At 44.5% G+C, this 72089-nt stretch overlaps 3 protein-coding genes across 7 annotated transcripts in view; 2 read left to right on the forward strand and 1 right to left on the reverse strand.

Moving 5' to 3' along the window:
- GOLGA3 (golgin A3) overlaps positions 1-3382 on the forward strand; it is a 46624-nt gene extending 43242 nt beyond the window's left edge. For all 3 annotated transcript variants that reach the window (XM_069961057.1, XM_069961055.1, XM_069961056.1), the window contains one exon: positions 1-3382. This exon is cut by the window's left edge and continues 2180 nt beyond it. The gene's annotated coding sequence lies outside the window, so the exon portion shown is untranslated.
- Positions 3383-12088: 8706 nt separating this feature from the next.
- On the forward strand, positions 12089-37292 carry ANKLE2 (ankyrin repeat and LEM domain containing 2). 2 transcript variants are annotated; one of them, XM_069961059.1, is made up of 13 exons: positions 12089-12179; positions 24395-24832; positions 26292-26486; positions 28085-28278; positions 29266-29454; positions 29631-29753; positions 30506-30572; positions 31379-31551; positions 32491-32597; positions 32770-32960; positions 33112-33745; positions 35189-35320; positions 35408-37292. In XM_069961059.1, exons 2-13 carry the CDS (start codon positions 24406-24408, stop codon positions 35637-35639), a joined length of 2664 nt encoding a protein of 887 aa, XP_069817160.1. In that variant the 5' UTR covers positions 12089-12179; positions 24395-24405; the 3' UTR covers positions 35640-37292. The 2 variants fall into 2 exon arrangements, with proteins under 2 accessions (XP_069817160.1, XP_069817159.1); XM_069961058.1 differs by having other exon boundaries at positions 12115-13380.
- Positions 37293-49517: 12225 nt separating this feature from the next.
- PGAM5 (PGAM family member 5, mitochondrial serine/threonine protein phosphatase) lies at positions 49518-59039 on the reverse strand. 2 transcript variants are annotated; one of them, XM_069964036.1, is made up of 6 exons: positions 58807-59039; positions 57139-57317; positions 55369-55494; positions 53941-54029; positions 52144-52277; positions 49518-51216 (listed from the first exon to the last, which is right to left on the reverse strand). In XM_069964036.1, the coding sequence occupies exons 1-6, from the start codon at positions 58950-58952 to the stop codon at positions 51066-51068; spliced, it is 825 nt and encodes a 274-aa protein (XP_069820137.1). In that variant the 5' UTR covers positions 58953-59039; the 3' UTR covers positions 49518-51065. The 2 variants fall into 2 exon arrangements, with proteins under 2 accessions (XP_069820137.1, XP_069820138.1); XM_069964037.1 differs by having other exon boundaries at positions 52144-52274; positions 58807-59038.
- Between the last annotated feature and the right edge of the window lie 13050 nt (positions 59040-72089).

Genomic DNA, 72089 nt, shown 5'->3' on the forward strand with positions numbered 1-72089 from the left:
TTCATGCTACATCTATGTAATTTACTTCAACAGCACATCTTATTTTTCTAGGTTGGTAGTTTTTCTCTCCTTTATATTTGTTCTTTTACTTCATTCTGCATGGCTTTTGTTATTGCTTTTCCAGAGATTATCTGTCCTTGACTTTCCACATGGGTTTGCTATAGACACATAGCAAGCAATTTCTTGTTTTCTCTTCTTCATTGGTAGTAACATTTCTTTGTTGAATTTATTTTTTTAAGAAACTGGTTGTGATCACATACAATATACTCTTTCTTTTAAGTTTTCTATGTTTTAAAGAGGATGTACCATCACGGGACAGGGCTGAAGCACAGGAGGCGGGCCGGGCCGTCCACAGTGAGAGGAAATCCCGCCCCTCTATGACACGGCTCCATTAATTCTAAAGGAGCCGCGTCATAGAGGGGAGGGAAATCCCTCCCACTGGGGGCGGGCCGGCCTGCCTCCAGTGCTTCAGCCCCGGGACAGTACCCGTGGATAGAACGGCACTGTACACAGGAACCAGGCCGCGGTTCAAAAAACGGACCTCGGCACCGGCTTCCCCGTAACGGGGCCATACTATCCGTGGGTCATATTAAAGAGGATGTACCTAATGGATGTACATTATACATGTAGCCACTAGGTGTCTCCCGTCCTGTCAAAATTGCAGTCTATACACCCTATGCTTCTATAGTCAAAAAAGACCAAACACAGTAAGTCCCAGTCCTTTGTGCGCTTACAGACATGGCTTGGTAATGATTGACAGTCATTTCTGAGTGTGCAGAGAGCTGAACAAGTCTTCACTGTGCACGTGTACAGCGGCTGTGAGTCTACATTCAGTGGGGCTTCTCACATTGTATGGTCAGCTCTCCTATCGCACAGCACCAAAACCTCTGTAACCACACAGTGACATTATACTGACTGAATTGTTGAATTACAAAGAGCATTGTCTCCTGGTAAGCTGCATACTTTCGATACAACCGGCAGGATGGGCAGGTGTCTTTCTTTGTGTGAATGTACAAAGGACTGGGACTTCCTGTGTTTGGTCTCTTATTTTTAGCAGTGAAAAGGCCAAATATTAACGGAAAGGGAGCGTGGAGCATAGTTTGGCTGTGTGTATAACGTTGATTAAAAAATAGAGTATATTGCAAAAGTTCTTGTGATCACAACCCCTGTTGAAAAAAAAAAAATAGTGACCGATACGCTTTGTCTGCCTCTTAACACTGGTCCAGACCTGTGTTTAGATACTTGGGATACAAAATAAAATGCCGCTGTCTTCCTTTCTTATACTGTATGTCCAGAATTGGTCGGGTAATTGATCAGGACATCATTGTCCTGTTAACCTTATTGATTTCTCCGCTTATTACAAGAGTGCATTAGAGAATTGCTGCATGTGCTGCTCCCTGATATAGACGTATATCCATCCCGTTCTCCCACGGTTTTATCCTAATATAATGGTGTATAAATTATTAGTGGTTTTCTATTCCTTACACCCAGGGATTCTAGTCAGAATTACAAGTATAAAAGGTATTCTAATATTATAAAGCATAGTGAGCCACCTCAGGTTTCTGTATGTCAGAACATATGACAAATGTTCTTTTTTATATGATGTAACTGCCCAGTAACATACTGACATTGTAGGCGGAATAGACACATAGGTGCTTTCAACCCTTCACACTTCTGCTTTATTAGACGTCCGTGTTAGGTTTGTAATGCACTTACATATAAACTGACATCTGTACGTGTGACCTGTACATGTTGTATGTTCAATTGCTGGGATTAATTTTTCAGGTTTTTTTTCTCCATGTTTTTTGCTGTAAATCAGAAAATCTAACTGAAATAAGTTTATAGTCTACCTGTTAGTTGATGCCTTAGTAATATTTAGTCGACCCCTGTCGGTCATAATTTTAAATGGCTGTGTACATTGTGGGTCACACACAGGCCACGACCACACAACCTTTTTTTTGGCCATTTGACAGAGATGTCTTTTTGGCCAGTTGTCATGTTGCGCTCAAATAACAGCTGTAATGTGAAAACATCGGTGGTTATTCTACAAATAATGGTTGTTGTTTTGAAATAACTCGTAAAAAGAAAACAGAGGTCAAATGGCCAAAGACGACAAAGTGTGGCCGTGGCCGTACACCTGGTTTCTTTGCAGCACTCAAAAAACAATGGCAGGCGCCTCCAGTCTCACCTGGGTCAAAGGTGTAAGCTAAATAAACTGAAGAAAATACTGTGGCACTCTAAATAGGAGGTCAAAAAAGTATACTGTATATTCTCTTCCCCCTTACTTTATACTTCTCCCCTCTGCAGTAAAGCACCACCATACTGTATACCTCCCTCCCCTCTCTGTAGTTGATCTTCCATACAGTATACAACCCCCCTGCAGGTAGTCCCCATGCTGTATACCACTCTACCTTCCTCTGTGGTAAGGCCCCCATACTGTATACCCCCCCTGTAGTTCTTTAGCCATACTGTACACCTCCCTCCCTTTATAGTTGTTCCCGTATACTGTGTGTTTCCATCTGCAGATAGTCCCTATACTTTCTACCCCCCCAACCCTCATAGTTGACCCACGTACCCTCCATCTCATATTCGGTGTCCCCTACTGTGCATCTTGTTACCCATCCTGCCCCCTTTGAGCAGCCGGGGGCGGAGCATACCAAGACTGGCTCTGATTGGCTGATGCTCAGCCACCCAGTGTCAGCTGACTTTAAAGGGGTAGTGCAGCGCTAAGAAATTATTCACAAAATAACACACATTACAAAGTTATACAACTTTGTAATGTGTTTTATGTATGTGAATCGCCCCCTTCCCCGTGTTCCCCCCCCCCACGCTAGACCCGGAAGTGTTGGTGCATTATACTTTATTATTTACCGCATCTCGCGTCGTCCCCAATCTTCTGTCAACGACGTAATCTTCAGGAGGCTGGCCGAATCGCTGCAGCTGTTCCTGATGCCGACCCCCCTCTGCCGTGTCATCTGCTTCTCAGCCGCGATTGGCTGAGCATAACTGTGCTCAGCCAATCGTGGCTGAGCAGCTGATGACGTGTGCCGCAGGGAAAGGGGCGATTCACATACATAACATACATACAAACATACATTACAAAGTTGTATAACTTTGTGAATAATTTCTTAGCGCCGCACTACCCCTTTAACTAGGGTTTACCTTTGCAGTAGGGCTTTCTATTTTAATTTAAAAAAAAGCTAGGCCTTACTTTAAGAGTAGGTCTTATTGTTGGAAAAGCACAATGCATCGTACACTAAAAAGTGGCTTATAGACCACAAAATATCATTTTTGCTGCGAGTGCCTCGTTAAGAAGGGAAGGGTATTGCCCATATTCTTATTTATATGACAGAAAAAGCTCCTGACATGGTGTAAAGTGAAACTGGCTCAGTTGCCCCTAGCAACCAATCAGATTCCACCTTTCATTCATGGAAAATGAAAGGTGGAATCTGATTGGTTGCTAGGGGCAACTGAGCCAGTTTCACTTTACACCATGTTTGATAAATCTCCCCCTATATCTGCAGAATGGCTTTTCGGTTGTCACTTTGTGGCCACGTTTTCCTCACACTGACCAGCAGACCTGGGAAGCTGCTTTCTGGCGAGTGAAATAAATCAAAACTTACAGTGTCCCTGTCATTTGCAAAGACTTTTCATACATTACATTTGTCAAAAGTTTGGATAAGTTGAAATCTGGATGATTAGAACCCCAACAACCTGGGAGAAGCACCTAGCTGGGGAGTAAAGCACACAGCCACAGAGACATATTGAAAGTTTTTACAAATGGAAGGAACGCTTTAAAGGGGTATTCAGCAGAAAAATAAATAAGAGACAAATCAACTGGTGCCAAAGATTTGTAATTTACTTCTATTAAAAATCTGAAGTGTTTCAGTACTTATCAGCTGCTGTATGTCCTGTAGGAAGTGGTTTATTCTTTTCAGTCTAGAGAGGTTTCCTATGGGGATTTGCTACTGCTCAGCATAGTTCCTGACATAGACAGAGGTGGCAGCAGAGAACACTGTGTCAGACTGGAAAGAATACACCACTTCCTGCAGGACATACAGCAGCTGATAAGTACTGGAAGACTGGAGATTTTTTTAATAGAAGTTAATTACACTTTCTAAAACCAGTTGATTTGAAAGAAAAAACATTTTCACCAAACTTCCCCTTTAAGATGTCTGATATTACACAGAAGGCTTTTTGTGGTCGATTCTGAACGGTTTGTGATGTTCTGAAAGTCTGTGGTATATATTGATATTTAGTGGATTGCTTGAATACCTATTGCGATGTAATGTTTGTTTTTTTTCCATTAACAACGTTTAATGTGCTTTTATTTATAGAAAGAAGAAATGTATCTTAAGCAGATTTATTAAAAGATGTGGAATATCTATATAATATAAAGTTAATCTTTTAAACTGTTAAAACTGTATATAATATATAATGCTGTGCAAAGCATGTGGATATACAATATGTGCATAAGATTCCTTTCAAAGTTTTTTTTTTTTTTTTTTTTTTCTTTTTGTGCAATAAACTATTTTTGTTAAAATGCTGAAGTATTGTCGGTATATAAGCTGTTATTTACTATCCTGTCTGGATTTGCAGGAGTAGCGTCTCGGAGGTTGTGTCTTAATTTCTATTAAAGTGACTGTACCACCAGGCCCAGGCTGAAGCACTGGAGGCGGGCCGACCCACCCTTAGTGGGAAGAAACTCCAGCCCCTCCATGACGTGACTCCATTAGAATCAATGAAACCCTATAATAGAGGGGCTAGGGTTTCCTCCCACTAAGGGTGGGTCGGCCGCCTCCAGTGCTTCAGCCTGGGCCTGCCACTGAAGGGGCAGGTCTGCGCTCTGATGGCGGGGCAGTGCTCGAAACAGCTTTACTGGACACAAGACCACATTAAAGGAGTACTCAACGCCCTCTCCAAAAAAAACAAACATAGACATACACAGAAAATATACTTACCATCCCACTGGTGACGATCGACGTTGCAATTCCCCACCATCTTCGGCCGCCGTCCTCACTTCCGGGTGCAGTGAATGGGAGAGAAAAAGGCTGCATCTGCGCATGAGCATCGGCAGCCTCTTCATTGGCTGGAGCGCATCTCATGGCTTCCAGCAAGCTCAGCCAATCAGGGCTGAGTAAGCTGGAAGCCATATGATGCTCTCCAGCCAATGAAAAGGCTGAAGGTGCGCATGTGCACCAGCAGCCTTTTCCTCTCCCATTCACATTCACTGCTGTGAAGAGGAAGGAGACCAGGACCGCCCTCTGCTGTAAGACCTAAGATGGCGCTCGGGAGAAAAGGGACGGCACCCTGTGCTCAATAGGGACATATCAGCAGCTTAGACAAATCAGACAAATATAATAATTCCTCTTTAAGAAACATAGAAGATTAATTTTATGCAGTACTGGCAAACCATATGCCATTACTACCTCTGCGCCCTATTGGTTGGCAGCTTATGATGTTACAAGCTGCTAGCCAATAGTATCACTGCAGGGAAATTATTTGGTGACAGGTAAGAAATGGTGCAGGGTTATTGTGCTCAGGCTTGGATAGTGGGAGTAAGAGCTGCCCCATCCCAAGAGATGCTGCACTTTCCCCAGCTGCACCCCTCCTCCCATCGGGTGCTTTACAATTCCTGCTGCCTCTTCGTCCTATAAGGTTCCTTAAAACGAATGTACCATTTTTCTTACTAAAAAATTTATTTGATTCCACCCAGTCGGCGTCGGCGTGTACATCACAGCATCGCAGCCCGATTTTAAAAACGCTGCCCGGTTCCTGCAATCTGTGCTTTATGTGCACTGGCCCAGTCTATGCAGTGGAGGTAGGCCCAGCACCCCTAATATACAGATATCCTCCCCCAGGTGACATAGAAAGATTTGAATGAAGGTGCGTCACTGAGGGGAGGGGATATTGCTACATTGGGGGCTCCGGGCCTGCCTCCACTGCAATGCCTGCATGAACGGTCCACATATCGTTAGTACAGCCATGAAAACTGACAGCACAGATACTGTGCACTCATCCTCCTGTCTAGCTGGTGTTTTCAGGTCCCTCCCCCTGCGTCTGTCAATTATTCTAGAGGAGGCAGGGTCTGGACAGGAGTGCTGAAGAAGAGGATTCCGGATCACAGCAGCAACGCACCAGGTAAGTATGCACTGCTGTGTGATCTGGAAACTGACAACATACATATATGTATGGTGGTTTGCGTTAGATGGGGAATAATGTAAAGAGATGCTTTCGAAACAGATAAGATGTCACCTGTGAGTCACTGGATGTAACTGCACTGTAATCACTATATGGGAGGAATTTTGTGGTTTACTCAGAAAGGTTCTTTATATTCACACATCCTTGTTCAGCCCATGATATACACAGCTATGTCAGCTCAGCTTACTGCTCTTGCCATTTGGCCGTCTACTCCATCGTAATTAGAGATGAGCGAACCTCGAGCATGCTTGAGTCGATCCGAACCCGAACTTTTGGCATTTTATTAGCAGTGGCTGCTGAACTTGGATAAAGCCCTAAGGCTATGTGGAAATCATGGATATAGTCATTGGCTGTATCCATGTTTTCCAGACAACCTTAGAGCTTTATCCAAATTCAGCAGCCCCAGCTAATCAAATGCCGAATGTTCGGGTTCGGATGAGCTCGAACCCGAAGCCGGTTCGCTCATCTCTAATCGTAATGAATTATGATGCGGTGAGTCTGGTTGCAGATAACATTGAACCGATTGACATTGTACGTTGAGGCATTGCTGTATTACGGCACAAATATATTGCCGCGTTCTTTGAACTGTCTTCATGTAAACCAGGAATGGGGAACTTTCGGCCCTCCAGCTGTTGCAAAACTACAATTTCCATCCTGCCTGGACAGCCTTAGTTTTGGAACAGCTGGAGAGTCCAAAGGTTCCACATTCCTAATGCAAACCCAGCATTACACCTGGCATTGCACCTATCAATATGTCTGGCTACACAATGTGTCCCCCCAGCAAGTTCCGGACCAGCAACAACAAACAGAACACCAAGGTGACTATGAAGAATGGCTGGAGCCTGCAGACAGCGCCAGGGACTGGCTTAAAGGGGTGCTCCAGCAAAATATTTTTTCTTTCACATCATCTGGTTTCAGAAAGTTATATAGAGTTGTAATTTAATAGTAATAATAGAGAGTGATCGGCACTACAGCTCCTATTTACGCCCAACAGTGACTACATGTATTAGTGATGAATTGCAAAGCAAACACTGGATTACTTCTGGTGGTGCTCACTCATCGTCAGAAGACCTTACGGCAAATACAGTTCAATGAAGAGAAAGTAGTGGCAACTCACCAATCTGAAGACTTGTGTAGATAACTTTTATTCAGCGCATGGACAAAGACATTGGGCGGACGCCAGACAGGTGTAGGTTACAAATTTGTCTCGCGCAGCCGCGCTTCAACAGACCCCTCCCTCTGGCTACGTCACCCCTGTATAAATACTCACAACAAACGTGACGTGAACAGACATGTGATTAACTCATTAAAATAAACATACAGTTTAAAAATACGAGTATTCAGCAATTGGTCATATCAGGAAGCTTCGGTCTACCTTTTCGTTAAGACCATTAGGACCTTCTGCTCCCGTCCGCAAAATCCATTTAGTTTCAGCTTTTAGCAATGCACGGTGTCTGTCTATTCCATTCTGTGCTGGCACTCTTTGTATGCCGGCTACTTTTATTTCTGACATGTCACCTGCATGTGTCTCTCTGATGTGCTGTATTAGCCTAGGTGCACCTATTCCGGATCTCACTGAGTAGAAATGTTCTCTTACCCTTATATGCAGTGCTCGTTTTGTTTGGCCAATATAGAATCTACCACAATTACAAGAAATTACGTAGACAACGTGGTCCGATTTACAGCAAATAAAGTCTTTCTCAAATATATGTATACCATTGACTATTAGATCAGAACCTTTTGTCATATACTTACACCACTTGCATGAGCCACATTTATAGTTACCCTTTAAGTCATTGCATAACCATGTACTTTTTATTTGTGATTTTCTGGCGTCTTTTCCTTCAAGCTATCACCGATGGCGAGAGAGATACGCAAAGCCATTGCCAAATATTGGTATTTATTGAAGGATGATGAATCTTTGGGCGAATGGGCTAAGGAAAAACCCTTTGTCACTTTTAGACTTTTAGCACCAGCCTAAAAGACGTCTTAGTTCACAGTAAAATGGCCATAAAATCACGTTTGTTGTAAGTATTTATACAGGGGTGACGTAGCCAGAGGGAGGGGTCTGTTGAAGCGCGGCTGCACGAAACAAATTTTTAAACTGCACCTGTCTGGCGTCCGCCCAATGTCTTTGTCCATGCGCTGAATAAAAGTTATCTACACAAGTATTCAGATTGGTGAGTTGCCACTACTTTCTCTTCATAGAGTTGTAATTTACTTCTATTTAAAAGCCAGTGCCTGGAGCTGTCTGCAGGCTCCAGCCCTTCTTCATAGTCACATTGGTGTTTAACCCCTTCCCCCAATATGACGTCCAGGGACGTCATGAAAAGCAGTGGCAGAACGCATCATGACGTCCCTGGATGTCATGGTTTCCCTGCCTCCCCCCTCTGTCTCTATCCAAGATCGAGCAGCAAGATCCTGCTGCCACTGCCCGGAGGGGAGCCGTGCTCCCCCCCCCCGGGCAGTTAACCCCATAAACACCGCGGTCAGTGCGACCGCATCGTCTATGGGGAGATTCTGTGCAGCAGGTTGATCGGGCGGCAGGAGGAGGCTGCAGCACATTGCCTCCTCCTGTCGCCACTGCTGTAATCCTCCCCCAGGCCCCCCTTCCTTCCCCCTGAAATATCCTCCCCCCCCCCCCCCCCCCGTTTTCCTCTCTTACCCTGTTCTATCCCTCCCCTTGTCCCCCTCCTCTCCGAATTCGGCTCCTTCCCCATGCTCGCGCTTCCCCCCCTCCGGGCTCGTGCTCCGCTCCGGTCCCTCTCCCTCCCCTTGGCCCCCCCCCCCCTCCGGATTCGGCTCCTCCCGTTCTGAACGATCAGGTCCCTGCACTAATCGTTTGAATCAGCTGCAGGGACCTGATCGTTTGAATGAGTGTCAGTGTGTAACACTGACACTCATTCTCTATATAATGCATTACAGCACAACTTATGTGCTGTAATGCATTATATATACACCTGCAAAAGTAAAAAAAACAACAACACACACATACATAAATAAAACAAATAAATTAAATAAATAAAAAATAAATAATTAAAATAAATATACACACTATATATTCACTATCCCCCTTTATAAATGATCCCCTATAAATAAGGTACACATATTTGGTATCGCCTTGTCCGTAATGACCCCATCTATTAACCAGTTACATTAATTATACCGCCAGATTAACGCCATTTAAAAAATAAATAAACTAACCAAAATGACAATTTTTTGTTAATCCCGCCCCCTAAAAAATATAGAAAAAAGCTATCAAAACGTCACATGTACCCAAAAGGTGTACCACTAAGAACGTCAGCTTATGCAGCAAAAAAAAAGCCCTCACATAACTCCATTTGCGAAATTTTTTTAATATTACTGCTTTTTTAATATGCAAGACACAGTTTTTATAGTATAAATGCCATAAACTATAGCAAAAGCTAAATAATATGGATATCACTGTAATCGTACCGACCTGACGAATAAAAATAACGTCATATGTGACATATAGTAAACGGCATACAAAAATATGGTAAAAAACAGCTGCTAAATTGTGTTTTTTATTCATACCACCTCATAAAAAATGTTATAAAAAATGATCAGGGTGTCACATGTCCCCCTGAATGGTACCGATGGAAATATTTTGGCACCGCAAGACCCTGTCACATGGTGTAATGGCTCTAAAAAAAAACTGAAATAAAAAAAGACCCCACAATTCCCCAGGTCTCTGTCATGTCTGCGGCCTGTGGTCAGGGGACGCACTGCGGCCACATGTGGGGGATTTCTAGAAACATTGGAATATGGGGAATAAATGTTGAGTTCCATTTCTCAGTTAGTATTTGCTGTGTTAGAGGAAAAAAATGGATTAAAATGGAATATCTGCCCAAAAAATGAAAATTTTAAATTTCCCCTCCAACTTGCTTAAATTTCTGCGAAAAACCCAAAGGGTTAACAAACTTATAAAATGTTACTTTGAATACTTTGAGGGGTGCAGTTTTTACAGTGGAGAGATTTATGGTGGTAACTAACATACAGGGTCCACAAATCCACTTCAGAACTGGACTGGTCCCTAAAAAAAATCAGAATTTGACATTTTCCTGATATTTGAAAAATTACTGCAGAATTTCGAAGCCCGCTAACATCCTAAAAAGTAAAAGGACGTTCACCAAATGACGTCACCATAAAGTAGACATGTGGTAGATGTTGCAGTAATAATTAGTTCATGTAGCATGACTATCTTTCTCAGACAAAGAGAATTTTGAATATAAAGGATAGTAAATTTTTCTAATTTTTGCGCAAATGTGTTTTTTTTACAAAAAAATACTTAGTGTATCAACCAAAGTATACCACAAACATAAAGAGGAATATGTCACAAAAAAACAATCTCAGAAAAACCGCAATAGGTAAAAGCATCGCAAAGTTATGACTACATAAAGAGAGACAGGTCAGATTTGAAAAATAGGCCCTGGTCATTAAGGCCAAAACAGGCTGTGGAGGCAAGGGGTTAATTTAACCCCTTAACAACACAGGGCATAAATATACGCCCTGTTCGCGTGGCCCCCCTCTGAACTGCCGCGATTCCAGGTGCTATCTGCATTCCGGGACCATGGCAGTCCGATCGCCGTGCCCGCTAATTAGCTTTTAAAATGCAGCTGTCAAAGTGATCCCCGCATCTTGTCCGAGTCTGGGTCTGCACCGTAATGGCGCTGATCCCGACTCAGCATTCTATTGCTTTTGGCTGCAGCAACCGAAAGCAATAGAACACTGATCTCATGGATCTATGCAGTATATTGATACTGCATAGATCTCTATGAGAGTTCAGTGTAGTAATACTAGAAGTTCCCCAGGGGGAATAACCCTAACCCCAGGGGGGAAAAACCCTAACCCCAGGGGGGCTTCTAATATGTGTGTAAAAAGAATAAAAATGTCTTTTTATTAATAAAAAAAAAAATCCCCTCCCCTAATAAAAGTTTGAATCACCCTCCTTTTCCCATTTTATAAATAAACAAACAAACATATTTGGTATCGCCGCGTGCGTAATCGCCCAAACTATTAATTTATTTAATTCCTGATCTTTTACTGTATATAGCGTAAGCGCATTGCTCATTTTTGGTCGCATCAAATACAGAAAAATTTTAATAAAAAGTGATCAAAAAGTCACATATGCGCAATCAAGGTACTGATAGAAATTACAGATCATGTCGCAAAAAATGACACCTGACACAGCCCCATAGACCCAAGGATAAAAGCGCTATAAGCCTGGGAATGGAGCGATTTTATGGAACATATATTTCTTGAAAAAAAGTTTTATTTTTTAAAAGCCATCAAATCAAATAAAAGTTATACAAGTTACATATCGTTGTAATCATAACAACTGGAGGAACATATATAAGATGTCAATTTTACCCCAGGGCGAACGGCGTAAACACCCCCTCCCCCCCCCCCCCCACAAAATTAAAAAAGTGTTTGTCTTTTTTTATTTCACCACACATTGAATTATTTCCTGGTTTTGCAGTGTATTTTATGCAAAAATTCAGCCTGTCATCGCAAAGTACAATTAGTGGCACAAAAAATAAGGGCTCATGTGGGTTTCTAGGTGAAAAAATTCAAAACGCAAAAATGGAAATTGGTCCGGTCCTTAAGGGGTTAAAGGAGACATTGGCCCTTCTTTAAATGTCGCAGTAAATCCAGAATTTTTGTTGGTGTTCTTAAGATTTTCGCAATTTCTTGGATCAGTTGGATGCATTCTGGGAGAGGGAGACCGTCTAGCTGTAGAGACAATGGATGTCTGAATAAGATTCGGGCGGAGTGATACGCAGAGCGCGCCCTCTAGCGGACAAGGTGGCAGTGCAGGCTGCCCTTCGCCTCCGGACAGGCGCGCCGGGGACAGCTTCACCGTTGCCTGGAGACGCCGGGGTCCTGTCAGCCGAACCGGAAGTGTCGCACGCATGTAGCGCTGTGGACTCGGGTGGATCCTACTTAAAGCAGAGGAGGTAGGGAGGCCCGGAATTTCTAGTCGGTACCGTGTATGTGTGTGAGGCGGGTGCTGTGCGACGCACGTAAACAACGTGTGAGTGACACTGAGGAGACCGGAGACGTCCGGGCCTGAGTGACCGACCGGCGGGAGGCGCTGGATGGGAGGATTAGGGCGGCAGGATACTAAGGAGCCGGGCAGGGTGTGGTGCGGCTGGGCTCCCGAGCACCGCGGATGGATAGGCTGTAGTGGTGGTCTGGCTGATAAGTAGTCCCGGGGTTAGTGACGGTGAGGGGGGGACTCCTCATACAGCTGACACGTTCCCCGTAAGGCCAGGCGGCGGGACCCTATATAACCGTTATATTACAGCACACTGAGAGGGAGAGTGAAGTCCCGCTGTTTGTATTGGATGTAAACGGCGCGTATAGGAGGACTACGTGTGCAGAGCGCCCCTAGCGGAGCGTCCCGGGTAGTGCAGGGAGATTGGAGCGTATAGGAGGACGTGTGCAGAGCGCCCCTAGCGGAGCTTCCCGGGTAGTGCAGGGAGATTGGATTGTCTACGTGTGCAGAGCGCCCCTAGCGCAGCGTCCCGGGTAGTGCAGGGAGATTGGAGCGTATAGGAGGACGTGTGCAGAGCGCCCCTAGCGCAGCGTCCCGGGTAGTGCAGGGAGATTGGAGCGTATAAGAGGACGTGTTTAGAGCGCCCCTAGCGGAGCTTCCCGGGTAGTGCAGGGAGATTGGAGCGTATAGGAGGACGTGTGCAGAGCGCCCCTAGCGGAGCGTCCCGGGTAGTGCAGGGAGATTGGAGCGTATAGGAGGACGTGTGCAGAGCGCCCCTAGCGGAGCGTCCCGGGTAGTGCAGGGAGATTGGAGCGTATAGGAGGACGTGTGCAGAGCGCCCCTAGCGGAGCGTCCCGGTAGTGCAGGGAGATTGGAGCGTCTAGGAGGACGTGTGCAGAGCGCCCCTAGCGGAGCGTCCCGGGTAGTGCAGGGAGATTGGAGCGTCTACACCCGAGGACTCGGAAAGTTGTGGACTGTCCGCCGAGCGATGACTCCCCCTGAGTTCGTGTCCGGATGGGACGCCTCCGTGGCCTGCTCCGTGCTCCTGGCCTGTCTGTTGGTGACGCTCGGCTGGCTCTTCCGCCTAGTGGAGCGGAGACTCTGGAGGCAGTCCGAGCCGCCCGGCCTCCCTCCGCGCTCCGGCCTGGACAAGCTGCCAGGTGAGGAGACACGGCCGGGAGCCTGCGGGCTCTACTAATACACCTGCATGTCTGCTGCACGGAGCGGCCGCTCACACCGGGGCCTCACTAACCTCCGGGGGGCGGGATCTCCTCCAGACTGGGCCTGAGCAGCAGCCAATCACAGCGCAGCTTTCTCTTCATGTAGTGGCGGAACTAAAAGCGCAGCTGTCATTGGTTGTTATGGGTGTCACTGGTTGCTATGGGCAACAGGCGAGTCTGCTTTTAGGCATGTTTATAAATGTGCCACATATTTTAAAGGGGAACTCCAGGAAGGGAAAATAAAACTTTCAGAAAGTTATATATGTTTGTAATTTGCTTCAATTTAAAAATCTGAAGTCTTCCAGTACTTATCAGCTGCTGTATGTCATGCGGGAATTGGTGTATTCTATCCAGTCTGATGCCTCTGGCTGCCTCAGGAACTGTCCAGAGCAGCAACACATACTCCTGTTCTGGACAGTTCCTGACACGGACAGAGGTGGCAGCAAAGAGCTCTGTGTCAGAGCCGAAAGAATACACCACCTCCTGCAGGACATATAGCAGCTGATAAGTACTGGAAGGCTTGAGATTCTGAGACAGAAGTTAATTACAAATCTGTATAAGTTTCTGACACCAGGTGATTTGAAAGAAAAACAAATTGCAGGGGTACCCTTTTAAATGTTTTGGTGGTGGATAAGATTGTCTGGTGTATATAGGTGGCCGTACAGTTATCTTCCTACCTCATACACAGTAACGTTTGTCACAATGTCAGACTGGCCCACCAGAGGAGCGGAGGATCCTCCGATGGGCCCCCAGCATTAGAACCTGCAGTAACACTGACTGACATGTAGTTTCTCCCTGTTTCTTCATTGGTGGGCCCCCAGGATCATTCCCTCTGGTGGCCCCCAGATAGCCTAGTCCCACACTGGTTGGGTGAGGCTGCTGCGTTTTTTTTTTGTTTTTTTTTTTACTTCTGTGGGTGCCACGGCATGGTATATGCTACAGACCCCTATCAGACAGATATACTGGGGGGTTTGCCTGATTTGTACTGCGGCATGCAGTCACACTTGTGTAACTCGTATAGAACAAAAAGACTCAAGACTGGTTACACTAATTTTATTTTATTAATTTTTTTTTAAAGGGAAATGATTAGTAGGTTTGAAGACTTTTACCTGCTATTATGTTCGTATAGTTTCTTACATGTGTAAATTAGGGGGTTTTGGTGCACTGGGGGTGGGACTACCTCCCTCCTATTGAAAAATGCGGTGGAGCTGTGCAGTGTTATCACCACAATGCTCATGACTACAGAGCGCTGGATCCATAGTCATTTAAAATGACTCTGTACCCACAATCTACTTTCAACGCACACCAAATAAACATCAGACAGCAGCGAGATCTGAGAGGCAGAGAAGGGGTTACAGTAATACCGGTAGGATACATGGGCGGCCAGATGGGTGAAAGTGGGCACAGCACTACTCTACCATATCTTTTTTTCCATACCCCAGACACCTGCAGCTTGCACTGCTCTTTACACGGTTGCCACATACAGCAGGGATGCTGCCATGTTTTAGCTCCTCCCACCGTATGCGGCGACTGCAGATTCTCCAGCCCAGTTCGGAAGTTTTTCAGCACCCGCCCTATAAGACGACATCTGGTGTATAAGACAACCCCTGACTTTTGAGAAGATTTTCCTGGGTTAAAAAGTAGCCTTATACACAGGAAAATATAGTGTGTGTGTGTGTGTGTGTGTGTGTGTGTGTGTGTATATATATATATTATACAGGGCTCCAGACTAAAAAATTTACCTATGAGCCACAGGCTCCTAACCTGAAAAATTTAGCCGCCAAATAGAATGTTTGGTCGCCAACATTTTAAAACATGTAAAATTAATGTTATGTTACATGGGACTTACTGTGTGCAGAGGCCACGGCAGCCTCCTCCTCCTTTAGATTCTTTCTTTTCTTAGTTTGAAAACGTTCAACATGGAAACTTGCAACTTGACAACCATATACAGTCTGACTCAGTACTTCAGCTTCACTTGGCTAGCCTTTTAATGAGGCTTACACTTCTGAACTTGAACTTAAAAGCTTGCAACTTGACAACAATATACAGTCCACTAGAATGTGTGAGGTGGTCTACAAGTCAGGTTCTGACTGAGTCAGTGTATATACATACAGACACTGAGGGAAGTGGTACTGTGCAGTGTATATACATACAGACACTGAGGGAAGTGGTACTGTGCAGTCTATACATACTGACACTAAGGGAAGTGGTACTGTGCAGTGTATATACAGACACTGAGGGAAGTGGTACTGTGCAGTGTATACATACACACACACTGAGGGAAGTGGTACTGTGCAGTGTATACATACACACACACACTGAGGGAAGTGGTACTGTGCAGTGTATACATACACACACACTGAGGGAAGTGGTACTGTGCAGTGTATACATACACACACACTGAGGGAAGTGGTACTGTGCAGTGTATACATACACACACACTGAGGGAAGTGGTACTGTGCAGTGTATACATACACACACACTGAGGGAAGTGGTACTGTGCAGTGTATACATACACACACACTGAGGGAAGTGGTACTGTGCAGTGTATACATACACACACACACTGAGGGAAGTGGTACTGTGCAGTGTATACATAACCCCCCCCCCCCCCCCCCCGCACCCCACACGCACTGACTACCGCACCTGGCCGCCATCACAACAGACACTACCAATCAGCCGCCCAGGCTGCGGTCCCCCCACACAGATTAGTGGCCGGCCGCCACCCCTGCCGTCCCTCCGGTTGTACTCACACACACTATCCACAAATTGGTGCCGCTGGGGTGCACTTGAAGAACCGCCGGGTGAGGAGAGGCGGGAGAGAGGCGCTGGAGGAGTGTGGCGCCTCTGCGGCCGTCCGTCCAATGAATGACGGACGTGCTGGATGACGTCACTGGAGAAGCGTGTCCCCGCACACGTCATCCAGCACGTCCGTCATTCATTGGACGGACGGCCGCAGAGGCGCCACGTGCTTCGGTGCAGCGTGCGGAAGTCCTTAAAGAGACAGCCGCCGCCGGGGCCAGTCGCAAATGGCGCCCAGATTAATAAATCTGGGCGCCATTTGCAAGATATCAGTCGCATTGGCGACCATTTTGGTCGCCATCTGGAGCCCTATATATATATATATATATATATATATATATATATATATATATATATATATATATATATATATATATATATATATATATATATAATCTCTGTACCGTCAGGTTTTTTTTTTTTTTTTTGTTATCCGCCCCATGTTCCCTGTTGCCCAATAATGATAAATTTAAAAACCTGCTCTACAGACCCGGTCGGCTGAGAATCGTCTGTCTTCCCATCCCCAGCTGATTGGTGTCACTTTTACACTGACACATGAGTGTTTCTAGCACAGTGATGCTTATGTCATGTGCTCCTCCATAGGCAGCCATGTATAGATTGTGGCCAGGCAGCTTCTCTTACAGAGACAGAGGTATCAGCGGGAAGCTAAGCTACTGAACGGGACCTCACCAGGGCAGTAATATGAATGAGTGCCTCATGTGTGGCCAAACCCTTTAACATCAATTTGGAGACAACAAAACGCTCCACTTTCTATAAACTCGTGGAGTGATTTCCAGGGTCATTCTATTTTATTTTTAACCTCCTCTGGTGTGTGTGTATATATATATATATATATATATATATATATATATATATATATATATATATATATATATATATATATATATATATATATATATATATATATATATATATATATAATATATATATATAATATATACTCACTGAGGTCCATTCATCATGCATGATATGACAAAATATCTGACACATGTTGGCCCAGATTTGCCGGTGTCAACCAATCACAGCCCAGCTTTCATTTTATCAGAGCTTGTTAACAGGTAAAAACTGAATTGTGATTGGTTGCTGTGGGTGAAACCAGACAGTTTTGTTTTCAGGCACACTGATAAATCTGGGCTGGTGTGTATCGGTTTTCCAGGAAAAATGATTGAAACTTATTGGTAAGGGTGGGTTCACACTACGTTTTTGCAATCAGTTTAACGGATCCGTTTTTTTTAACGGTCAAAAAAGTAGTGTCAACAGTACTATATTGTGCGTAAAAAAAAAACACGCATCAGTTTTTTTTAATAATGGAAGGCAATGGAAAAACGGATCAAAAACGGATGCACACAAATGCATCCGTTTTTTGCAATCCCTTTTTTTGCAAAAAACGGATCAGTTAAACGGATGCTGAAAACGCAGTATGAACCTAGCCTTACTTGTCCCATTCCCCTGCCGCTGACTGATCCGAGGCCTCCCACTCTGCACCTCATAACATCCAATAACTTTGCGCTCCTGCCAGAAATAGGCGCTCAGCATAGATTCTATACTGAACGGCCATTTTCTATGAGAGCACAACATGATCGGATGTTATGAGGTGCAGAGTGGGAGACCCGCAGGGGACAAGTATGCATGCAATACCAATATGTATTAATTTTTTCCAGACAACCTCTTTTAGCTATTTTATTACATGATGTATGATGAAATATATACCTCTCAGCTGCTGTATGTCCTGCAGGAAGTGGTGTGTTCTCTCCAGTCTGACACAGTGCTCTCTGCTGCCTGTCAGGACCTGTCCAGAGCAGTAGCAAATCCCCATAGAAAACCTCTTCTGCTCTGGACAGTTCCTGACATGGACAGAGGTGGCAGCAGAGAGCGCTATGTCAGACTGTAAAGAATACACCACTTCCTGTAGGACATACATCAGCTGATAAGTACTGGAAGACTTGAGATTTTATGTTGAAGTAATTAACAGATCTGTATAACTTTTTGACACCAGTTGATTTGAAAGAAAAATAGTCAGTGAAGTTCGCCTTTACCACACAATGGTCTTCCCTAGACCACTGTAATGTGAAACCATACTCTACATACTATGCTTCAGGCAATCCAGATCAGCACATGACTGGCGAAATCTTCCTGTCAGAGTAGATATTTCACTGGTACAACATCTCTATTACTGAAGTGCATACATTGCTTGGCTGTATAGTGCCTCCTTGTGGAAGAGTGTGGTATTACATGCCCTGTACAAATCTATTCCTGTGCTGAATATGCTGCTCCTTTGGAGACACGGTGGAAGACTCCATGTTTTTCTGGTACTGTGTGTGTCCTGTACAGGACCTAAAAAAGTACCTGTATAAAATGACTTGCGTGAAACCTAGTAGAGCTGTGGTCGGGAACTGGGCTGTTGTAAAACTACAACTCCCATCATGCGTGGACAGCTAAAGCTTTTTAGCTGTCCATGCATGATGGGAGTTGTAGTTTTGCAACAGCTGGAAAGCCAAGGTTCCCTACCCCTGCAGTAGAGGCTTACGGTGTTATTACACAAGCTGATGAAGGCCTGATAATAACTGTAAATGAGCGCCGATCTGCTAGATCATCGCTCGTTTACTGGGCCTATTACACGGCCCGACTATCGTTAACAAGGGCTGCACGGACATCGTTACCAATGTCCTTGCAGCCCTTGCTTAAAGTGGTATTCCAGGAAAAATCAATAAATTGCTAATGGAAATGGTTAACCAAGGTTAACCCTTTCCTAATATACTTACCTGTCCTTTTTTGGCCCCCCAAGGAGATCTCCGGTCCGGTCACGTGATCTTCCAAGTTGCGACTCGCGGATCCTCTGTCCTTCCGGTCCGGTGACGTCACTATACCCGGCCGGCGTCTGCTCTCCGTCTCAGCAGCAGATGTCACACAACAGCACCCTGCAGGGACCCCTCACAGTAACCTGCTGTACAGTTAGCCGGGTGCTGATCCCCCCGGCCCCCTTCTCCTATATCATTGCGATCCCCCCGGCCCCCTCATTACTGTATGATTGCCACCGCGATCCCCTCGGCCCCCTCCTTCCTGTATGATTGCCACCGCGATCCCCCCGGCCCCCTCCTTCCTGTATCATTCCGGCCCCCCTCCCTGTGTAATGATTGCGATACACAGATCACTCACCCCCACCCCCTGGTGTAAGCGTGTTGCAGCGCTGGACCTGATCTCGGCGCTGCTATCCTCAGCTCAAGCTGCTATCCTCAGCTGACAGGCGCTCTGCGTGAGTGCAGGAGAGATTCCTTTCTTGCTCCGTACACAGCGCCTGTCAGCTGAGTTGTATCAGGGCAATTGACAGGCGCTGTGTACGGAGCAAGAAAGGAATCTCTCCTGCACTCACGCAGAGCGCCTGTCAGCTGAGGATAGCAGCTTGAGCTGAGGATAGCAGCACCGATATCGGGTCCAGCGCTGCAACACGCTTACACCAGGGGGTGGGGGTGAGTGATCTGTGTATCGCATTCATTACACAGGGAGGGGGGCCGGAATGATACAGGAAGGAGGGGGCTGAGGGGATCGCGGTGGCAATCATACAGTAATGAGGGGGCCAGGGGGATCGCAATGATATAGGAGAAGGGGGCCAGGGGATCAGCACCCGGCTAACTGTACAGTAGGTTACTGTGAGGGGTCCCTGCAGGGTGCTGTTGTGTGACATCTGCTACTGAGACGGAGAGCGGACGCCGGCCGGGTATAGTGACGTCACCGGACCGGAAGGACAGAGGATCCGCAAGTCGCAACTTAGAAGATCACGTGATCGGACGGGAGATCTCCTTGGGGGGCCAAAAAAGGACAGGTAAGTATATTAGGAAAGTGTTAACCTTGGTTAACCCTTTCCATTAGCAATTTATTGATTTTTCCTGGAATACCCCTTTAACTTTATACATTACCTATCCAGGCTGCAGGGCTCCTCTTGTGGTCTTCTCCCTGGGTACCGCACGCTCCATCTTCAGAGCAGCCTGTCTCAGCTGACAGGCCGCTCAGCCAATCATTAGCTGCGGCAGTCTTAGCCAGTGATTGGCTGAGCGGCCTGTCAGCTGAGACAGGCCGCTCTAAAGCTGGAGCGCGTGGAACCCGGGGAGAAGACCGCAAGGGGAGCCCTGCAGCCTGGACAGGTAATGTATATCGTCAGCCATCGGCCGTGCACTGCTATTACACGTAGTGATGTGCGGACGGCATCCGACAATTACAGGTTCAAACCTATTTCAGCGATCAGCCGATGATCGTTGTTATCGGCTGATCGTTGTATTTATTACACGGAGCAATAATCGTCCGAATCGGGCTGATTATCGATCCGTGTAATAGTACCCTTATGGTGCGTTCACACCTACAGAATCTGCAGCTGATTTTCTGCAGCAGATTTCATTTAAATAACTGAACACAGCATCAAATCTGCTGCAGATCTGCTGCAGATCCTGTAGGTGTGAACGCACCCTTAGGCTGGGTTCACACTGCAAAAAAGTGATGCAATTGTGTGCATCCATTTTTTCCATTTTTTTTTTTTCCATTGACTTCTATTATAAAAAAAAAACGAATCTGTTTTTTTTAATGAACACAAAAATGAGGTTGACCACGTTTTTGTGTACGCTAAAAAAAAAATCTTTTTTTTTTTTTATATAATGGAAGTCAATGAAAAAATGAATTTTTTTTTCAATCAGTTTTTCATCCGTTTGGATGCGATTGAAAAATCGCATGCGTGTGTGTGCGTCAGTTTTTCCATTAATTTCCATAATAAAAAAAGGATCATGCATCCGTTTTTTTTCCATCTGGTTTTTGAAGAAAATTGGATTGCAAAAATGTAGTGTGAACCCAGCCTTACATGAAAACTGTAATAATCTGTAATAAATCTGCATTACCATCAGCTAACCCAGTGTAATGGAATCCTATGTAACGTTAATATTTACAGGCTCTGCTGTGCAGAATGTTTTCTTGGCCTCTGTATAGTTATTATTTTAAGATCTGTGCTTTGGCCTAATCCTTGTGAAGCGAGAATGTTTCCCTCCCTAAGAATGACTCATAGGGAGAGCTATCTATTTATAACAGTGTTGTCATGGCAGACGCTCGGCCCCATAACGTCTACCAGGCTGCTTATATACAGGTACCATCTAGGTTGGGCCTATTTGTGTGCGGCAACACCAGCAAAAAAAAATTAAAAAATAGTCTTGTACATGGATGTAAGATAAAGTGAAGGGGATAGATGGATTTTATTGGTTTTCTAGTGAAATGGCTAGCTTTGGGCTAGGCAATCGGTAATTTACTGTTGCTGATTTAAAGGGGCACTACAGCGAGTCGTTTTCTTTCAAATCAACTGATTTCGCTCCTGCAGCCTGTAATTGGCCCATGCAAAAGTGACAGCAATCAGCCGAAGACCGGGCAAACTTTAGATCATCGGCTGATCGCATCATTCTGTACAAATAGGGTGTTTGCTGAAAAAAGAGAAATGGACAGAACAGGTAAGTATATAGGATATACTGTAACTATATACAATATGTATATATGTGTGCTTTCAGTTCCCAGATCACAAGCAGCCGTCTATACTTACCAGCCACGCTGCTTGGGATGCATCTGGTTCTCTGGTCCTCCGGCTGCTGCTGGAACTTCAGACTACCACCTCCTGAATGATTGACAGCTGGAGGAGGTGGGTCCTGAAGACACAGCTGGTGAGAGGACTGGAGAGCCAGATACCGGATCACAAGCAGCGTGGCTGGTAAGTATAGACTGCTGCTTGTGACCTGGAAACTGACAGCACAGATGAAGGAGGAGCTCAGATATTAAACCCCTTAGATACCATGGCATCTAAAGTGTGTCCAGTGTGCTAATGCCAATGTGGTTGTGGGATACCGATGGTTACTTTGGCAGCTGGGAGCCTATGAAGGTCCGCAGATCTGCCATACAGCAACTGGCTGTTTGACTGTGCCAAAGATGCAGCCCAATAGGTAAGTTGTCGGTGTAATACTGACAGCCAGTAATGTTTTGAAGTCCTATGTATTCCAAAGCATTGTACTAGTGTTCACATGATCTTGAGGGACAATAACTCCAAATTTAACGTGCAAATAAGCTTTATCAATAACAGGGATACTAAATCATTAGCATGTCTCAATGCCGCCAATATTGATTGGACCCATTCTCACATTCTTTACCATTGGACGCCAGTGGCTTTGGATGCAGGCGCCCTGTACCAATTAAGTGGAAAACACCTTGCTTCACTACTAATGCATAAAATTTCGTTCACACAGAGTAAAACTGGCGGAATTCCGCCTATCTCTGTCATAATGGCAGTCTATGGGAGGCTCGTGGGCCTCCCCTCTCCGCGCTGAAGAATGAACATGTCCATTTTTCGTAGCAGAGAGAGAGAGAGAGGAGGCGCGCAAGCCTCCCATAGACTGCCATTATGACAGAGGCGGGCGGAATTCCCCCAGTTTTACTTTGTGTGAACAGAGCGTTATAATTTCAGATTTCATTTTTTTTCACCGCTTGCTGCTTGTTTTCAGTTGTAAACATAATTTCTGTTGTTAATAAAAAAAAATTCCGATCACAAAAATATAAATATTTAGCAGTATGTATAAAACAAAACCTGATGGTGCTTGCCTACAGCAACCAATCACAGCTCAGCTTTCATTTTATCAGAGCACTAAGGTAAGAATGCTATGATTGGTTGCTGTGGGCGAGTATCACCAGGTTTTGTTTTACATGGATTGATTTATCTGGGCCTGTGTGTATGCATAAGGCTGTATTCACACTTTTTTTTTTTTTTTTTTTTTTTAAGCACTAGAGGGGTGGTCCTCAAAAAGAGGCTAGTATACATGCAATATAAGAAAAATCGTAAATAAGTGACAAAGTCTGAGTGTGTGTGGTTAGGCATATCAATGCCAAGTTTGCCATTCTTGATAAAAGTCCACCAGTGTCTTCTGGAGCAGTTGTACTGTGTTTTTTTGACAAAGCATTGCCCTAAAGGGGTAGTGCGGTGCTAATCATTTATTCTATACAACTTTGTAATGTGTGTTATGTATGTGAATGGCCCCCTTCCCCGTGTTTCCCCCCACCCACGCTAGACCCGGAAGTGTTGGTGCATTACACTTACCGTATTCGTGCCGACCACCGTCCTCCACCCCTATGCTGCGTCATCAGCTGCTCACAGTTATGCTCAGCCAATCGCGGCTGAGCAGCTGATGAAGCGGCATAGGGATGGCGGACGGTGGTCGGCACGAATACGGTAAGTGTAATGCACCAACACTTCCGGGTCTAGCGTGGGTGGGGGGGGGAAACATGGGGAAGGGGGCCATTCACATACATAAAACACATTACAAAGTTGTATAACTTTGTAATGTGTGTTATTTTGTGAATAAATGATTAGCGCCGCACCACCCCTTTTTAATTTTTGTATTCCTTTTCAGGGCATGGACATCGGTTTGTAAAAGTATACTGTGAACAAATCCAACCTCCTGCTATGTCCTTATTGTGCAGAGGGCTCTGGGGATGCTCCATGCTGTTCCTATGCATTTTGTAGTTGTGTCCATAGGCTTGTCAGGCAGTTTGGTGCACTGGGGAGTAGGGACTGGATTTTTGTTCTCAACCAGCCCACCCCTTTTAATGAATATAAGTGCACAGCTTTACTAGTCTCTGGATTTAAAGGGGTTATCCAGCATTAGAAAAACATGGCCACTTTCTTGCAGAGACAGCACCCCTCTTGTCTGAAGTTTGGGTGCAGGTTTTGTAACTGTTTTCATTAAAGTGAATGGAGCTTAATTGCAAACCGCACCTGACCTGGAGACGAGTGGTGCTGTGTCTGTAAGAAAGTGGCCATGTTTTTCTAATGCTGGAAAACCCCTTAAACTACAAAGTGCAAGGGAATGGCACCAAGGATGAAGGTAAGAAACCTACCTTCATCCTGAGAAGGGACATATCGGCAGGTCAGAATTGTCCTACTCTTTTAAGAGGGATACAGGGTTACATTTGCAGTCGTATACTGTGTTGCATGTCATCTAACCTTGGTGCAAGAGCTAAGTGTGAACACGACCTGGTACACAGAAGCTTGTCTAATGTTCTTTCTCTTGTTTTTTTGTTTTATTTTATATTGTTTTCTGACAACTTGTCTAATTTATTATAGCTGAACAGAGTATGGAGAAGATTTTAAGCAATTTAAAGCTTCTTGATCCAGATGAGCTGCGGGAAGAGATCTTAAAGGCGGGCCTAAGCTGCGGACCTATCACCTCCACCACTAGGTTTATATTTGAGAAAAAACTAGCTCGCACTTTACTAGAACGGCAAGGCGTCTGTGATGAGACCTTCAGCTCCAATGATGGGGTAGTGACATCTGATAATGACAGCCATGCTTCCTGTGGTCAGCAGGCCAAATACATCGAAGACAGAGACTTTGGATACAATGTAGGTTTAAATCCTCCTACAGAAGAGACCATATCCAGAAGAGACTTTGCTGCCAGCGGGGGGTCAGAAGTTGGTTACTTCTCCACCAATTCCCATTCTGATGACCCCCCTGTGTTCTATGCTGTCTGCCCTGTGTATGATGATGCATCGGCCAGGGCTGGTAAGTTATCCAGTTTGAGTTTGGTAGGATCGTCCTTATAGCTAGGAGAACGTGGCACAGTGCTATTTAGAGCTTGCAGCTACCCGTAGACTTAAAACTACAAGAATGTTTCTCAGCATCCTGCAGCTGCAAATATATATTGTGCAAATAAAGGGGAGACACACAGCAGGACTCTCCAGAGAAGTTTTATTGCTGTCTCTGCCTTTCCTATTCGTTTCTTTTTTTGTTTGTTTTTTTTTGTTTTGCAGAAATCAATAGTACTGGTAATTTTAAGAAACTTTGTAATTGGGTTTATTAGCTGAACAATGCGTTTTTTTTTTTTTTTTTTAATCATGAAAAAGCAGTTTAAAGCTCTCCTCCCTGTCTTGATGGTTTTCTATGGAGAGGGGAGGGTGGAGGGAGATGAGGCACCAAAACAGGACAACAAAGAGTTAATTTACAGCTACATCACTGGGCTATCTCCTCTGAAGTCAGCACTGACCTCTGCATACTTTCATACATTTCCCACTGTGTAATCCTTTGTTCTCTGATGGCGACTAATCTCCCTCCTCCCCCTCCCCTCTCCATAGAATAGACAGGGCTTGACTGCTATAAACAAGTTGAGATTTTCTGATAATGAGCAGTAAATGAGAGAGAGGAGGGGGGGGGGGGAGACCTGGGGAAAGTCTTTTTGAATACAGATAATGGCATATTTGCCTAAACCTAATTACAAAGTTCCTTAAAATCGTCTGTACTATTGATTTCTGCAAAAAAAGTAAAATGACAGTGACACTTTAATACCTCATACCATGGCTGGGCGATGAATCAAATCCACAATTTGGATGATTCTGGCATTGCCCCATACCTCTCCCCCCCCAATACCATGATGGGATACCAGTAGTTACATTGGCCTAAAAATGGCCCTTAGTTCTGACATACAGTAACTATCCTATTAAGGTCCCTATATACCTTTACACTTTAGTCCGCCAAAACTGCCACTTGTGGCAGATTTGACCTACAATCTAACGCAATAGGGCTCTCCTGACTGTCTGGAACGTTACACCCGACCCCTTTTGTTTCAGAGGAGATAAGCTGCAGCCGGATAGATAACTGACAGCCGAGCAGTCAGTTATTGAAGGTGTGTGGCCAGCTTTAGGTGGTACCAGAGGTTCGCTGGCAGTGTAACACTGGCAGGCAGTAATTCTTTGGCATGCTATACCCCCCCCCCCCCCCCCCCCCCAGCCCAGCTTTCATTTTACCAGAGCTGAAAAGTGAGCAGTGATTGGCTGCTGTAGACCAGCCCTGTTCTGGATTATTAGGGCTCGTGCAATTCAAAGGTGACAATCAATATGGCAATATAAGCAAAATAGAAAAATGCCATTATCTGTTACCAAATTTAACCAGATTTTACCACTGAAGACTAATTTGTACTTTTTTTTTTTTTTTTTTTTTTTTTTTCCCCCCCCCCCTCTCGTTTCAGAAAAGCTCCACATTTACACTAATAAGAAAGAAGCTCTGCAGGTTGTTAAAATGCTGAAAGGTTCTCGGTTCAAAGCTTTCCCGTCTAGAGAAGATGCTGAAAAGTTTGCGACAGGCGTATGTGACTACTGTCCGTCACCCAATAAGTCATCCATGTCCTTGTCACCTGTAAAACTTGCTTCTGGTCTTCTTAGAGGTAAGTAGGATAATACATTGTGTCAGCGGATACAGGACTCAATCATTATTAAGCCGCTTTCAGAGATTACATGTGGCTGATAGAGAATTGTATTGTTGCAGAGCTCCTAGAGATGTGTTGTGGCCATTAGCCACCTCTGTGGTGTGTAGTGTAGTCTGTCTCTTTACCAGTGCCTGATATGAGACTAACGGCCCTATTACACAGGACGATTAGCGTGCAAAAAATTGTTATATCGTTTTAATTTTAACAATATTCATCCTGTGTAATTGCAGGCAATGATCGAAAAATCTTTCGTATGTCGATCGTTGATTTAGATCTGACCCGAAAATCACTATTAATCGTGTGCTGTAATTCCACATTCGTTCACTAATTGTTCAGTGTAATTGCACCTGATTTCTTCATTTGCTGGGATCAGTAACGATCTTAACTAACGACTATCGTTCTGTGTAACGGAGTGCAGGGGATTTTAAAAAACTTTGTAATTGGGTTTATTAGCTGAAAAATGCATTTTTATCATGGAAAAGCAGTTTGAAGCTCTCCCCCCTGTCTTCATGGAGAGAGGAGGGGTGGAGGGAGATGAAGCACCAAAACAGGACAACAAAGAGTTAATTTACAGCTACATCACCGGGCTATCTCCTCTGAAGTCAGCACTGACCTATTTGACCTCTGAGACCTCTGAATACCGTCTTTTACACAGCTCCTGCTGTGTAATCCTTTGTTCTCTGCTGGTAACTAATCTCCCTCCTCCCCTCTCCATAGGTTACACAGGGCAGGACTGATGTTAGACTTGAGATTTCCTGATAATGAGCAGTGAATGAGAGGGAGGAGGGAGGGGGGGGGACCTGGGAAAAGTCTTTGTAATTGGGTTTATTAGGCAAATATGCCATTATCTGCATTTAAAAGTTTCTTGAAATTGCCTGTACTATTGATTACTGCAAAAGGAAAAAAAAAAAAAAACAGCAGTGACATTTTAAGGATAAACAATCTTGTTTGTCTCATAGGACCGTAACAGCTTTCTTTTGGTTCTGACCTGGATCACATAACTGACGAACAGGCTCACTGAAACTTGTATGATGTTATGTTTGCAGCGGATATCCCTATTCCCTCTAATGAGAAGCAAAGCGGTGCGCTACGTAAATGGAGTGCAGACAGAAACACTGCAAGTTTCACTGATAAGCAGTGTTGGTCGTGTGATCTAGGTCCTGGCTGAAACTGAGCTGATAAAAAAAAAAAAAAAAAAAGTTGCGCACACTGCAGCTTCAGAGTGGCCCGTCAGAGCTGACGTGGCGCTCAGCCAATCACTGGCTGCGGCGGTCTTGGGCAGCTTCCAAGCTGCAGTGTGGGGGATCGGGGAGGAATTAACTAGTGGACTAGTAATGTAAACTGTTTGGGCAAGGGCTGCATGGACATTGCTAACTATGTTCGTGCAGCTCTTGCTTAATGATTATCAGGCCGTGTAATAGTCTCATCGATCTAGCAGATCAAGATTATTATTTTTTTGTTTTATTAGGATAACAAACAAATAATAATGGGTTGATTGTGGTAATAAAAATACAATACCTTTTTTTTAAATTTTTTTTTACTATATATTTGTCTAGATGGGTTGTCTGCTCCAGATGTTGAAAGCCTGAACAAGGAGAAAGCAAATAGCTTCAAGAGCCCTAGGACACAAGACTTGACAGCAAAACTAAGAAAAGCGGTGGAAAAAGGAGATCTGTCCACATTTTCTGATCTGATATGGAGCAATCCACGTTATCTTATAGGGTCTGGTGACAACCCAACCGTTGTCCAGGTAATTTGAATGATGAAGGTTGTTGTCTCTGACTTCTTGTGCAACAGCCAGACTGTATGAGCAGGAACAATTGGATATTATAGTCACATTTTTACATTTTCATTGGAGAGCTAGTCTGTTTTCTAACTCAAATGTATGCCAGCTTGGAAGCCAGTGTATGTTTAAAAGTGTGGGTAGTGGGATAGGCACTGCAATGGCTGGTTCATTTAAAAGGTGTACACAATGATGGTGCTGCAGGATATTGCTAAGGACCAGCATGCTGACGGTGTTACTGTACGGTCTCCCTGTATTACACCTAGGTCTGCAATGCTGGTCAAGCATAAATTCCGTTGTATGGATTCCTTGTGCTCCATGTGCTCAAGCAGTGTGAACCCAGCCTTATACTACACCAACGTGTGAGAAGAAAGCAGTTACTTAAAGGGGTTGTCCAGCGCTACAAAAACATGGCTACTTTTCCCCCTCTCTTGTCTCCAGTTCAGGTGTGGTTTGCAATTAAGCTTCATTTACTTCAATGGAACTGAGTTTGGAACCACACCCAATCTGGAGACAAGAGAGGGGGAAAAAGTGGCCATGTTTTTGTAGCGCTGGATAACCCCTTTATACAACTTTGTAATGTATGTTATGTCTGTGAATGGCCCCCTTCCCCGTGTCCCACCACCCCCACCCGTGTACCCGGAAGTGTAGTGCATTATACATACCTGATCCGTGCCAACACGCGTCCGCCATCTTTTGCCAAACGTCATCGCCGGCCGGCCCGAACACCTTCGATCTTCCCGAGTGCCGGCCGCGTCATCAGCTGCTCAGCCGCGATTGGCTGAGCATAACTGTGCTCGGCCAATCGCGGCTCTACCGCGCTACCCCTTTAAGCTTTGGTCAATTTTTTTCTTTCCCCAGTGAACTTCTTGGTTTTTGTAACTTTTTTTTTATTTATTTATTATTTTTTTTTTCCCCCTCTCCCCCCCCATCCCCTCTCCCCCATGACTACAGGAAGGATGTAGATACAATGTCATGCATGTGGCTGCTAAAGAAAACCAGGCCGGCATCAGCCAACTTTTACTTGATGCTTTGGAGAACCCAGAATTCATGAGACTCATGTACCCGGATGATGATGAGGTCATGCTTCAGAAAAGAATTAGATATATTGTCGACCTGTATCTCAACACCCCTGATAAAATGGTAACTGTCCGGTGTAAGACAGCTAAGTTGTTTTATTTTGTGAAGGATCGATACCAATTATTTGTTATATAATAAATATATATATATATATATATATATATATATATATATATATATATATATATATATATATATATATATATATTTTTATATATATATTATTATTTTTTTTGTAGGGATTCGATACTCCTCTTCATTTTGCTTGCAAATTTGGCAGTGCTGATGTAGTTAATGTGCTGTGCTCACATCCTGACATTATAAAGAACCCTAGGAACAAATATGACCAGACTCCAGAGCAGGTATTGTACTCTAAAAAAAAAAATTTTATTTAGATAGATTTGCACATTTTGGGGTACTGCACATTTATAGATGAGTCAGCTTTTTTTTCCATGGGTCATCACAATTAGTCACACCAAATTCATGATGGCTGGATTTAATTGTTAGCCATTTGGAATGAACAACAACAAAAATATTATTTTAAACTTTTTTTTTTTTCTTAGTTCTAAAAGCCTTTCCCATAAACAGAGCAATTAATTATTTTGCAGAAACAACTGTGCTTTGCATTGACACCCTTCATTTTACTGCAAAGTGTATGGCGAAACATTAATATACAATTAAAGGGAAATGTATAGCAGGTTAGAAGGTTCTAACCTGTTGTGTTCCCGTAGTACGCAACACTGAGAATCCTACCTTTTTGTCCTTGGCGCCGTTTTCACTAAATCTTAAAGCAATATGTAGATTATGCAGTTTGGTGCACTCATCCAGCCCCTCCTCATAAATTGTCACCTGATGCTCCTCAGTGATGTCGCTGCATAGTGCCGCCTTATTAGGAGACAGCTGGTGGGTGGGGCAGATCTGTGGTCTGAGGGCTGTAGTCCCGCCCCCAATGCGCTAAACTGCCTAATCTACATATTATAGTAAAGATTTATTATTCTCTGTGTGTTGTGGGAATGTAACAGATGGTTAGTCTTTAATGTGTTCCCTTTAATGTGTTATTAGGATATCAAAAACCCCATAAACTAATGTTCTGTTTCTAATATTTTTCACACAGGTCATTTGTGAGCGAAGCAAAAGTAAATCATCAGAATTAAAAGAAAAGATTAGAGAATGCCTAAAAGGTTAGTGTATGCGTGTTTATATACCCTAAGAGCATATGGACTCCTGTGCCGTAACAGATGGCAGCTCTGGTGGACCTGATGGATCCGTTCATTATTGAATGACATTGCAGTAGACTTCTGGCATGTGATTCTGCGAATATAGATTGTGCGTGTGTATGAATATATAATATATTATATTTACATTTTTATATTTATTACATACACAATATTTCTCTCTATCTCTCCTAGCTGCTTTCCTACACTGTTGTCCTCATGTTATGTATGGCGCTCCAACTTTAAGATTGAATGTAGAAATAATATTTTTGTGCAGATTCTGTTGGTGCTTATGACAACCACTGCCCATGGACATGATTACCTATTTAGCATAAACTTCACAAATATAATAGAGCGTGAATATAAGAATGTTTGTCTGAAGGTAGTATTGTGTATGGATAAGCTTTTGCTTGTGGTTTTTGACTAAAAAATTCAGAAAATATTTGGTCATGTGTAGTGATGAGCAAACACCAGAAAGTTGTCTGTGTGTGAGGCCGAACACAAACACTCGGCATTCACCTTCCGACGTCTGGAGAAATAGGATGCAGCCCTAGGGCTGCCAGGGAAACGTGGCTATCTATTGCTGCATCCATTGTTTCCAGGCCTCACTCGGCTGGCATCCATTTTCTCCAGACGCGGGGAGTTGAATGCTGAGTGTCTATGTTCAGACACACGGCCAAACATGGACATTTTTCCAATTTTTTCCAATGTCGTGTGGATTTCAAGCATCTGTGCAGTGTGAACAATACGGCTGTTTTTTGTGTTTTTTCTAGGTCATTTTTATGTTCCTTTATTGCGTGCTGAGGATAACTCTTCGTTTCCAGTTATTGGTGTACCATGGTCTCCTGAGCAGACTGATATTCATTCTCAACCAAGGTATTTTGGCAGCCCAAAAGATCCGCTGCTTGCTGTGAGAGCCTTTGCTGGACCTATGAGCCCTTCCAAGGTGAGAACCTCCCACTGCAAATGAGTCCAAATCGGCACTTATATAGACCTAATCAGTTGAGCTACATCTTTCGTGCTGCCTATTAAAGGGGTTCTCCAGCGCTACAAAAACATTGCCAATTTCTTCCAGAGACAACTCGACTCTTGTCTCCAGTTCAGGTGCGGTTTGCAATTAAGCTCCATTCACTTCAATGGAACTAAGTGGCAAACCCCACCCAAACTGGAGACAAGAGTGGTCCTGTCTCTGGAAGAAAGTGGACATGTTTTTGTAGCCCTGGATAACCCCTTTAACTTCAACACTGCAAGATATGATCAGCTGTCAAGTGAGATGTTTCTTAAACATAGCATAGAGTAGATGACAGTAACTTGCTCTATTCTTTCCTCAAGTTACTTGCAGCTTCCCCCCCCTCCTAGAGGGGTCACAGTCAACATTCCAGCATTTCGTAGCCATGTCATTCCTAACATATTTGTAAATTACTCCATATAACAATATATTTTGCTGCAGTACAGAACATGCAATCAGATGAGAATCGGGTGTTTTCCCCTGTTCACTGTCACTTTTTTACCTAAACCGATTATCGTCCAAAAGAGCGTTTCTAGCAATGCCTCTGGCCGATGTAAAAGGACCTTTAGCTATTGTGATGTGCAAGAGAGAGACAGAGCAAGTCTGGACTGTGTACCTGAAATCTGAAACCCTCCATTCCCCAGAGGATCCTGACTGTCCCTGAAGGGTAAATAAGGGCTTTCCTCTGATCACAGCAGTAGAGTGCTTAGTGACTGTGCACAACAGACAGCTCTTGGGATTGGGGAAAATTCTGATTTCTTTATCCTATTGGCTCTGGCAGCATGATCACCATGGCTGAAAGACTCATGACCTTTCCTTAGACAAGTCCTTAGATGTCTATGCATTTCATGACTTAGTATCTCATTTATGTTTTAGGCTGAAGATTTTAGAAGAATTTGGAAGACTCCACCACGGGATAGAGCTGGACTTTTTCATAATGTCAGGAAAACTGATCCAGAGAGAGGCGAGGAGAGAGTAGGACGGTAAAGTTGTGTGTTTTTGTTTTGTTTTTCTTTGTTTGTTTTTTTTCTTCCTTTTCCCTTCCATATATCTGCATGCATGTGATTCTGATTTGGCTGCTTCACTTGGGGGGAAAAAAAAAAATCACGAACTGACCTTGTCTTCTACTGCCCCCCTATTCTTTCTCACTTCCAGAGAGCTTGCTCACGAACTGGATGTTCCATGGGTGGAATATTGGGAATTTCTTGGCTGTTTTGTCGATCTTTCTTCCCAGGATGGTTTGGGGAAGCTTGAAGAATATCTCTGTAAAAGGGAGACAAGTGAGCGGATGCAGCCTGAACACGATCATGACATATGCAACAAGTACAAGACCCCATCTCCAGCAGGTAACCCTGCTATACCCAGACTTGCTTGACTATATTATAAATTGTTGATTTCACTTATGGCTTGTACCATTGATGACTTGATGTAAGTCCTAATTGTTTGTAGTTTTCTTAGCCCGTTTCACCCATTCTTACGGGTTCATTTTCTTTTCAGGAAAAGGCAAAAAAGTCTGTAATTCTGTTTCTGTTGGAGCCTTTTTGGATGATGAAGATGATATGAGTCTGGAAGAAATAAAAAACCGTCAGAATGCAGCCCTGAAAAATAACCTTCCATTGACTTCCACTGAGACCTTCACAATCCCAGAATGCATCATGGATGCGACACCCCGGCAGAGCGGGTCAAATCGTGGCTACTGCAGTCCATTAAATAATGAAGGAACCCTCCCTGGAGAACGTAGACGTCAGCATTGTGTGGAAGAGACGTTGCTGTCTCCTGTATCCAATCTCATGGCAGAGTTTGAAAAGCTTTCACTAGGTGAGCTAAAAGACGCCAGTGTTGTGGAATCTCCATCTAACAACGGGTGTGCCATGTCACAGAAATTAAGTGAGATGACTGTTTCTGATGATGATGATGTGGACCTTGACGCCAGCAGCCCTACAACAAGGACAAAATCTTGTGAATCAATGCAGATTGATAATCCTGTGCCCAATATTAGGCATCTGGACCAACCCCTATCTCCAGGAACCAACAACGAGCCATCCATGTCCCATTCAGGTTCTCCCAGCCAGCAATTGGTCATGAAAACCCCAACTAAACACCAAAGTAATAGGTTCTTGTTCCTTCTTGGGTAAGTAGATTTTTGCCTGTTGAAGGTACACATTGTACTTGAATCATTCTGAAAGATTGTGATTTGTTATTGGTGGTGATCTGTGTGTGAATAGGCTCTATGTGTACAGTTATCATGACCTGTGATATATAGGTTAAAGTTTAAGGCCGTGTTCACACTACATATAACACCAGCCGTTCAGCAAAACATATATTGTGTGAACATAGCCTAAAGGAGTACTCCAATGGGGGGGGGGGGGAGTTTTTAAATCACTTTTTAAATTTTTATTTAATTCCAGTACTTATGAACTGCTGTATGTCCTGCAGGAAGTGGTGTGTTCTTTTCATTCAGGCACAGTGCTCTCTGCTGCCAACTCTGTCAGGAACTGTCCAGAGCAGGAGAGGTTTTCTATGGGGATTTGCTACTTTTCTGGACAGTTCCTGTCACAAACTGAGGTGGCAGGAAAGAGCACTATCTGCTGGAAAGAACACTTTACTTGCTGCAAGAAATATAGCAGTGGATAAGTACTGGAAGACTGGAGAAGTCTTTTACAAATCTATATTACTTAATGACTCAGATTTATTTATTTTTTTAAGTGTAACTGTCAGGTTTTTTAACAAGCGATTTAAAAAAAAAATGTGCATTATCAGGCAAATGACATGAAGGTCTGCTGTTTGTAGACTGTCTGGGCACCTAAAACGCTGGATTCAGAGGTCAGAAAGGTCAGTGCTTATCTAGGAACTTGCTGAGAGAAGATTGCAGGGTGTTGTGCTGTGCAGGACTGCACTGTGCGCACTCACTCCTCTCAGCCCCTCCCCTCTCCATAGAGCATAATGGACACAGAAATCCTGCTTCTTCTGAAGTCAGGGGTGGAGGTAGAAAAAACATTTTTTGTGTACAGAAGGAAACACTTTTGCTAAAAAAAAACTATTAGAGTTTCTTAAAATCGCTTGTACTATTGATATTTATTGATTTCTGAAAAATTACATTTAAATGACAGTTTAACTTTGAAGGCTATGTTCCTACTACTGGAACGTGCTGTCATTTAACAGGGAAAGGCGGCTGCAAGATGGGTACTGCATTGCCGCTGCATGAACGATTCATGTATTCATTCAGCCAAGGAAACGGACAGCATGGATATGCTTACATCTGTCCTGTCAATTTCCAGATCACAATCAGTGCGTACTTGCCTAGTGCACCCTAGTGTTGTCTGGCATCCTGTTCTCTGGCTCGCCCTTTCAGCCGCTGTGTCTTTAGGCCCTGCATCCTCCAGCTGTCAATCATTCTGGAGAAAGCCGAGGCACACACCTCCTTAATGAATCTGCAGCTTTGGGATTTAGGAACCTGAGCTGTGATTGGCTGCTTTGGATGTAAACTACCAATTTGATTGATCATGTGAACTCAGCCATAGTCCAGTCTTAGGGTTTTAATTCCGCCTTGAAACGTACATGTTTTCTTCTTCAGGAAAGAACCAACTAAATTAGACAATGATGTGCTATCTGCTATAGCAAACGTGGAAATCGATGCACAGAAATTCCCCAGCATCTCCAAATGGATGAAATCAGTATTGTTTTACTCCAGTACAGAGCGGCAAAGGTATTGACCTATACAGGGTCTTTTGAAGAATGATAAAGATAACTTTTATCTTTGTGTCTCTGAAATGTTTTTATGCTGTTTTTATAGTTGGCCAAGCCCAGCAGTTGCAGGCGGAAGAAATCGATCTCATGTTTTTGGTTGCAATTCCCCCGGAGGAAATGGATTTTCCACCCCTGGAAGGAGCAGTCCTGTTCTGGGGAGCCCAGGCAAATACATGAACACATCCGATTATTGCAGCCCAGGAAGGTACAGCCCAGCATACGCCAGTCACATACAACTTTTACGGTTACGTAACTTTTCAGACCACCCTGGCCTTTAGAGAAGATTCCTAATGCAAACCTGATGGAAATCAGTCGCCCCCAATACAAGAAACAACCTTCTACCTGGACAGAGCTGAGCTACGAGCTGTCCGGCACAGGTGATGCAGCCAATTGTTACCAATCCGACACTAACAGTCGCATGTGTCATTGTAGAAGAGTCCTCTGTGTCAACGCTTGCCTAAGGTTTTGTATGGTGATGACTCCTTTCACTTTAAAAGATGGAAGACTAGATCATGGTGTCTGAACCATTTTTTTGTGAATCTTTTAATGTTTTAAATAAAAAAAAAAAAGAAGCAAACTAACTGTAGTCGTCACAGTCAGGAAATCAGCCAGTGAATGCCATTGGCCGTTGTCTCTTAGCTAATGTTCCGGTTTTGTAAGCCTAGTTGGTCACTAACACTCAGCAATAACTTGCAGTGTCTGACATGTGTAGGGCTCTCCCCCGGTAACCCGAATGGAGCCTTTTTGTCCTTAAATTCTTGCACTAACGCAGTGTTTTGAGCCCCACACTTATGCATCTACTTCTGTTGAAGCAGACTCCATGAGCTCCTATGGTTTTAGTGGCCTTTTCTATTTTTTTAATTCTTATTTAGTGTGTTTTAAGTGTTTGAATATTTATGCCCTTCAGAAATGCGTTATCTGGCTAAAAGATGAAAGGTAAAGTCAGTGTTAAACTATTGATCTAATATTGAACGTTGGAATAACTAGTTTCGATTACAGGGTTGGGTGCAACTTGCTTTACTGTTTTTGTTTTTTTGTGTCCAGAGTTTTGAACACACTAAATGTTATCAATCCTATATAACCAATGTTGCCATGTTACATTGCACAAGGGAAACCAACAAAACGCTGTATGTTCTGCGTCTCTTCCGAGCTGCATTGTATAACGTTCTAGTGCCCCCTTTTGTAATAGAGTATTTTTTGGTAAGTCTCAGGACTTTGCCACCCATGCATTCCAATAATAGTGCCAGTGTACAACTGGGTAAGGCCTTATGTCTGGATGCCTTCTGGTTACTTTTAAAGCATCCGAAAAAAACGTGGCACAGAAGAAAAACCTATATAATATGTAATATACTTTGTCACTTGTAATGCAAAGCATTTTTGTCTGTTTTATATGGATAACATTGTGCTGTTACATCCTCAAATCTACATCAAGACAGAAGTTTGGCTTTGATTGTACATCTTTAAAGGGAAACAGTCGGCTCCACAATCGCTGTAAGACAGCCCTTAAACAGTGTAATTACTTTAGTGCACACACAACCTATAACTTTTCCGTGCCTTCCATGCCCCAGAAACATACTCTTACATTTTCCTGTGCGGTATGTATTGTATATTTGTACCAACTAGGCATCTGGGTGGTCCATTCGGCCCAACTAGTCACGGTCTAAGGAATGTACTTTGCTGTAATTGCACCCTTCTGGGTGTGATTACCGGTGCAGTAACTTGCGTTCGTCACAGAGAGGCAGGCCTGGTCATGCTACGTGTACTCTGCATGTCCGAAATAGCCTCAAACTCATTCCCCTGTAAAGAGTGCCGCTGGAAGAATTGTTTGGATCCTGTGCACACTACGGAATCCACGCAGATAACCCTCCATATTCCACCACTTGTGCCCGTGTGCATCTCCGCCTATGCCATAGACTCCATTTAACCTCTTAAGGACCCATGACGTACCGGCACGTCATGGATCACTGTCACTTAAGGACCCATGACGTGCCGGTACGTCATCCCTTTAAACGGGCGCCGCGGCCGGCCGGGTCCCGATCGGGGGAGATAGCCTGCTATAATACATAGCAGGCCATCTCTCCCTGTCGGCATGGAGGGTTGTTAACCCCCCCCATGCCGACGATCGCCGCTATTGGCTGATAAGCCCATAGCGGCGATCGGAACCTTTCCGGGCCATCGGTGGCCCGATGACCCGGAAAAAAATGGCGGTCGGTGCTGTCCGAGGACGGCACCGACCGCCATTACTGTAAAAAGTAATGGTGGTCACGGTACCACCGTCCCGATCGCCGTGAACGGCCGGCCAGCCGGCCGGCCGTTCACGGCGATCAAAGTCCCCACAAGTAATAAATACCTGCTCCGGACCCCTCAGCTAGGTAGCTGAGGGGTCCGGAGCAGGTATTTGTACATTACTCACCTGTCCCGGGGTCCTGATCGGCGTCTTCCGGGTTCCCGGCGTCCACTTCCTCTTGTTGGGACTTCGGCTTCTTCCGTGAGTCCCGATCGTCTCTTTCCGGCTCCAGCGTCGTCTATTTTCGTATTTTTCCGGCTCCAGCGTCGTCTATTTTCGGATCTTGCGCTCTGCTGCCCCCTAGCGGCTGATAAGTGTAATACACGTATCAGCCACTACAGGGATGTTCAGAATGTAGTAAAAAAAAAAATTTTTTTCCCAATTTTTTTTTTTTCTATTTTCCGCACCCTATCGCCGCTGAGTGTTGATCAGCATCGCACGAAAGTGCGCTGCTAATCAGCAACTCCTCCTTTTTGGCGTAGGGTGTTTTTTTTTTATATCCTACTGCCACGGTCTGCTTATAAGTGCCGAACATAAGTGCGGCATTCATCAGCAACACCATTTTTGGCGTAGGTTTTTTTTGTATACTTACTGTAAAAAACACGTAAAAAAACACTACATTACACCACACTACATTGAATAAAGTTTTACACTACACCACTACATACCCTATATACCAATCCCCATATAAAGATGGCCCCCAGGGTGTTTTCGGTGTCGGACGCATACATTATTATTGCCTCCGACACCGAAACAGCCAGTGAGGATGAATGGGGGGGATCGTTCTTTCCTCCATTCATCCTCATCCTCCAATGACATGTCTGGGGGGTAGCGTAGCGTACGCTGCCCCCCAGACACGTCTTTTCCGCCAGTACCGTCCCAATAAGAGATCACGGTATGGTGTGAAATTCTACAAACTCTGTGAGAGTACCTCAGGGTACACTTACAGATTTAGGGTACGTGCACACTGCGGAATGGCGAAGGATAACCCTTCGTGCATTCCGCAGCTGGCACCCGCCGGCGGACTGATGCAGGGGCGCGTCTCCGCCTGTGTCATAGACTCTATCCTATGCATGGGCGGATTCCATTATCCGTCATTCCATCAACACGTTGGACGCAGAGCGGAATCCGCCCGTGCATAGAATGGAGTCTACGACACGGACGGAGACGTGCGCCTGCATCAGTCCGCCGGCGGGTGCCAACTGCGGAATGCACAAAGGGTTATCCTTCGCGATTCCGCAGTGTGCACGTACCCTTAGAGTGTATGAAGGAAGGGACACTCGAATCCAGCCGCCAGATGCCCCCCCCCCCATCCTCGGAGTTAGTGGGGAGATCGTCCGGGAACTGATCTTCCCACTGCTGGATAAAGGTCACCACCACCTGTACGGGGATAACCTTTATACCAGCACCCCCTCTTCCGGTCCCTCGCTGCCCGAGCTACTGTAGCTTGCGGCACGATCCGAACATATCAGAAGTAGTAATAGAGCCCTAATATTTAGCAGCCATGGAGCGGACCCAGCGCTTCTGGATATGAAGGACCCCGTATCGCACCAGGACAACATTTTCCAGGTGACGTCCCCCACACTGGAGAACAGGAGACCCCAGAAGAAGTGCAGAGTGTGGGGTAACAGGGGGATCAGGAAGGACACCATTTACCAGTGTGACACCTGTCCTGATCCCCCCGGCCTCTGCATACTGGATCGCTCCAAGGCGCACTACACGTCATTGGGGTTCTACATTATCTAAATTCTGTCCCTTATTCCTATTTCAGGGGTCACGTTGATCCAGGGATTATTCTGATCGCCATTATGGAGTCGGGAAGGAATTTTTCCCCTGTGATGAGGCTACTGTCGTCTGCCTCACGAGGGGTTTTTGCCTTCCTCTGGATCAACACAGGTTGAGTTTGATGGACACCTGTCATTTTCAACCTTATAAACTAATAATTGGCCGAATACCCCCAAATAAATTAGAATTGTCCCTTTTCCCCAACTACATAGGTATGGCTGCCATTCCCATTAGAGGAGGCCATGATGCAATTACAAAGCCTCTGTGCGGCCAGGACAGTAGAAACCCCCCACAAGTGACCCCATTCTGGAAACTACACCCCATAAGGAATCTAACAAGTGGGGCAGCGGGTATATGGCCCCCTGGTGACGGCCACATTTGGGACGTGAAAATGAAAAAAATGGTATTTTTTATTTTCACGGCACATGTCCTACACATGTGCCCATCACTAGTGGGGTCCATATGCTCACTGCACCCCTTGTTAGATTCCTTATGGGGTGTAGTTTCCAGAATGGGGTCACTTGTCGGGGGTTTCTACTGTTCTGGCAGCACAGGAGCTTTGTAATTGCGACATGGCCTCCATCCTCCATTCCAGCCTCTAAATGGCGCTCTGTCCCTTTGGTGACTTGCCCTGTGCCCATATGGCAAATTATGTCCACATGTGGGGTATTTTCGTACTCAGGGGAAACTACCCTACACGTTTTGTGTTCATTTTCTTTTTTAACCCCTTGTGGAAATGGAAAAAAATCAAGGCTAGACCAACATTTAGTGTAATTTTTTTAAAATTTTTACTCTAAATCATTGATCTTGTCTTGATTTTTTCATTTTCACAAGGGGTTAAAAGATTAAAAAAAAACACAATGTGTAGAGCAATTTCCCCTGAGTACGGAAATACCCCACATGTGGACATAAAGCGCCATGCGGGTGCAGGGTAAGCCTCCGAAGGGAAGGAGCGCCATTTGGTTTTTGAAGGCTGGATTTGGATGGAATGGATTTCGAGGGGCCATGTTGCATTCAAAAGGCCCCTGTGTTGCCAAGACAGTTAAACCCCCCACAAGTGACCCTATTATGGAAACTACACCCCTCAAGGAATGTAACAAGGGGTGTAGTCAGCATATGGACCCCACTGGTGACGGGCACAAATGTGGAACAATGTGGCGTGAAAATGAAATATTAAATTTTTTACACTATAATGTTGGTCTAGCCTTGAATTTATCATTTTCACAAGGGGTTAAAAGAGAAAAAAACACACAAAATGTGTAGAGCAATTTCCCCCGAGTCCGTAAATACCCCACATGTGGACATAAAGCGCCATGTGGGTGCAGGGCAAGCCTCCCAAGGGAAGGAGCGCCATTTGGATTTTAGAGGTTGGATTTGGCTAGAATGGATGATGAACGCCATGTCGCATTTACAGAGCCCTTGTGCTGCCAAAACACTGTAAACCCCCGACAAGTGACCCCATTCTGGAAACTACACCCCTCAAGGAATCTAACAAGGGGTGCAGTGAGGATATGGACCCCTGGATGACGGGCACATTTGTGCCATGAAAGTGAAAAAATGAAAATTTTCACTTTCACGTCACATTTTTCCACATTTGTGCCCGTCACCAGTGGGGTCCATATGCTCACTGCACCCCTTGTTAGATTCCTTGAGGGGTGTAGTTTCCAGAATGGGGTCACTTGTGGGGGGTTTCCAGTGTCTTGGCAGCACGAGGGCTCTGTAAATGCGACATGGCCCTTGAAATCCATTCCAGTGAAATCCAGCTTGCAAAGGCCAATTGGCGCTCCTTCCCTTTGGAGGCTCGTCCTGCGCCCGCTTGGCACTTTATGTCCACATGTGGGGTATTTCCGTACTCGGGAGAAACTGTGCTACATGTTTTGTGTTTTTTTTTTTCCTTTTATCCCTTTGTGAAAATGAAAAATTGAAGGCTAGAACAACATTTTAGTGTAAAAAATACTTTAGTCTTTTTTCAAGCCATATTGTTTGGAAAATCTGTGAAGCACCTGTGGGGTCCAGATCCTCACCGCACCCCTTGTTACATTCCTTGAGGGGTGTAGTTTTCTAAATGGTGTCCCTTTAGGGGTGTTTTTTAGGTTTTGGCACCCCAGAGCCTCTGCCAACCTGAAGTGGTACAGTCAAAAATGACCAAAAATAACGGAGCCATTGAAATTCACTAGGCGCTCCCTTATATCTGAGGCTTGTGGTTGCGTCAAATAGCGCAATAGGGTCACATATGGGGTATTTCTATAAACTGCAGAAATGGGGCAATCAATATTGGGGTGCATTTCTCTGGTAATAGGTTTATAATTATGAAAAATATTGGATTACAATAAAATCTCTGCACAGAAAATTAAAATTTTCAAATTTCTTACACACTTAGCTTTTATTTCTGTGACTCCCCTAAAGGGTTAAAAAACTTTCTGGATGTGCTTTTGCAGAGTTTGGGGGGTGCAGTTTCTGAAATGGGGTGCTTCGTGGAGCTTTCTAACACACAGTCCCCTCAAATACACTTTAAACCTGAACAGGTCCCTAAAAATATCTGATTTTGAAATTTGACTGAAAATTTGGAAATTTGCTGCTAATGTTTTAAGCTTCCTATTGTCTAAAAATAATGAAATATAGTTTAATAAATGCCGCCAACATAAAGTAGACATGTTGCTAATGCTATTTAATATATAATTTATGTGATATAACCATTTTCTGTATAAGCAGAAAAGTTTTAAAGTTGGAAAAATGCATTTTTTCACAATTTTTCACGCTATTTTGGGTTTTTTCATAAAGATTCGTTATAAGTATCGACTCCAATTTACAAGAAATGTGAAGTACAATATGTCACGAGAAAACAATCTCAGAATCAGCCGGATAGGTAAAAGCATCCCGAAGTAATTAATGAATAAAGTGACACTGGTCAAATTCATAAAATTTGCTCCGGTCCTTAAGGCCATTTCAGGCCCGGTCCTTAAGGGGTTAATGCACAGGTGTACAAGTCAGTTACTTTGGGCGGGCGGCAAAATCAGTCTGCATAGAATGGAGTCTGTGGCACGGGGGCGAGCACCAGAATCCGCAGCAGGTTATTTGTGCGAATTCTGTAGTGTGTACATACGCTCTTTTCTTTGGAGCAGGGTCCAAGCGATGCTCCCAGCGGCGCTCTGTTATGGTGCGTTCACACGTACAAGATCTGCAGCAGATTCAAAGCAAATCAAATGTGGGCCATCACATCTGCTGTGGATCATGTACATGTGAACGCACCCTAAAGGGAAAGGAGTTTGAGGCTATTTTGAATACTGACATTGTAGCAGGTACATGCGGCTTGGCCCGTCTCTTATTGAAGAGGCGTAATTACAGCACAGACACATTCTCTCCCCCCCCCCAGACCGTGACTAGTTAGAGTGGATGGACAAACACATGGCCGGCTGGGGGAGAGGAAAGGGGTATGCGTTGGAGGTTGCATGCACTGATTGTTTTTAAAAAGAACAAAATCGGCTCAAAAATCAAAGGGTCCACTGCCCATATCCTCTTTTTAGACAGTGACTAAATGACCTCCCTTGCTAAAGAGAGTTCATTGCCATTTCTTTCCTTTGTGATCATGAAGATGATGATGCTGCAATATGTTTAGCTGTATTAATTGCAATTACCTTTCTGACAAATACAGGATTTGCACTATTCATGTCTTGTAGATTTGTTATTCACATCCTCTCCAGATACATTGGCCCAATAAGGCCTTTATTTCTTATGTAAAATATACCCCCCCCCCCTTCCCAACGTCTGAAATTCACAAAGTACATTGTAGGTTTTACAAATGTTGCACATAACTTCCAGAAGCACATAACATACTAATGGTGGATCTTAGTTTCCTGGGTGACTTCATTCTTTTATGAAACGTGTGTGTGTGTGTGTGTGTTTACCCCCCCCCCCCCCCCTAGAATTAACCTTCATATACTTAAGGCTATGTTCTGTTAAATACAGGACGAAATAGTGCGGTTTGCAGCGCCATTTTGTTGGATAAAATATCATATGCCAAAACAGACCCAACAGATCTCTAAGTTGTATGTGGTCTGTCAGGTGTAGTAAATAGTGCACTGCTGTTTTTATTTTGTTTCTTTCTGCTCTTATAATGGAGCAGAAGAATGACACTAATGTGAACATCGCCATACAGTGGCACAATAAATGGTGCACCAAGTCCTAGCGAACGGTAAGAAACTCTGCAGCTCACGCCATATACAGCAGCAAAGGCACCTAGTAAGAACAGTAGGAGCTTATACTGTTGTTTCTGTGGCTTCTATAGAGAATGAATAGAGCAGCAGCACACATGTGCAGCCCACTGCTCCATTATAAAGGGAGACTGGGGGTCGCAGCATTTGGATTCCCTCTGATCAGCAGGTCTTCACCTATCCATATCTTTGTGCACTGATAATACCACTTTAATGTACTAGCAGCCAGGTTCTGAGGTGTCAGAAGTGGAATTTCCTTTCTTTTGTGTACAGAGCTTCCTGTAATGCCTCTCGGCTATGATTGACAGCCCAAGCGGCTTTGTGTCTGAATGGGACCAGGGAGCCCCTCCTAAGGCCACATGCACATGACAGTGTGTGGATTAATGCACACACACTATCTGGAGCCGCACACAAACTGTTCTGTGGCCCAATACACATGTCTGCAGATTCCATGATCCATGCAGGAGCCTAAAGGGGGGGGGGGGGAGTTCCTATTATGTCCTATTTTGATGGCATTTGTAGTCTGAGCTCTTATACTTTTTATTTTGTGTTTGTATGGCTTATTACTGCAGGTGGGCCAATAACGTGCACACTGAATGGGCTCTTACAGGGAGCGCTTTGCATGAAAGGAAAAGATCCCGCCTTCTTGACTCTTCAGGAGTTGGTGGTGGGGACTGGAGATGAGAACCTTGATCACGCTCTGGTTCATCCAAACTGGAGCACATGGATACAGTCATAGGCCATAGGCTGTATCCATGCTTTCCAGGACTCCTTAGGGCTGCATCCAACTTCTTCAGTAATCACGTGCCACACGCTTTGGTTTGCTCATCTCTAGTCAGGAAATGTAGAGAGCGGGTTCTCTGTCATGCCAGCTGCTTGGGTGTGGACCCTTTCCTCTTCCTGACGGCTATTGAAGGCTGTCTGTAGTTTTTATAGTTCACAACTGCAGACTGTTTCCCTTTTTAATAAAAAAAAAAAAAAAATAGGGAAACTGAATTTAACACTCTGGTATCATAGGGTAGAAGTGCTATCTGAATGTTTTGGACTTAAGCCTCGGCTGATGACTTTTGCTTGAGGGGAATGCTATATAACAGTCTTCCAAAAGTAATGCATATACAGTGTGTCTGCTGATTTTCTAGGAAATCAAGTCTGAGTTGTGTGTAAACTGCTCCCGGTCTGCCTTAGGCTTTAGTGGGGATTTTTAATTTCCATGGACATACTTGCCAACAGCCCCCATATTGGCAGGACAATCCTGGCAATCCGAGTCGCCGGCTATCCAAGCTTTAAAAATGTAGCCATCAATGTTAGTTCGGTGGGCTCGACTCCTGACACCCCAACCAATCCGGTCTGTGCTATAGTGGCAACACTTATCAACCTCTGTACAAGTGCTTGTAATAGCAGGGTCTCTGCTTCTAGTAGTAGCCCTGTAAGGTACTGTGGTGGTGTCATGTGCACTGAATTGGGACAATGCTGCAGTACCTTGCACCAATGCTATTACTCATACTTGTAGATGCTGTAATAACAACCTAATAAATGTTTGGGTGCTGCCCCTTCAAACAGCCCACCAATATTAGGGCTTGTTCACATCACTGCTGTGCCCTCCGTAACATATATATCAGCAAACTGTCAATATTGTATTCCAACATATAAGTGCACTGGACCCACTGATTTTAGTGGCTTTGAACGTAGTGACTATATTAGGGCCATTTCTCAAATGTATAAAAAAATTATTTTTATATGTTCTGTAAATTATCCAGATGTCAATGACTATTCGCCTCATTGAAGAAAGTGTGGCCTCTGCCTGTCCATGAATGTATAGGTCAGCATCCCATTTTGAAAGTTTGCTGACGTGCATGTGCCACAAAGAGCACAATTGTAATGTAAACTTGACCTTTAGAAGATGTCTCTTTAAATGTTGGCAAGTATACATCTAATGCATTCAGTTGATGTGTAAAATGACTGACTTTATTTTGTGATTTTTATTTTTTTTCACCTCCAGTTCTATTGTGCATTTTATACCTTTTAGTGCCAACTGACTGCCCGATTCGATGTGTTTTCGGCTGTTCTATTTGTCTAACGTGTCAAATATTTATCGTTCTTTTAAAAATAAACTGTGCTGGATAATAAAGCAGATGTGCACAACTTGTCACCCACATTGCATATGTGTTTATTACCATTTACATATTATGTGCACTCATATGTGGCTGTTTTACTTTCTTCACAGTGGCGATGAGTTATAAAACTGCAGCATTTAATACAGTTCTTATAGATTATAAGGGACTCTGTCGCCTCCAACCCACCCTCCTCCAAACCTTAAACCAGGGATGGGGAACCTTTGGCCCTCCACCTGGTGCAAAACCACAATTCCGTTCATGTCTGGTCAGCTAAAGTAGTTTTACAACAGCTGGAGGACCGAAGGTTCCCTATCCCTGTGCTCTATGGCTTGACTGCTCTGTTTATAGTAAAAATGTGAAGACTATAATATGCAACCTAATGTGTAGTTATTTATAGAGCGGAGCTGATTTATTACTTTAAGTTATGGTGTGTTTATACAGAGATTTATCTGGCAGATCTTTGAAGCCAAAGCCAGGAACACACTATAAACTGGGTGCAGGTCATAAAGGAAAAGCTGAGATTTCTCCCCTTTTCAAATCCATTCCTGGCTTTGGCTTTAAAAATCTGTCAGATAAATCTTTCTGTGTAAATGCACCATCACTCTACATTGTTAGCATAACCGTCTCCTATAGACCTCATGGTACTCACATCCTAAAAATGTCTTCCAGAGGAGGCCTGTGGCTAGAGACCTGCATGATTTGCCTCCAAAGTCAGAGGCATTCCCTAGCTCCTGAAGTGCAACAAGCTGTAACTAAAAATAAATTTACAGTAGGGACGAAGCGACTTGTTTCTTTACTATCTGCACTCTGCTCATCAGGCTGCTGGCTTTGAAGTCTGCTCTGCTCCCTGCTGCTCTCCCCCAGGTTCTGGGAAAAGATGGATCCAGTCCTAGGAAATGTTTCCCAGGACTGGAACTGACAAAATCAGCAGATCATTGTCTTGTTTAAAAATAACTTATCGCTGGGCGTGCATTGCTCCGTGTAATAGTGAGGCGCGGTCTGTGTAAAGAAAATAAACTTTATACTTGCCTCTCCATGCTCTCTCCAGTGTCCTCCTAACTTCTCACCACAGCTGCCGCTGGCCCGTCTGAAGCCATCTGTGCTGTGACAGGCCGCTCAGCCAATCACTGGCCAAGGCACTGTCCTGTCTCAGCCACCGTTTGCTGAGCGACCTGTCACTTCAGAGACTGCCTTGGTGAGAAGCTAGGACACTAGGGAGTGTGGACAGATAAGTATGTATTTTATACTTTTAAAACAAGGGCTGCACGGACATCACATAAGCTCTTGATTCACGATCCTCGAGCTGTGCAATAGGATCACTTACATTAAACGTTAGGCTGTCTAATATGGCTCTAATTCCATAATTCCCTCACATCAAATTAATGAAGCTATAATAGGCAATAGATTCCCTTTAAGGGTGTTGTCCCATTGTTTAAACCTATTGCCTTATGCAGAGGCTAGGAAATAAGTGCAGGAGTGTGAGAGGTCTGGCTGCTTGGTTCCTCTGCAGTATTGGGAACAGAGGTCCCAAGTCTCCCTCCAGGCTGTAGTAGGTAAACTAGTTCTGAAGCTGATTATTAATACTATACTTTTAACCATAGGCGCTCTGTTTTAAAGGGAATAAGTATAAAACAGTTAAAAAGACAAATTTGGTCAGCTCTCCTACAACACCAATCACACTAGGCAGAAGCACATTGCTATGGCTGAAATTGCAGACACAAAGAAAAAAAAAAAACAGCTCACCGCTAATGCCAAGGGACAGACCCAATACAGAAAATTGCTAAAAGCAGCCCCCCCCCCCCCCCCAAACTACGAAAAAAAGTAATAACGAGGTTTTTGGTATACCATTTGCAAATAGTGTAAACCATCCCACCACAATAAGGTAGCCTGAAGCCCAGGATGGATCCTACACTGTACTTTGGTCTGGTCATGGCATATAATAAGCCTATGCTCTAGGCATGCAGGACCCGACTAATACTGGTAAAAATAACGAGATGATCGAGCAGCGAAAAATCTTAGGTTCTATAAAACTTGAACCTTGTCAACCTTCCGCATTTAATTTCCAATGTCTTTCCAACCTGTTGGGAAGGAAGAGAGCCTGGAATTCCGGGATTCAGCGAAGGTAAGGTTAAGCATTGGGAAATCAAATGCAGAAGGTTCAACAAGGTTCAAGTTTTATAGAACCTAAGATTTTCCGCTGTTCGATTAAACCACCTGGGTGGGATGGGGGGAGTGCATGTCCAAGTAGGGGCAGCCATTACCCCTACCCACCCATCAATCTGAAACATGGGTAGGAAAAAAAACCCCTAATTTTTAAGTTGGTTGGCTCTTCTACGACACTATTTACACTCTGCCAGTGCACATTGCTTTGACTGAAATTGCAGACAAACAAAAAATGCTCACTGCTAATGGCAAGATACTGACCCCAATCAGTTATGAAAATAGCCACCACTCCTTGCCCTGACTGCATTACATCCTTGGCACTTGAGTCCTAACCAGTCCCTTTAGTTAAGATTTAAACAGCGCCTATGTGTCAATGACGTGATGCACATGTTCCTCCTCCTTCCTTCACTGCCTTGACTGACATAATCAGGACCGACTTTCTGCACTCCATCCTGTATAACTGGAGGAATTTCAAATTGAGCATGTGCCGTGGATGTCACATTGATTCAGTGGGATACTTGTGCGCCACTGTTCCCTGCCCAAACGGAGAGCAGAGGCGTGCAAGGCATCGCATGGCATCAATGTCACAGGCTGAATTTCAAGAGGCGTCTGTGGAATGTACTCAGTTTGAAATTCTGCCACTTTTACTCTTAGGGCACCTTTTCCTTCTCTCAGTTAAAGGGGTAGTTAAAAAAAAAAAAACTTAACTAAATTCTAGCATTAGAATAGCAAGGTCTTTAGTGCTCCGTATACCTCCTCAAGAGCAGAACCCATCCCATTGCTGGCAGAAGACTAGAGCTGATTGAACAGCGGAAAATCTTAGGTTCTATAGAACTCAAACCTTCCGCATTTGATTCCCGATGCCTTCCCGTTCCGTGGGGAAGGAGGAGACAGCCCGTGTACCGCCTGAAATTCCGGGATTCAGCCTAGGTAATAGGCTGTATTCCTGTTTTCCAGGCGGTACTCCAGCAGTCTCCACCTTCCCCACAGAACGGGAAGGCATCGGGAATCAAATGCTGCAGGTTCAAGTTTGATCAAACCTAAGATTTCCCGATGTTCAATCATCTCTACTCAAGAGACCGGGGTGCTTTATTTGAAGGGCACCATTAGAGATGAGCGAACCTCGAACCTGATTGTTCGGTATTTGAGTAGCTGGGGCTGCTGAAGTTGGATAAAGCTCTAGGGTTGTCTGGAAAACATGGATACAGCCAATGACTATATCCATGATTTCCACATAGCCTTAGGGCTTTATCCAAGTTCAGCAGCCACCGCTAATCAAATGCTGAACGTTCGGGTTTGGATGCTGGAGGTTCGCTCATCTGTAGACACCATGAATGTGCATGCACACTGCTGGCCATAACCACAGATGGGAATAGTAAAGTCCTACGTAGTCTGCTCTTTGTATATCTTGTCCCCGCCACCATTAATTTAGGCAATAAAAACAAAATAACACCATTATGTAAGAGAATTCTTTTTTTTCTTGCAAAGTATGCAAAATTGTAATGAAATATTACCGGCCTTTTAATGAATGTATAGACAGCGGCACAATCATATATAGTCCGCCCCCCATTAATTGAAATGAATAAAATAAGTCACTTTTTACAAATGTTTTTTTCTTTATTAAATAGCAGTTAAAAAAAAGTGGTTTATAACAGTATACAGATACATGATAAACCTGGAGAAAGACAATTCTGCAGGGGGGGGGGGGGGGTCACTACGAATTCAAATCGTATTTGAGGAGCACATGCCAAGACGTGTGACACTGCTTGAGGAGTCAATATAGAATTGAGGACATGACCTCCATGTTTAACACTATTAATTTTCCCAGATACACTTCATATGCACATGACACAGCAATATGGGCCGAGCCTGTACTGTACCCAGGGGTCAAGAGAAGGAGAGAAAAGTCCTATGTGTTCTGCTCTCTGATGCTCTACTTCAAAACTACAACTCCCATCATGCACTTTGGCTATCCAGGCATGATGGGAGTTATAGTTTTGCAACAGCTAAGGAGCCAATGTTCCCTACCCCTGCCTGTCTCAGAGATGGGGGGAATACATTTGCAGACAATGTATAAATAGCTGGCTATTGTTACCTATGTTGTGCAGCTATTGGAAACTGCATACAGGCGTGTTATATACATCCACCCCCTCTTATCTCGAAGACAGCTAGAGGGAGGAAGTGGAGCAGAACTGGTAGGACCTCTCCTGCTGTCCAGCTAACCCCTTTCAGCATTTGAATTTTTTTTATTAATTTTTCTATATATGGGATATTTCTTGCAGATTTAAATCCACACAAGTACAGTATGGCTCCACAGATGTCTATGAGCTCCATACTTACTGATCTGTAATGCACATGAAGACTTCATTTATACCCAAAAGCAAATCTCAAACATGGCGTATCTAAGAAAAGAGAATCAGATGGAGAAGGAGGGAAATAAATATTCTCGTCTTCTCTACAATCGGTCACTTTTGGCATTTTTTGCTTCATTTTAAAAACAATTTCACTTTAATTTTTGCTTTTATCCACAAAAACAAAACCTTCAATGACAGCACAAGTACACATAGCACCCACTTCCTCCCACCAAACAAGAAAATTGTGGTGTAAAAACAGTTAGGTAAACTATAGTTAAAAAAAAGCCAGGTAAAAAGACATGCACATTTATTACTAAAAAAAAACGGACCTGTATCTGTCCCATACATTACTTAACGGTTTTACAGCTTGCATGATATAGATATTCTTAAAGGGGTTGTCACTTTGTTCCAGATACATTACCAATCACGTCCTTGGTTTGGGTGTTGCAGCTTCGTTCTACTGAAGCGAATGGCGCAGAGTTGTAATACCCCACACAGCCTGAGGGCAGGGGTGGAGCACTTTTGCAAGAAAGTAGCTGTGCTTTCTTTAATCCTGGATAGCCCCTTTATTGGCCAGAGTTCTAGGCATCTAATAAATGCCTGCTGTTTTTCCATATTTTGACCCCCCCCCCCCCCAAAAAAAACAACACAATTTCCACAATATTCATTATCAGCCCCTGATGAAGGCACAGAGACTGGGTTGCTGGTCAGAAGGAATGCAGCGTCAGATCTCATCCGGTATCTTCAGGGCAGGCAGTGAGAAGCTAGAGAAGACGGCAAGCTGCCATCCTTACGTCCGGCTGAGTTTTTCTGGAGGCATAAACCCAGAGTCACCAAGCATCCTCAAGGAGACGTTACCATTGGGACGGACCACCAAGTAAGTAATGCTACCGTTGTTAAGCGACATGCGAAGCCAGGCTTCAGGGGGCAGCTGTAGGGCCCTATATGCAGGAATAAGAATATAGTCAGGACAGGTACAACACACCAAGGCTTCAATTACTTATTTCTGATATATGCATCGTTCCTATACAATATAGCTGCATACTGTCAGATGCAGGTCAAGCGCCAAAAACACATATGGAAGCTTCCTGATCATTCTATAAAAGGTTCCCATACACCTTACACTTTTGTTGTCCGGCAGTATAAGGTGTATGGGCTTCTCTGACAGATGACTTGGTGGAGATAGAATTTGGGCATTAGCACTGGCTGCGGCTTTTCTCTCCCAGAACAATCTGGATGCGGCCTCTTACCATAGAGAAAACAGGAACGCTTAGCAATGCCGAACGTTCCTGTGTATGGGGAGGTTGGGGACCGGACAGGAGAGATAACTAACAGCCAGACGATCATTTGGCCGCCGGTTATAGAAGGTGTATGGGGACCTTCAAGGGAAGCTGGTGCTAGGCTTATGCTGCCTTAAATGAGGCAGTATAAACTAGTAACATAACTGCTGAACAGATCGGTGTTCAGAAGAAGAATGGGATTAGTGCAGAACCCCTTCCTCCACCCTCCAGCTGCAGATCGACAGTTTACTGCCTATACACAGCATGGATAGATAACTGCCAATCAGCAGCTAGTGAGTGGAGTTTGCTGGTGCCCATGAACATCTAGGACTACTGAGCTCGTGCACATAAGGGAGAGGGCTACCCGTGGTTCAAGCTATTCTGAACGATAGTTTCCTCAGCTGCAACATTACAGTTCCGCTGATTGATTGCCCACTCAGCCAGTCAGTGACTGAGGCGATATCCCACCCCAGTCATTGATTGGCTGAGTGAGCAACATGCGATTTCCATGATTCCATGACTTTTCTTTCTTGGTGCTGTAATATAAATGTTGGAGAACGTAGAAGATTAATAGAAAGGCTGTGTTACCTGCACACAATGTAGCGTATGACATTGGCATGGCAAATAATGATTTCATAACTATCCTCTTCTTGTTTTGGTTCTGCTCTGTGAATGTAATTCCTAAATGCGGCCTCGATACGGGGTCCATCTTCATGATACTGCTAGAGACAATGACATGGTAAGCAGTTATGCATCAACAGACATTAAAGGGGTACTCTAGAGGGAAATTTTTTTTTAAATACAACCTGTGTCTGAAGGTTATACGGATTTGTAAAAAAATCTTAAGTCTTCCAGTACTTATCAGCTGCTTTATGTCCTGCAGGAAGTGGTGTATTCTCCCCAGTCTGACACAGACTTTCTGCTGCCATCTCTGTCCATGTCAGATACTGTACAGAGAATTAGCAAATCCCCATAAAAAACCTTTCCTTCTCTAGAATATTCCTGTGGCAGGTGGCAGCAGAAAGCGCTGTGTCAGACTGGAAAGAATGCACCACTTCCTGCAGGACATACAGCAGATGATAAGTACTGGAAGGCTTGAGATTTTTTTTTTTTAATAGAAGTCATTTACAAATCTGTAAAACTTTCAGACAAAAGTTGATTTCAAAACATTTTTTCCTCCGGAGTTCCCTTTTAAAGCGGTATAGTTAGTTGTCTAAACATATAAACAGCCTCAGAGTTATATACAGTTGCACATGTGGAATTACACTTAAAAAAAGAATAAGGATGCATTCACACTGAGGAATCTGCAAAGATTCAGCGAGGAATTGAAGAGGAAAGATTTCTACTTCTGGCAGAATTTGAGTGGAATATGAGTGGAATTCAAGCCCCATTGACTTCTATAGCATTCCTGTAGCGAAATCCATCAAATTCTCCTGGCAGAATACGGATGGGAGACAGAATTTTCCAGACGGAAATTCCGACATGTGAACGAATGAGTGGAAAGCCCATTCAACACGACAACAATAGAAACATTTTCCTTTTTTTTTTTTATAATTAATTTTATTCATTTTTCAACTTTTATTGAAAGAAAAATGAAATTTTATTTTTTTACGGGCGGAATCTGTAGTGTGAACGCACCCTGTGAAAACAGTGCTGCACCGAGTACAATACGGAGGCATGCGTATTCCTTACTACTTCATAGCACTTTGTCTGCCTGTCAGCAGCTTCTTGTCTCCATATAGAAAATTTTTAAAGCGACTCTGTACCCACAGTCTGACCTCCCAAACCGCTTGTACCTTCGGATAGCTGCTTTTAATCCAAGATCTGTCCTGGGGTTCGTTCGCCAGGTGATGCAGTTATTATCATAAAAACAACTTTTAATCCGGCAGTGCTGTGTCTAACGGCCGGGGCTTACATTTGTATATGCATTAGGCTGGCACACCCTCTCTGTCCTTCCTCCCCACCCTCCTCATCATTAGGAATGATCCAGGAACATTTACTGCTGTTTGAGCTTTGCACAGGTGTAATAACGATCCAGCCCATGTTCATTATACACAGGTGGGGAATAGGAAGCAATCTGCCTTGAGCATTCCTAATGATGAGGAGGGTGGGGAGAAAGGACAGAGAGGGTATGCCAGCCTAATGCATATACTAATGTAAGCCCCGGCCGTTAGACACAGCGCTGCCGAATTAAAAGTTGTTTTTATGACAATAACTGCATCACCTGCCGAACTGACTCCAGGACAGATCTTGGATTAAAAGCAGCTATCTGACGGTACAAGCGGTATGGGGGGGTCAGATTGTGGGTAAAGAGTCGCTTTAAAGTAACCTAAGTCTCAATTTCTCATGTGACTCATCCATATAGAAATAGAGGACACCTCTCACCTCAACATCCGGCTTCCAGTGACAGACAGGGGGATCTGGCCGAATGGGAGCGCCTTCACGGAGTAAGTCAGTGCTATACTTTTTTACGTCTACAGATGAAGAACAGAACAATGAACAATACAATACAAATGAGAAATGAAGGCTAGAAATAAGGAAATATATAATATAGATAAATAATAGGTAAAAATATATAAATAAAAATAAATATAGATAAAAATAAATATAAAAATAGAAATACTGATCAGAAGGAAATCAGCAATGTCCGAGCTTTATTATCACAACTGGTACAGGAGAGGCGACTTTTCGACTGTCAAAGGTCTTGGACTTTGCTGATGTCTCGGATGTTGTGGGAGTCTTCCATTTTCTCATGTCATCAGTAATGTCAAAGGTTATTGATCAGAGCGGCTCTCAGTAGTGATTATTAGATATAGCCGGGGAAGGATCGTGGCAACATGAAACCCCCGGCCAGACTGAAACCCCCGTGTGTCAGACTAAAAATAAAATGACATTTCATGCAGGACATACAGCAGCTGATAAGTATGGGAAGATTTGAGATTTTTTTAATAGATGTAAATTCAAATCAACTGGTGTCAGAAAGTTATATAGATTTGTAAAGAAAAGGATTTTCGCTGGACAACCCGTTTAATACTAATTTTCCTATGGAACTAAAATGTTTTTATGAGCTTTGTTCGGTTTCTCTATTAATCATCTTAGAAGTTTGAATTGTGAACATCAGGAGTTTCCACTGGGGAGGTTTCCTCGCATACCCGGACACTGTGCACAGACTTGAAAATGTCACACCCCAACCAACAAGAGAGATAGCTGCACCATGGAGGGGCCAATAACAGCAAGATCAATGGGGGAGCAGGGGCATCTCAGGGATGGGGACTCCGGAAGGGAGACTACTTTATCCTGAGGAAAACCTGAGAAGAAGGGCTCACCTGGTGGTGCCCTGAGGATAGGAAGAGGCTGGAGTGCTGAATGCGTCAGGGATGGGGTGGTGGAAGGGTCAGGGGTAATGCGTCAGGGATGGGGTGGTGGAAGGGTCAGGGGGTAATGCGTCAGGGATGGGGTGGTGGAAGGGTCAGGGGGTAATGCGTCAGGGATGGGGTGGTGGAAGGGTCAGGGGTAATGCGTCAGGGATGGGGTGGTGGAAGGGTCAGGGGTAATGCGGCAGGGATGGGGTGGTGGAAGGGTCAGGGGTAATGCGGCAGGGATGGGGTGGTGGAAAGGCATCTGCAGATGATGTCTCCTTCTGAGATTACACATGACATGTCTCCAAGGCTTGTAGACTATCCCCAGAGCTGATTCAGCTCAGCATCGCTGCATCCCCCCTACCCACACCAGATTGCAGCACGTCTTGGCAGGGTCCTATACTAACACTGAGATGTATACATCCCCAACCAATAGAATGACGGACACACTTACCTGGCAGGTATTTGCTGATGATTTCTGTTGTCTCTTTGGCTCTGGTCATAGATGAATGAATAATGTGACTGTACTTCAGCCCTAGACTTGCCAGACGTTGCCCAGTTAGCTCCGCCTGTTCACGACCTGCGGTAGACAACAGTGGTCATCTATCTTGAGTTTCTCTCTTAAAGTCCTTACTACAAGCGTTCGAGTGCCATGACATTGTCATTTTATATGTGGCTAACTTTGACAATAATCTAGTCACTTCTTTAAGGGGTTATCCTGGATTAGAAAAAGCACAGCCACCATTAACAAAAACAGCGCCACCTCTGGCCCTAGGATGTGTGCGGTATTACAATTTAGCTCCATGCAATTTAATAAAACTGAGCTGCAAAACCCGCACCCAATTGGAGGACAAGTGCTGTTTCTGAAAGAAAGGAGCCATATTTTTCTAAGCCTGGACAACCCCTTTAAAGGGAACCTGTCACCCCCCGTGCCGGGGTGACAGGCTCCCGACCCCCCGTTAGAGACCCCTATACTTACCTCATCCCGCCAGGTCCCGCTTCTGGATTCGGTCGGGTCCCGGAGATCTCAGCCGCTGCAGCCCGGCGCGCGCGCTGACAGATGAGTCCAACACCCATAGAGAATGACGGAGCGCTGGACTCTCCTGTCATTCTCTATGGGTGTTGGACTCATCTCTCAGCGCGCGCGCCGGGCTGCAGCGGCTGAGATCTCCGGGACCCGACCGAATCCAGAAGCGGGACCCGGCGGGATGAGGTAAGTATAGGGGTCTCTAACGGGGGGTCGGGAGCCTGTCACCCCGGCACGGGGGGTGACAGGTTCCCTTTAATGAGAAACTAACTGCAGGTTTTCATACATACAAACCTGTAGTTATATACAAACCTTGATCCGTTTTAGCTGAAAATTCCAATATGTAACTGCACTGATTTGGTGCATGGTGGAGGAGGAGGGGCTTTGGGGGGGGGAGGGTCTTGGCCCCTCAGCGCCCGCCCAGCAGCTTGTTCTGCGCTGCCTACTTATATACTGTTTATGTGCAAGTACCAGGAAAGACAAACATCCCTACTTTGTGCATATGTGGGTGGCTCAGTCAATCACTGGCCGCGGCAGTCCCATTCTGGCCAGTGGCTGGCTGAGCTGCCTGTCACTTCAAAGACCTGCTCTGAAGTTGCATCGGTGTCTGCCAGGAACCAGTCAAGACACCAGGAAGCGTGGAGAGGTAACATATATACTTTATTTTTTTCTACAGTCATCAGCCCTTGGCCATGCATTGCTATAACATGTAGCGATGCGCGTCTGGCGGACGATGATTTCAGGGCAAGACGAAAATACATGATCAGATTAACGTTGTCTTTAATACACGATAAGTGATAATCTGACGAATTAACCTGATATGACAGATTAAGGATCCATGTACACAGAAAGATTATCTGACAGATTATCTGACAAAGATTTTAAGCCAAAGCCAGAAACAGACTATAAACAGAGATCAGGTCATAAAGGAAAGCCTGAGATGTCTCCTCTTTTCAAATCCATTTCTGGCTTTGGCTTCAAATCTTTGGCAGATAATCTTTCTGTGTAAATGCTCCGTGTAATAGAGCCCTTAGTTTATACTCGGCTGGCTAACTATTCACTAAAATGGTGCACCAAGATTCTGGAACGTTTTAGTGCACAGTGGCGCGCGATACTTATAGGCCAAACACATACACACACTTATATAAAAGAAAAATTAAAAAAAATAAAAATTTAATTATTCATAAAAATACTAACCAAGGGAGGTGAGAACCCGCTCGGTATCGCTCTTTCCATCCAGCTTGTACTGTGAGTGGCGTATAAGAAAGATGTGGCGAGTGGCTTTGGCCTTGTGCTTACTCAGTTGCAGGTTGAGCTCCTCCTCTCCAGTTTCACCATTGATCTTGTTCAGATTCACCAGAGACATTGGCTCTCGGCTATGGAGTATACCAAAAAGACACATTTTAACAGGTTCCCTCAACACTAGCTATCACCCATTGGGTGGTCGGGTGCCAAGACCGGGCTGCCACCCTACAGTAAGAACTGAACCGGAAGCAGTCGGCTCTGTTCCCTGTGTAGCGGCAGCGCCAATGTATAGCGAAAAACCTCACCGAATGTGCGACTAACAATAAGTCCTTTTATTTTACAATACCTGGGGGCAAAGTCAAATTAATATGTCTACAGTGTATTATTTATTATGTGCTGATCAAATTTGACTGTAGTTTTGTCCAGAGCTGAAATCATCATGCTGCTGGTTGGGAATACTGAGAAATTATAATGCTCAGAATAAAAGCCTTCATACATATCAGTGAAAAGTCAGCCAAGGTCATCTATTTTGGAGGACTGTCCGACCTTCTAATATGTATGGAGCCCTCCTGAGGACGATTATCATTCGCATAATCGTTAACGATAAACGATCCAAACGACCGCTATTGCGAAAGACCTGAAATCGTTCACCCATTTACATGGAACGATAATCGTTACTTATGATCGTTCTTGCGGTCGTCTTGTCGTCGCTATTGCGTTCGGCACTACTGCGAGCGACGTCTTATTAAACGATCAATGATTTCTTGTTAACTGCTATTCAACCGAACGATTATTGTTTAGATAATCTGATCGATAATCGTCCTGTGGAATAGGGCCCTGACTCTCCCCCCCCCCCGACTATAAGATGTTAAAGGGGTACTCTAGCTAAATGATGTTGTTTTGTTTTTTTCATTCAAATCAACTGGTGTAAAAAAAAAAAAATTATGTAGATTTGTAATTTACTTCTTTTTAAAATAATCTCCAGTCTTCCAGTACTTATCAGCTGCTGTATGTCCTGCAGGAGGTGGTGTATTCTTTCCATTCTGACACAGTGCTCTCTGCTGCCACCTCTGTCCATGTCAGGAACTGTGCAGAGCCGGAGAGGTTTTCCTTGTCGATTTGCTGCTGCTCTGGACAGTTTCTGACATGGACAGAGGTGGCAGCAGAGAGCACTGTGTCAGACTGGAAAGAATACACCACTTCCTGTAGGACATACAGCAGCTGATAAGTACTGGAGGACTGGAGATTTTTTAATTAGAAGTAAATTACAAATCTGCATAACATTCTTACATCAGTTGATTTAAAAGAATTTTTTTGGTCGTCCAAGTACTCCTTTAACACTCGGCCGCCTACTAGAAGAACTGAAAACGAGATCCTGTGTTATGATGGAATAACACTGTACATGTGGGGGAAATCTATGGAGACAATAGCAGAGTATTCTCATACAGAGTCAATGTAAGCTGCATCTATAATAGTACATGATTATAATAAAGCTGCAGAGATTGGGGAACAGAGACTGATGCATTTCCCTGAGCCTGGGTCTCTATCTCCCATATACAGATCACATCATGTGCTAGAACCCAGCCAATGCCGGCCGCGCATGCGCACAAGCAGCCTCACCGATCCCAGTTTCGATCCCATCGCCCGGGTTTTGCCGACGCCGGTGGTGAAGTAGAATCTCCTCCGTTTTTCCCAACTGCAACAGCGGCGAAGATAGCGGCGGTGGCGGCGGATCCCCCCAGCAGAACTCTGCGCAGATACATCATGAGGACGCGAATGAATCGACGAGCATAGCAGACAGAGCGCACAATCTGCGGCCGCTGCTAACAGGAGCCCGCAACGCATCATGGGAAATGTAGTCCGGAGCTTCGGCTTAGCGCTTCCGGGTACGCACTTCCGGATTGGTTTGACAATGGGTATTTGTGAGCGGTAGACGTTCATTACCGGACAGGTCCAGCAGCATATGTACTATGTAGATGGCCATTACTTACCGAACTATCTACAAAAGTGCTGCAGTGGAAGGTTTTGAACACCAGATGGCGCCATCGCTGCTTCAATCCGTCTACAAAAGTGCTAAAAGGCTGCAGTGGAACGTTTTGACCACCAGATGGCGCCATCGATGCTTCAATCCGTCTACAAAAGTGCTAAAAGGCTGCAGTGGAACGTTTTGACCACCAGATGGCGCCATCGATGCTTCAATCCGTCTGCTTAGGGTTCTTTTACACATAACGTGCTCGTTTAGCAAAGAACAAGTGATGATTTTTCTTTTTTTCTTTTAAGGTCCTTTTACACAGAGAAATTTATCTGACAGATTTTTAAAGCCAATGCCAGGAACAGACTATAAACAGAGAACAGGTCATAAAGGAAAGACTGAGCTTTTTCCTCTTTTCAAATCCATAACTGGCTTTGGCTTCAAAAATCTGTCAGATAAATCTGTCTGTGTAAAAGGACCCCTAAACAATAGGCATTTAAATGAAAAGAAATATTGTTAAAGGCCCTACTACACCAAATGATCATAGCGCTGCTGGACATCCTGAGTGCTGCTGCCATTCAGATTCATATTCTCTGGTCGCGGCTTTAAAATTGCAGATATATAGAAGTACAGCGGAGGGCAATAAACTTCTGACAGCTGTTTTTTTTTGTTTTTTTTTTTACATCATCGGCCATTGGGAGACAGAAAGCCACCAATTTCAAGACAATATGACAATAGAGTGTTGTATACGGGCAGCTTTGGTACACGGAGTGTTAATATCGGGCACATCCACTAGTGGGATCCAGCCTGTTCTTACTGGTTCACGGCAGGTTTGCCAAACCAGGTGGAGCAGTGCCCAATGTTAGGCTGCATTCACACGTTCCGGGAAGTTGTCCGTGCTCACGGATCCGGACAATTTTACAGTCCATTGCTTTCTATTGGGCTATTCAGATGTTCCGTGATTTCACGGATCCGTGATCCGTTCCGTTAAAAAATAGGACATGTCATTACTCGGAACGGATGCACGGAAAGGATTCCCCATAGAAATCAATGAGATCCGTGTTTTTCACGGATGGACACGGATGTGACATCCGTGTTCATCCGTGAAAAACACGGATGTGATGTAATTTAAAATGCTTTAACACAGATCCGTTAAAAAAAAGGGACACGGATGCAAAACGGATGAAAAACGGACTGTTTTGCACGGATCACGGAGGTAGCCGCTGGACCACAATCACGGACCGGGAAAAACACTGAACGTGTAAACGTGGTTTAACTGCATTTTTCCATTCCAAGTTTATCCCATCTGTTTTATGGGGGGAAAAACGGATGAAAAAACTGATGTATTTGTGTGCATCTGTTTTTCTACTGACTTCCATAATAAAAAATAAAAAAAAACAGACCAAAATGCATCAGTTTTTTAGGGTAGACAAAAACGTGGCTGACCACATTTTTGTGTACGGTAAAAAAAAACAAAACATGCATTTTGATCAGTTTTTTTATGGAAGTCAATAGAAAAACGGATGCACACATACATGTTTTTTTCATCCGTTTTTTTTGTTTGCATAAAACAGATAAAAAGATGGCAGTGTGAACCCAGCCTTAGGCCACAGCTATTCTGTGACCTTATGTAAGGGTCTGTTTACACAGAAAGATTATGTCAGATTATCTGCCAAAGATTTGAAGCCAAAGCCAGAAACAGACTATAAACAGAGATCGGGTCATAAAGGAAAGCCTGAGATTTTTCTTCTTTTCAAATCTATTCCTGGCTTTGGCTTCAAATCTTTGGCAGATAATCTGTCAGATAATCTTTCTGTGTAAATAGACCCTTAGGGCCCTATTCCACTGGACGATTATCGTTCGCATAATCGTTAACAATTAACAATCTCAAACGATCGCTATTGCGAAAGACCTGAAAACGTTTACTCATTTCCATGGAAAGATTATCGTTATGCTGCGTTTACACGGAGCGATAATTCGCCCAATCGATCGTTTAATGATTTTGAAGCAACGATTTGGTTTTTATAATGATCAGCGTTTAGACAAATAAATCGTTAGAAAAATCGTAAGAAAATTCGTAAGAAAAATCGTTAATGCGATCGTTTTTAAGATCGCTTAAGCCCATCTTTTACATAGGGTGAATCTTTGAAAGACTGTTTACACGAAACGATCTGCGAATTTTTAGGGAACGATGAACGACGATTTGAGAACATGTTGAAAGATCAAAATGAACGATTTTTCGCTCATCGCTTGATCGTTTGCTGTGTTTACACGGAACGATTATCGCTCAAATGTGATCGTTATTGCGAAAATTCCAACGATAATTGTTCCGTGTAAACGCAGCATGACTTATGATCGTATTTGCGATCGTTTTTTCTTAGCTATTGCGTTCGTATCTACTGCGAACGACCGAACAACGTCTTATTCAATGCGAACAATTTGCAAAAGTTTTGCGAACGAGCAGCGATAAAAATAGGTCCAGGTCTTATAAAGCGATCAATGATTTCTCGTTCGGTCATTAATTGTTAACTGCATTCCAACCAAACGATTATCGTTTAGATTCGAACGATTTAACGATAATCTAATTGATAATCGTCTGGTGGAATAGGGCCCTAAGGCTTCTGTTAATTCCTATTGATCTGCAGCCAAAGCAGCACACTGGCCCAGACTCACTGGCCCATCTGAAACCAAATCTGGTTCCGCACACAGCAGCCAATCACAGCTCAGCTTTTATTTTATCAGCGCTCGTTAAGATATAAAACCTGAGCTGTGATTGGTTGTTATGGGCAAATTGGACGGATCTGGGGCACACAATGCAGCATTTTTCCGGGAGTTTTAATGTATAATAGATATTTGTTCGTAATATTGGGAAATCTGCAAGATTACAAGTTACCACCTATATACAGGATATTTGGGAGCCAGGTGATCAATAGAGGTCTGACTGTTAGGACCCCCACTAATCATAGGAATGAAGGACCCTTGTGCCCCAGGTGTACCCGGCAATGTTCTGGATTCCCATTGACAGTGAATGTAGAGGGAGACAAGCATGTACTCTGCCACTTCATTAACCTGGGGGAGAAGAGTCCTCTATTCTTATCATTGGGGGTTGTAGCAGTCAGATCAGGCAGCTGTACATAGGTGATAAATAGAGATGGACCCCACTCCAGCATGCTGCAGTCCAATCATTCGGCATTTGAATACTGGGGACTGAAGTAGTTGGATGCAGCTCTAAGGAGTCCTGGAAAACAAATACAGCTATAGAGGCCATATCCACGTTTTCCTAAACTTCCTAGGGCTGCATTCAACTTCTTCAGCCGCCAGTATCCAAATACCAATCAATTGAACCAGAGCATGCACGAGTTGCCCTCATCTCTAGCGATTAGAAGGGTTATCCAGTGGTACAAAAACATGGCCACTTTTCTCCATTTACTTCAATGGAACCGAGTTTAAAACCCCACCCAATCTGGAGAAAAGAGAGGGGCCATGTTTTTGTAGCGCTGGATAACCCTTTTAAGCTCCATTCACTTCAATGGAACTGAGCAGCAAAACCCCACCCAAGCTGGAGACAAGAGTGGTGCTGTCTCTGGAAGAAAGTGGCCATGTTTTCATAGCGCTGGAGAACCCCTTTACTCTTAATCTTGGGATAATCCCTTTAATTTTATAAGTATCCTTAACCCCTAGACGACCCTGGACGTAGGGTTACGTCATGGAAGTCTGTCCCCAGACGACCCATGACGTAACCTTACGCCCTGGGTGTTTTTCCCGCTATGAAGCGCGCTCCAGAGCGGAGCGCGCTTCATAGCAGGTGGGGGCCGGCTGCAAACAGCAGCCGGGACCTCACCGGTAATGACACGCTGCAGCGATCGCGCTGCCGCGTGTCATTAACCCCTTAAACGCCGCGATCGCGGCGCGACTGCGGCGTTTAAGTGTAAGTGACAGGGGGAGTCCCCTGTCACTTACCGATCGGGACCCCCGCAGTGTGACTGCAGGGGTCCCGATCGTTGAAACGGACTGCCGGAGGTCTCTCACCTGCCTCCGTGCGGTCCGATCGGCGATCTGCTACACTGAGCCTGCACAGGCAGGCTCAATAAGCAGATCGCCGATAACATTGATCAATGCTATGCCTATGGCATAGCATTCATCAGTGTAGAAATCAAAAAAGTGAATGTAGAAGTCCCCCAAAGGGACTTCAAAAGTGTAAAAAAAAAAAAGTTCAAAACACTAACACACTACCCCAAAACCCCTCCCCCAATAAAAGTCTAAATCACTCCCCTTTCCCATTATATAAATAAAACATATAATATACCGTAGCGTGCGTAATTGTCCGATCTATTAAAATATAACAAGCGTCATTGTGACCGGTAAACGGCGTACACGAAAAGAGGGGAAAAAGTGCGCAGATTACCGATTTTATGTTACATTATATATTTTAAAAAATCAATAAAAAGTGATCAAAACGTCCGATCTTCACAAATATGGTATTAATAAAAACTAGAGATCATGGCGGAAAAAATGACACCCCATACAGCCCCGTAGGTGAAAAAATAAAACCGTTATAAGCGTCACAATAGGCCCATTTTATTAATATTTAATTGCCAAAAAAAAGGATTTCATAAAAAAAAATATAAATAACATTAGAGAATCTGTGTAACCTGCATATGGTTGTGTTCGGACTGACCTATAGAATAATAGTATCATGTCACTGTTACCATATAGTGCATTACGTAGACACAGGAACCCCCCAAACGTTACCATATTGCATTCTTTCTTACGATTTTACCTATTAATATCTTCATAAATAATATATTTGGAATTCCATCATACATGTTATGGTAAAATGAATGACGCCATTACAAAGTACAACTATTCCTGTAAAAAACAAGCACTTACATGGCCTGTAGATAGAAAACTGAGAGTGCTAGAGCTCTTAGAAGGGGAGGAGGGAAAAACGAAAGCACTAAGGTCAAAATTTGCGCAGTCCACTGGGTCATTTTGGGCCTGGTCCTCAAAGGGTTAAAGGTAATCTGTCAGCACCTGGGCTGGTCCCGAGGTGCTGATAGTGCAGTGAAGCAGTATGTCCCATAATGTATGCAGTACCTTTCTTTTAGCAGTCTGTGCAGTAGTTTTATTGTATTTTTGTCCGTAACTTGTAGTGGTGAGGAGTTCGTGCCACACTTAGGCATGCCTCACCACCCCTTTCTACTCCCCGCTTGCTGCCCGGCCTCCTCCAAGATGACGTTGGTGGCAAGGGCCGCGCGCCGACTCACCAGTATGCACGTGCGCCCTGGATCTGTTGGGTATTGCACCTTAATTCGCGCATGCGCCATAGCGCAGATGAGCGGCGTGCCTCCGCGTACCTAGAGCGTCCCCTAGAGCGCAGCGGCCTCCATAGTACCTAAACAGAAGATGTTGTAATAACCAGGATTCCTTCTAGGACTGGCTGATCCATCAAACTAATCAGGGGCAGGGCCGTATTTACCACTAGGCAGTGCCGGACTGGGCCACCGGGGGACCGGGGAATTCCCCGGTGGGCCCCGAGCAGGAGTAGGCCCCGCCCCCCAGTCAGGAGGGGTGGATGGCCAGCACTGGGGGCTATAGGGGAGGGAGGGGGATGGCCAGCACTGGGGGCTATAGGGGAGGGAGGGGGGGTGGATGGCCAGCACTGGGGGCTATAGGGGAGGGAGGGGAGGTGGATGGCCAGCACTGGGGGCTATAGGGGAGGGAGGAGGGGTGGATGGCCAGCACTGGGGGCTATAGGGGAGGGAGGGGGATGGCCAGCACTGGGGGCTATAGGGGAGGGAGGGGGGGGTGGATGCCCAGCACTGGGGGCTATAGGGGAGGGAGGGGGGGTGGATGGCCAGCACTGGGGGCTATAGGGGAGGGAGGGGGATGGCCAGCACTGGGGGCTATAGGGGAGGGAGGAGGGGTGAATGGCCAGCACTGGGGGCTATAGGGGAGGGAGGGGGGGTGGATGGCCAGCACTGGGGGCTATAGGGGAGGGAGGGGGATGGCCAGCACTGGGGGCTATAGGGGGGGATGGACAACATAAGGGGGGCTATAGGGGGGATGGACAACATAAGGGGGGCTATAGGGGGGATGGAAAACATAAGGGGGGCTATGGGGGGGATGGGCAACATAAGGGGGCTATGGGGGGATGGAAAACATAAGGGGGGCTATGGGGGGATAGACAACATAAGGGGGGCTATAGGGGGGATGGACAACATAAGGGGGGGGGCTATAGGGGGGATGGACAACATAAGGGGGCTATGGGGGGGATAGACAACATAAGGGGGCTATGGGGGGGATAGACAACATAAGGGGACTATGGGGGGGGATGGACAACATAAGGGGGCTATGGGGGGATAGACAACATAAGGGGGGCTTTAGGGGGGCTGGACAACATGAGGGGGGCTATATGGGGGAATGGACTACATAAGGGGGGTATCTATATTGAAGAAGGACAACATGGAGGGGCTATATATATGGGGATGGACAACATAAGGGGTCTACCTATATGGGGCATGGACAACACTGTAAGTTGTCTATATGGGGGACTGAACAAAGGACCATCTATAAGGTGCCTACACAGAGGGGACCATATACTATAAGGGAGATATATACACATAGAGTCAGGGCTACCCACTAAATGAGGGCATAAAGGGGCCAATACAGATGTGCAGTGTGTATAGAGATGAGGATGGTGACAGAGTGAGGAACCTAATATATTTCTCTGGCAGATTCGGTGGATTCGTGGCTCATAGAAGTTCTCATAACGGCCCAGGACAGATGGAGAAGAAGAAGAAGAGGGAAGAACTCTGATTAGAGAAGACGTCCCCTGTGAGTCACCTGCTATAACTGCACTGTAATGTATATGGTGTACAGAACCTGTGTAGAGCTGCGTCTACCTCTATATGACTGGATGAGGTGATGGTGATCTGTGTACAGAGGATTATTCAGTAGCAGCGGTGGTGTTAGTCAGTATGTGGTGGTGTTAGTCAGTAGCAGTGGTGATGTGAGTAAGTATGTGGTGGTGTTAGTCAGTAGCAGCGGTGGGGTTAGTCAGTATGTGGTGGTGTTAGTCAGTATGTGGTGGTGTTAGTCAGTATGTGGTGGTGTTAGTCAGTATGTGATGGTATTAGTCAGTATGTGGTGGTATTTGTTACTTGTAATCTGGTGCAGTGTTCATTGGTCTTAGTATACTGGTTCTGGTCAGTAACAATATGGTGGAGATGGTATTGGTTGTGGTGTGACGGTAATATTTCCCCCTTGTATACTGTTATTATTGGTAATATTGGTATACAGGATCTGGTCAGTAATAGTATGGCAGTAATATGTATGGTGATAATATTTCCCTCCTATATACTGGTAATATTGGTATACAGGATCTGGTCAGTAACAGTATGGCAGTAATATGTGTGGGGATGTTTGCTCTTTATATACTGGTGTTATTGGTAGTATACAGTGTTATCATGCAAAGAAAATTGTCTTATAGCCCAATTACATCGGCCAATTATCGGTAACAAGCGCTCCTAGGAAGCCCCATGTAACAGTGCCAGAGATCAGCTGACAAATGCCCCATAGTCGGCTGATTAGATCTTTTGTGCGGGTGTAATAATCATTGCTGTCGGTCGCACATCTCTATATACTGCCCCCTATCACGCCGTGTAACTGGACCCTTATTAATGTTACCATAGATAAGTATAGTGGCGGAAGGGTGGGCCCAAGGACTCCAGTCCGACACTGCCACTAGGCACCCGTGGTCCGGTGCCTAGGGCAGCATCTTGCAGGGGGGGCAGCACCAGGGAGCAGGGGGACAGAAAAAACTAATTTTTTTGTTTTTATTTTTTTAGTTTTCCTCCTCCCAGTCAGACTTGCCAGTAAATCTGGTGTCTTTTCCAGGGGGGGTGGGGGGTATGGTGGTATTGGTCAGGTCTAGTATCGCCAATAGGTGCGTGTAAATGGGGCGTCTCCAGGTTTAGTGCCTAGGGCAGCAGCAGCTGTTAATACAGCCCTGATCAGGAGATAAGGGCCTTGGTAAGTGAGGTGACCAAGAACCTAATGGTCACTCTGGAAAAGCTCCAAAGACCCTGTGTTCATACCCTTACCGATCAGGAGAACGACCGGGGAGAGGACCGTGCTGCAGTGCATCCATTCTTCTCCGCTGAGAGTTAGGGGAAAAAAAGTTAGACTTACATCGGAGCTCTATGAAGCCCGACTCTTTTTTCTTAACTCAGGACGGGAAGTTAACATGCTGCAGCGTGGTCTTCTCCCGGCTCGTTCTCCTGATTGATACAGGTGTGAACACTCAGACACGGACCGATCAAAACTTGACATTCTACGTCAAGTGTTTTTTTGGGTTTTTTTTTTTTTTTTGGAAACAACTGTGACAACCTTATCCACAGTGCACTGGAGCTCAGAATGGGCCAATCACCCATTTTCCAATAAGACAGTGACCCCCAAGCACACAGCAAAAATTACTGTGAATGTTCTTGAGTGGCTCGGAGAGCCCAGACTTGAACCCAATTGAACATCTCTTGGGGGACCTGATGATGTCTGTCCATCTACAGTCTTTATCCTACCTGACAGAGCTTAAAGGGGTTATCCAGCATTAGAAGAACATGGCCACTTTCTTCCAGAGACAGCACCACTCTTGCCTCCAGTTCAGATGTGCTTTGCAATTAAGCTCCATTAACGTCAATGGAACAATGTTTCAAAACCTACATCCAAACTGGAGACAAGAGTGGTGCTGTCTCTGGAAGAAAGTGGCCTTTTTTTAACCCCTTCAAGAGGATCTGCATAGAAGAATAGCAGAAAATCCCCAAATGCAGGTAAACCCTGTGGCATTATACCCAAGGAGCCTGGAGGCTGTAATCACTGCCAAAGGTGTTCCAACTAAGTACCGTGTAACGTGTCTGAATATTTATGTCAATGCATTATTTTAGTTTTTTCTTTTCAATAAATTAGCAAAGATTTCTAACATTTCGTTCAGTTTTGTCATTATGGGGTATCGAATAGAGAAGGTTATAGGGGGGGGGGAGTAAAAGGGTCTGAAGACTTTCTGAATGCATTGTACATCTACTTAAAGGGGTTATCTGGGAAACAAAAACAATATTCTAAATGATCCCCTGTCCCAATAACACCCTATGTCTAATTTACATGTATAACCTATCTTGCACCCTTTTCCTGTTTTATTCTCATACTTACCCGCTCTGGACATCTAAAATCATCTCCTCTGTGTCCACTCTGACAACACGCTGTTCCATCTTCCACCCTCCTTTTGTAGACACTGCACATGTGATTGCCTCCGTAGGGGTCAGGTTAGCTGTCTATTGACTTGCACCTGTTCACTAGTGAAAGTGCTACTTCCATAGACTGACCTGAGCCTAGGTTTCTGTAATTTGAAGAGTTATAGCATAGCTCCCAACCGTCCCGGATTCCGCAGGACAGTCCCGTTTTTGGGGTGCTGTCCCGCGGTCCCGAAACTGCACCCAGTGTCCCGACCAAAAAAACAACAAACCAGTAACTCACCTGTCCGCCGGTCCCAGCAGCTCCTCTCCCGGCAGAGCGCGCACTGCCGCCATCCTCCGGGGCGGGCAGCGGGGTACAGAGACACTGACTGTGCCAGAAGTGACCTGCGGCCTCAGTCATGAATTACTTCCCGCACAGTCAGTGTCTGTATACCCTGCTGCCCGCCCCGGAGGAGGGGATTGGCTACTATGTGGGGCACTATATGGGGGGATTGGCTACTATGTGGGGCACTATATGGGGGGATTGGCTACTATGTGGGGCACTATATGGGGGGATTGGCTACTATGTGGGGCACTATATGGGGGGATTGGCTACTATGTGGGGCACTATATGGGGGCATCGGCTACTATGTGGGGCACTATATGAGGCATTGGATACTATGTGGGGCTTTTAAAAAAAAACCTGTTACTCGGGAACAGCAGCAGCTAGAAAGACAGGAGATGGCTCAAAATACTCATGGGGACTTGGTAAGAGCAGCTAGCTTTGGGATTATTTCATTATTTTTTAGCTTTTAGGTGGATAACCCTTTTAAAGTGTCATTGTTGTTTGGAAAAACTTCTGACATGTCGGTCCAGGTCTGAGTGTTCAGACCTGAACGAATCGTGTGAACGAGCAGTGACGAGTCAGGCTCCTAATGTAAGGCTATGGAGCCCAACTCTTTCAATGACACAGATCAGGGAGTAGACCGTCCCTTTCTTACAATCGGTTTGGGTCTGAACGCTCAAACCTGGACTGATTAAAACTTTTGACGTAAATTTTTTAAAGTACACTTTAATAATATTGAAATGATATACCGACACATTCCCCATAAAAGGGAAACTCTGGAGACAACCAATGTCCGCCCTTTCCAAATGACCAGATCCTTCGGCGCAGTCTAACAAAACCGCAAATAATGGACATAAGAGTGGGGGAAAAAGGCAAAAAAATTTTTTTATTTGTGGGAGTAACTGAAAATACAGAGAACTTTATAAATTTTAAAAAAGAATTACAGGGTAACGGCAGAAATGAAAATACATTGTCAATGTAAATTACATATACTGAAAAAACAAATAAGCTTTCTGCTCTTTAATACAAGAAAAAAATAAATATCTTGCTTTTAAACAGTTAAATTAGCTCATGCAAATTCTTATTTACACATACACACAATTGATAGGAAACCCTGGTTGTTGGGCACACCACTGTATGATACTGCTGCAAGTGTTCACATTTCACAACCATGTCTGTCTGCTCCTCCTCCTCCCGGGACCCATAAAAACAGGGTAACAATTACTCCCCCTCCAATGGGAAGGCTGATCCACCTATGACTGCAGTCCACTGGGCACGGTGGGCTAATCCAGCCGGCAACATGTGTGTTTGAAATGGAGAAATGTAACATAGTAGGGAGAGCGGCCGTATACAATTAGCGTTCCGGGGTGGGGGTGGGGGTGGGGGGGATGCTTGTACAGGTAGGGATCACTGTAAAAAAGTGGAGTGTTTACATTAAAGGGATATTCCAGGAAAAATGTCCCCAATCCACGGCATAGGGGAAAAGTAGGAGATTGCAGGGGGTGAGACCTCTGTACCCCCAGCTGATCTCCGTATCAGGCCCTGACTTGTGTGTAGTGAATAGAGCCTGGGTATGGCACATGACCCGCTGCTCCATTCATTCCTATGTAGCGGCGGAAAGAACAGAGTACATCGCTCTTTTCGTTGGCTCCATAGGGGTGAATAGAGCTGTAGGTCACGTGCCGTACCCGCAGCTCTATTCGTAATACAGAAGCCGGGGGTCTGATACGGAGATTTGGGGGGGGGGGGGGGGGAGGGGATCAGAGGTCGGACCCCCACGATCTCCAACTTTTCCTCCATCCTGTGAATAGGGGGAAAGTTGATTTTCCTGGAATAGCCCTTTAAACATTTCTAGAGCTTTTCCTGCTTGTCGCCTGAGTAGACACTCATTCCTGGATAAAGAGATGTAGGCCGTCATTGATAACGGATTTTGGTCATGGCGGCAGACCTCTTAAAATTAGAAATGTTGCAGAAATAATATTTAGCATTTCAGCAAAAACTACAAAGCATATTAAAGAAAGTTTCCCATCTGGTTATACTAAAACACAAAAACGGTCATCCCCATAGAACTCCTATGCCGTCATAATACAGACCCTAAAATGTCGTTCTTATTAGAGATGAGGGCAACTCCGGCATGCTCAAGTCCGATTGTTCGGAATTTGAATACTGGTGGCTGAAGAAGTTGGATGCAGCCTTAGGGAATCCGGGAAAACATGGATACAGCCTATGGCCGTATCAATGTTTTCCAGGCAGCCTTGGGGTTGCGTCCAACTTCTTCAGCCACCGGTAGTCAAACTCCGAACACGGACTTGAGTATGCCGGAGTTGCCCTCATCTCTCGCCTGTAATACAAGGGTATGAACCCAAAAGGCAGGTTGTTGCATCAATGTCACCGGGGTCTTCTAAACAGCTGAAATAGTGTAAAATACTGATCCTGCCATGAGATGGATGCTTCCACAGTTACTGGAAAAATACAGACAAAATATAAACTAATCTGAAGATAGAGGTGCGATAGCCAGCAAAGCAGCAAGATAAACCTTAAAAGGATCCAGGCAACTTACAAGCAAAAACATACAGATACAATTCTTATAGAACACACGGTATCAGCCAAAGATTGAAGAGAGTCCTATACATCAAAAAATTATAGTTAAAAGGGGTTGTCTAGGCTTACAAAAAACAAAACATGGCCGCTTTCCTACAGAAACAGCCAGTCTCATGTCTTAGATTCTGTGTGGTTTTGCAGCTCAGTTCCATTGAATTGTAATACCACACACAACCTACCTGGGACAGGGGTGGTGCAGTTTTTTCTAACCTTAGATAACCCCTTTAAGGCCAACTGTATGTACAGGCCACCCAAGGATGCCTCTTTTGGTTGTACCATGATTAAATGCAACATTTTGAGGTGTTAAAAAAAAAAAAAAACACCTGTTACAAAACATGTTGTGGTGCTCAGGGTAGGTTCACACTGCGTTTTCAGCATCCGTTTAACGGATCAGTTTGTTTTTTTAACGGTCAAAAAAGTAGTGTCAACAGTACTTTATTGCGCGTAAAAATAAAAAAAAACGCATCCGTTTTGATCCTTTTTTTATAATGGAAGTCAATGGAAAAACAGATCAAAAACAGATGCACACAAATGCATCGGTTTTTCTTAAATCTGTTTTTTTGCAAAAAAAAGGATCCGTTAAATGGATGCTGCAAACGCAGTGTGAACCTAGCCTCAGACATGTTACAATTTACTGATCTCACCAGGTCTCACCCATGAGACCTACTGTGTTCTTGAGATACAACCTAAGGGAGTGTAAGGCAGCAGGACTCATTCTCCGGTTGTCAATCAAATACAACTTGTTTGTTCCATTAGA

This window comes from Dendropsophus ebraccatus, chromosome 3, assembly GCF_027789765.1.
Source record: "Dendropsophus ebraccatus isolate aDenEbr1 chromosome 3, aDenEbr1.pat, whole genome shotgun sequence".
NCBI classification, from domain to species: domain Eukaryota; kingdom Metazoa; phylum Chordata; class Amphibia; order Anura; family Hylidae; genus Dendropsophus; species Dendropsophus ebraccatus.

Bases quoted from the DNA above. Each gene is read 5' to 3' on its own strand.
- ANKLE2 (XM_069961058.1), top strand. From the start codon at position 13,209: ATGACTCCCCCTGAGTTCGTGTCCGGATGGGACGCCTCCGTGGCCTGC. The intron at 13,381-24,394 runs GTGAGGAGACAC...AATTTATTATAG, and splicing joins CGGCCTGGACAAGCTGCCAG to CTGAACAGAGTATGGAGAAG. The intron at 35,321-35,407 runs GTATTGACCTAT...CTGTTTTTATAG, and splicing joins TCCAGTACAGAGCGGCAAAG to TTGGCCAAGCCCAGCAGTTG.
- PGAM5 (XM_069964036.1), bottom strand. From the start codon at position 58,952: ATGATGTATCTGCGCAGAGTTCTGCTGGGGGGATCCGCCGCCACCGCC. The intron at 55,495-57,138 runs GTTAGTATTTTT...TGTCTACCGCAG, and splicing joins GCGGGTTCTCACCTCCCTTG to GTCGTGAACAGGCGGAGCTA. The intron at 52,278-53,940 runs GTGAGAGGTGTC...CATTGTCTCTAG, and splicing joins ACTGGAAGCCGGATGTTGAG to CAGTATCATGAAGATGGACC.